At 45.7% G+C, this 71629-nt stretch overlaps 3 protein-coding genes and 1 pseudogene across 11 annotated transcripts; 2 read left to right on the plus strand and 2 right to left on the minus strand.

Moving 5' to 3' along the window:
* Positions 1–14771: 14771 nt before the first annotated feature.
* On the plus strand, positions 14772–17109 carry LOC123148646 (uncharacterized). 7 transcript variants are annotated; one of them, XM_044568122.1, is made up of 3 exons: positions 14823–15338; positions 16340–16395; positions 16471–17109. In XM_044568122.1, the coding sequence occupies exons 1-3, from the start codon at positions 15189–15191 to the stop codon at positions 16610–16612; spliced, it is 348 nt and encodes a 115-aa protein (XP_044424057.1). In that variant the 5' UTR covers positions 14823–15188; the 3' UTR covers positions 16613–17109. The 7 variants fall into 7 exon arrangements, 1 of the variants encoding a protein (XP_044424057.1); XR_006474026.1 differs by having other exon boundaries at positions 14837–15829; XR_006474027.1 differs by having other exon boundaries at positions 14837–15829; positions 16714–17109.
* A 2453-nt stretch (positions 17110–19562) lies between these two features.
* Positions 19563–43081, minus strand: LOC123153570 (uncharacterized; annotated as a pseudogene).
* LOC123148648 (cadmium/zinc-transporting ATPase HMA2) lies at positions 42898–60420 on the plus strand. Its single transcript, XM_044568123.1, has 10 exons — positions 42898–43278; positions 43466–43750; positions 51764–52030; positions 56463–56560; positions 57099–57354; positions 57457–57594; positions 57698–58025; positions 58121–58323; positions 58584–58783; positions 58906–60420. Exons 2-10 carry the CDS (start codon positions 43543–43545, stop codon positions 60163–60165), a joined length of 2958 nt encoding a protein of 985 aa, XP_044424058.1. The 5' UTR covers positions 42898–43278; positions 43466–43542; the 3' UTR covers positions 60166–60420.
* Positions 60421–64283: 3863 nt separating this feature from the next.
* LOC123148649 (peptidyl-prolyl cis-trans isomerase CYP28, chloroplastic) lies at positions 64284–69997 on the minus strand. Of its 3 annotated transcripts, XM_044568125.1 has the most exons (4): positions 69694–69955; positions 68608–68741; positions 67156–67968; positions 64284–64602 (listed from the first exon to the last, which is right to left on the minus strand). In XM_044568125.1, the coding sequence occupies exons 3-4, from the start codon at positions 67919–67921 to the stop codon at positions 64391–64393; spliced, it is 978 nt and encodes a 325-aa protein (XP_044424060.1). In that variant the 5' UTR covers positions 67922–67968; positions 68608–68741; positions 69694–69955; the 3' UTR covers positions 64284–64390. The 3 variants fall into 3 exon arrangements, with proteins under 3 accessions (XP_044424060.1, XP_044424059.1, XP_044424062.1); XM_044568124.1 differs by lacking the exon at positions 68608–68741 and having other exon boundaries at positions 69694–69997; XM_044568127.1 differs by lacking the exon at positions 68608–68741 and having other exon boundaries at positions 69689–69926.
* Positions 69998–71629: the final 1632 nt, after the last annotated feature.

A 71629-nucleotide genomic window follows, 5' to 3' on the forward strand; every position in this document is an offset into this window, starting at 1 on the left:
CGAAATCTAACTTAAGGAGAACACCTCTAGACTTGGTACGTTTGAGCTCATGAACGATTTCGAGAAGCGCTAACGGCCCTTCAAGAATATTACGCTGTTTGAGGAAACCCGATTGGCTAGGACTAATCACTCGTTGAGCGACAGGCGCCAAGCGGGAGGCGTAGGCTTTTGCACAAATCTTGAAAGGGACATTAATCAGAGTGATAGGCCGGAACTGCTTAATGTCGTCGGCCCCTTTAACCTTAGGATTCAGACTAATAGCCCCGTAGTTGAGACGAGATAGGTCAACGGTACCTAGCGCAAAGCCATTCACTAAGTCGTAGAAAAGATCTTTGAGCTTAGTCCAGAACTTCTTGAAGAATTCCACCGACCACCCATCCGGACCAGGTGCCGTGCCCGTTTTCATATCGTGCACAGCACGGTCTATTTCCTCCGGAAGGAAAGAGAGGACGAGCCCATCGTTCTCCTCCTGAGAGACCCGATCAGCAGGGTCCCAAAGGTCGTCCCGGAGGCATAGAGTTTTCTCCTCGGCCGTTCCCAACAGCCCGATGAAGAACTCATAGATGTGAGCTACGATGAGCTCGTTGGAGAGTAAGAGCCCTTGATCGGATTGAAGTCTAAGGATCGTACTTTTACGTTTTCTACCGTTAGCGTAAGCATGGAAATAGCCGGTATTAGCGTCACCTTTGGTGACCCACTTGATCCCACCCCTGCGGCGCCAGTACTCCTCTTCGGCCCGGAGTATGGCAAGGACTTGGCGTTCCAAGTCATAACGAGCGGCCCATTCACTCTCCGAGAAGGGCCTCCGGTCAGCCTCCAAGTCTAACGCGGCAATTGCCTCAACAATTTGGGCCCGCTCTCGCTTGGATTTGCTGCTGTGGTTAGCCCCCCAACCACGCAGGAAAGCCCTGAGTTTGCTTGCCGCCAAGTTCCAGCGCTCTGCCGGTCCGTTGCGGCCCAAGCTGGTGGCAGATCGTGTCCCAACGATCCAACACCATATGAGCAAACCCCTCGGACTCAAACCAAGCCATTTCGAAATAGAATCGGGGGCTTCGCCTAATATATTCCTCCCCTGAAGAGAATATCAACGGAACATGGTCCGAGCCGATTCTAGTTTCAGCCACCAGGTTGCATAAGGGAAATAGAACCTCCCATTCGGGGGTAAAAAATACCCTATCCAACACGCTCCGGACCGGGCACAACTGCTTGTTAGTCCAAGTGTATCTCGCACCGGTCCGAGCGGCCTCACGCAACGCCGATGCCGCTATGGCCACATTGAACATGGACACCCGAGTCCAGTCAATGTTGGCGTTGTTCTTGTCCGCACCCGAGCGAATAAGATTGAAGTCCCCACCAACCACCAGGGGAAAATTGCTAGCTCGCTTGGTCCCTACCAAGTTAGTCAGTTCCTGAAGGAAAATAGCCGAGCGTGAGTGATCTGCCGGCCCATAAACGCACACCACTACCCACAAAAGGCCCAAGACACGGTGACTAATAGTAGCAGAAAGAAAAAATTCACCAACATCCCATTGCAATACATCACAGATATCATTATTACATCCCATTAAGATACCACCCGAGTGGCCCGCAGAGGGCAACCAGTGCCAAGAGAAACGCTGTAAGGGATCGAAAGCCAGAAGATCACGGAACAAGAAGTCAGCTTTGATCGTTTCCTGAGGGGCTACGACGTCAATCCTCTCTCTGGCAATGTAGTCCTTGAGTTGTGTACGCCGCCCCCGTGGCCACAACCCCGAATGTTCCAAAAAAGATAACGCATTTTGAATGATACGATTGCGCAGGCGCATCCCCCTGGATGTCACCGCTTTCGCCACGCGCTTCCTAGCCGGCATCCGACTGGAAGAAGGAAAATTAGAGACCTCCCTAGCCTCTGTCTCCTCCTCGGGCACTACCTCGCTGCCGTCCGCACCCGGCACGCTGGCGCGCTGGATCTGTTCGTCCCCACGAGCAGCCGCAGCCGCCAGCATGGCCTGCGCTTCTTCCCGAGCACGAACCATAGAGATGATCTCACTACAAGGGTCACTAATCGCCACGCCACTATCATCCAGAATGCTAGCAAGTTGTTCATCCGTAAAAGCATTCAAGATACGGTAAGATGGTAGGGGATTACCTGTAACCTCCAGGTTCTTGTCGGCGAGCCGCAGTTTTGCACTTTCCAACGACGTCAATTCTCCCAGCTTGGCCTTGGCGCGGGCGCTGGAGGCCCGCGGTGTCACCGGAGTAGCCTTGGAGCGTCTTGCCTTGCTGCCCACGTCTGCCTTGCCCAACGCCTCCCCCAGCTCGCCACCCAGCATCGCCACCGCCACCGTCGACACTGTCTTGGGGGCCGGCTTCCGCCCCGCTGTCTTCTTAGTCTGTCGTCCCGCACTGTTGGAACCCCGCTTGTTGGCAGGGGTCACGTCGATGTCGGTCCCCGGCTCCACAGGAAGGGAAGACAACGGGTCCGCAACCACAATGGCCCCAGCCACCTCTTGAGTTTTCGTCTGTGCCCTTGCCAGGGCCGGGATGTTCGATCCATACTCGTCAAAGGAAAGCGTCAGGGATCTGGCCAGGGGTGGCACACTCACCGCCGTGTCCTGGGTCGCCAAACCCAAGGCTCCCAAATCAGTGGACGCCGCTCCCAGCTTGTCCCAAGTCTCCGTGTCAATAGAGTAGTCCTGTTGGCTGTCATCCCCTTCTTCGCCCGCCTCCTGCATCTTGGTGTCGCCGTCAGGGGCCTTGGCGAGCGATCGATCCTCTCCATGAGGTTCCTTACCAGGGGCGGCCCCTTTAGGCGGAGCGCTACCCGATGGCCGAGCTCCACCGTGACCAGCAGAGTCTTTTGGCGGGGGGTTGGGAGGTTCAGAACCATTCATCACACGTTCTCCCCCACGCTTGGGCAGAACCTCACCTCCACTTTGATCTGGTACCCTTCATGATTGAACCACACTTCCACAAATCCATTCAGTTTCTCCGGAGCCTTGCAAGCTAACTTCATCCTCACAGGCCCCAACCTGATAAGGGACAATTCATCCACCACTATCGGGCGGCCAAGCATCCGGAACCCTTCCCTGATGCGGTCCTCACGCCTGTGTTTCTTTGGAATGCCGTGCAACCGGACCCAAGTCTCTGGCATGGCCATTGGCTGCACCTCCTCGTGGAGCATATCCCGAACCGATGCCGTGATGTCATTGATTGACAGAAAGAGTTTCCCACTCGTCTTTGCCATGTGAAGAAGATCTGCAGAAGGGAAAACCACCAAGAAATCATTGTCGCCCACCTGTGTCACTTGCCAATCCCAAGATCTGGTCACCATGTGTTGTAGTTCCTGCTTGAGGATGCGGAGATTGAGCCGCCCTGGCTCAGCCGATAAGATGGCCGCATTCTCGATCCGTGCATCCACTGGCAGCTCACCCTCGGCCTCCTCGTCGAACTCCAAGCAGAAGAAACCCTCACCGGTGATAGCGCTCCCCATGATCTGCAATTGCAGCTGCCGACCCCTCGTCGGGCAGTGCGCAGACGCATGTCCCTCCTCCTTGCACAGCACACAGAGGGGAGGGAACTTGCACTTGGACTGATAGTGCCCGAGGCGGCCGCATTTGAAGCACTCCACATCGGGCACTTCCTCCACCGGAATGGGTTCCTCCGCCGTGCCCTTGGAGGAGGAGGGGAAGGTAACTGCCAGTGGATCTGCAGCCGCCCGCTGCTTCTGAGCCAGCGGGTCTCCATGGCCCCCACCACAGAAAGGGTGCGCCTCCGGCTTCTTCTCGAGCTCTCGCCGTCGTTGACTGACCTTCTTCTTCTTCCGTCTTTCCTGCTGCTGAATCCACCACGGGGGAGGAGGACCCCAATCCCCCTCGCGCCCGCCCTGGTCGCGGGATCCGCCGCGCTCGGCCCTGGCCTCCCGACCATCCGACCGCTCCCGCATCGCCCGCTTAGCCTTGTCTCGCAGCTCGCGCTCACGACGCCACCCCGCCTTCGGATCCGAGATCTCCATGGGGTGCTTATCCGCGCGCCAATCTCCCATCACCACCGCCGCGAAGGATCTGTGGAGAGGGGGAGGGGGGAGTGAGATCTGGAGTGTGCGGGCGGAGTGAGCGAGGCGCCGCACCTCACTTGCAGTGGCTGGAAACCCTAAATGAGGGTCCAGGCAGCTGCGTCTCAGCCAAATATAGCCAGAGACCGGGCGCAAGGCAGGCCACGGCGCAACGGGCCTTGGGGGCCCATGCGGAGACAGAATTGGGTCCAACTCCTGTCCCGACTCGGCAGACATGCCCGACCCACTGTCAGTCGCGCCCACCGGCCCAGGCCCAATAGCGCACGGCCCACCTGCACCAACCCTAGGCAACGGCGGGGACCGCGGTCTCGCCCGACCCACCGCCGCCGGGGACGAAGGGGCAGGTAGGCACGGCCAGTCCTCCCTAGACGGCACCGCCTTGTCCACCACCAAGCTCTCCGTCGCCATGGATCTGATGAGACGAGCCGCGTCGGTCGCATCCCCCTCGCCGGCGGCCACACACCGAGCCGACGTGGGTTGCCAAATGCGCAGCGCCGTGGACCTGGGTCCGCGCCCTCCCGGCGCAAATCGCCGCCTGCGTTCGGCGCCCAGGCCTCGCACGTCCGCCGCGAAGGCCACGAAGTCCCCAATTGACGGGCCCGCCGGCACCACGCGCATCTGCTCCGCGAGCTCGTCCCCGTCTTCGTCATCTTCAGAAGACTCCGCCGACAGCGCCCAAAAACGGTTGTGGCAGGTCTCAACCCCCGCCGGCGACGCCCCAGCACGCGCCGCCGGCGAGCGCACCTGGGGGGACCCCACCCCGCGGCTCACCAAGGTCCACCCCGCCGGGGCAGCCCCGCCCGCAGGCCTCACCGGCGAGGGCACGCGGTCGCCAGCGCAGTCGCCAGTCCGTACACCTAACGGTTCACTCATTTTCAGATCCCCCCTCATATCGCCCCGGAGCCCCAGCACAGAGTTTGTCATCTCATACTTTTTTTATTTGCAAAAGAAGATACACATTTGATCATCTCACCTTTAGGTTTTTAAGTACTTTTCCAGATATATCTTTTTCAGTTTTTTTAGATATATCTTTGCTGCGACTTGTCGTATGAATAAATTTTCTAGGGATCTACTCGGCCTTACTAGTCTAGTGACTTTTTCCCGAAAAGTAGGTTGAAAGCTCCTGCCTTTGTATTGATGCACATAGTCATTTTTATTAAAGGTGATGCAAAACAATAAGGCCAAAGGCATCAATTGTGACTTGTCTACCCTAATTAGGTGACTTGAATATCCTGGATAAGACAGGCACGCCAGCTATAGGCAGTCTAGTGATCACAAGATAAGAAAGCGAAGAGCGAGAGATGGAAAAAAGGAAGAGAGGTTAGGCAGGTCGATCACCACGAGCATGGAGATAGTCCAGTCCAACACATATGTTCGCAGATACGCTGCCAGCTGCCATGCATGCAAAGTGTTGTTAAGACGTTTTAGATCACTTGAGAGAGCAGTACTTTGCAGGTCGATCCTATGCTAGCTGCTTAGCTTAAGTGAATTTGCTACATGTAAAACGCTCCTGTAAACACCCTACACACACCTAGCTAAGCTTATCTTGACTTTAGTGACGCGTCATATTCATGGCAGATGATCCCGTTCCCTGTTCTCGTGGACGGAGAAATCAGTAGCATCGGGTATGTACGGCAAGAAAAACTAATCAGGGGGTCGTCGTAGTGCATTTTGCTAAGTGTGTGTCGTGTCATTTTGGACGAACAACCACAAGCTTATGTAACACAGTATATATACCTCGATCGGGTGCGTGCATGCAATTTTTGTTGAGATTCCTTCAACACAGCTCAGATGGTACCGTTCGAGTAGTCCGCGCGTAGCTTAGCGGCGACGCTACGAGCCTACGACGTCCCGGCGGAGACGGTGCGCCGGCCGGCACTCAGGCGTATTATGCGTCGATCCACCGCCGTCCATATTCTACGGGAAATTAGGGCAAAGATGCATGGGAGATTCGATGCTTTCTCTTTCCCTGGTCCGTGCCGTTCCGTGCGTGCTGCGTGCCGCATGCTCAAACAAAGATATATTCGGGTTAATTTGTCGTTGGCGTGTCCATGAAATTACGGAAAACGACGATCGAATAATCAAGTGCTTAATCTCCATTATCAAAACAGTATGAAGATTCCAGCCGGCTGGTTAGGCAGCTGAACGACATCACCCATTCCTCGTACGGTGTGCTGTGGATCGCCAGTGAACCGACCGATCTCAACCGTCTCCTCGCGGGGTCGGCCTGTCCTTGTCCGCTCGTGCTTGTCTAAACGATGCTGATCGTTTCTTTCTCAAAATAAAAAGAAGAAACGACGCGGACCGCTCGAGCATGCATGGCATGCAGCTGGCACACGAACGGACTGCGGGATGGCTCATCCACATCAGCACATGCATCAACTAATTCCTGTTCGTGTACATATCCAGCTAGCTAACTGTTTTTCGCCGTGGCCGTCGTGCAAATCTACACGGCACGTACGTACGTCGTCGCCTCATGCATGCAAGAAAGTCATGTGCACAAACTTTTCGCTCGACCGGTGCACCATCTTACATGTAGTGTAGTCCGGCCTGCACCGGCACCGTCCGCGGATTCCCTTTCTCATAGCTCACTATGATGTCAAATTATATACTCTTGGTGATCCGGAGAGAGAGCACGCGTGCACATAAAGATGCAACTTTTTGTTCTTGAGTTATTACTTTGCGTGGTGTATATCTTTTTAGGAACACACGTACAACTCGATCGCAGACATGCGTACCCAGATGATCAGTTGAAGCTACCAATAGCTATAGCAAGATGATTGACCGACCACATGCATGTGTTCCGCTCCGATTTGACCACAGAGGAGTAGTGCAGAATGTCAAGAAGAATAGCGTACAGCGAAAGACACGCACACATGCACTCATGCACAGCCTAGCTAGCTAGTAGCATAAAAGGTGATTGAACTCAACTCATGGAGGCTAGCTAGCTTCTCTGATTTTACCAATGGTACGCATAACAGCTAGCTACCACCTAAACACTTAGCAGGATGCATCCATGTCCATGTGCATGCAACCCTTGTGGGTTTGTTTCTAGATATTTCGATATGCACAGGACATACGGACATGCATGGCTGTTGGCCGGCCGTTTGGTCTTGTGTGGGCGCGAGTGCTTGCTGAGAAAGCTAGTGCCCATATGCGTGATCAGCTTTCATTAATTGTGCATGCTCACTGCCTTGTCTTGTTCGACCTGCTTTGTTCGGTTGATGGCTTGCTGGAAACATGTCCATTCTGTTGTTGCGTTTTTATTTGCTGAAATGAATTATTTCTTCTGGGAAATACCAAGGAGCACATTACACATTCTATGAACAAAAAGTTGTCGGGAGTACCTAACGTGTTCATAGTACTATGCCATTATGACCTTCAATACCATGTCATATCTGTTGTGCAGGACGAAATTATTATTTAGCTATCAAAGTGAAGATGTGTCCTATCACTAGAGTTGTCTTTTCAAAAACTAAATGATACCCTGCATTGTTGTAGTAATGCTGCAATATATTTCAGTAAGATTTGAATGTATCATGAATATTTGAATTAACAATCTATGAGCTAAATTGAAAAAATTGTAGTATTTGATTATGTATAGTTGAATGGGACCGGCTATATGTAAGTTGCTTGAAAAAATGTTTTGAATAAGTTGAATTTTTGTAGAGCAATACATCGGTGCATGTGCCAGAAGGTATTTTTTTTCTTACATTAACTAGAAATTTCTCGTGAATATATGCGATACAACTCACAAAAAAGCGATTAAAAAAACTTCAACTATGTTACAAAGAAGATAAAATCATTGGATTTTATCTAATTACCCTGCTCGAAAACATAAAATAAAAATAAAGGGATAGTTTATCTCAGCAAATGACATCTCCTAATGAACGCACAGTGTTGAACAGCCTAAAATAAACTAAGAGAAATACAAGCACCCGTGCCAAATCTAAGACTCGAATTTGTGGGGGTTGATTACACCACAAAGAACCTTTTTTGCCGGTGTTAGGAACCTGACCATGTAATGTAAGCTAGAATCAGTTGGCACAGAAAGTTGCATATGCAAGACACTTCACATGCACTCTGCTCAGACGTGCAAGAACAAGGGGTTTCAGGTTTAAAATCTTGATTAGGATTACAACAACATAAAACAATCATTTGACAATTAGCAAAAACATTTATATTTTTAATATATAGCAAGGTAATATTTCTTTGTTGACGATATATTCAACACCGAAATTAAGCTAGATCGGTCACCGGGCACATCAGACGAAGATAGTGGCAGCGAAGAAGGAGCATGGGCACAAATATTGTAAACCTGTTAGTGGTGTGAACATATATAAAGGATCCAGAAGGTCTCAACAAGTAAAGTTACACACATGTACACCAACTTTCTGACACCCATTGGCGGCGCATCTACGCGTCGTCCAAAGTCCAAAGCCCAAGCACAGAGCTCAGCTTTCAGACAAATCATGCAAAGCACCTTTCGGCCGACTTCTTTTCTTTTGCAGACCTTCCTCATGCAAGTTCGTCAACTTTAAGGCCTCTTTTGGTTCATAAGGTAGGATTATTATAAAAATAAGAATTTTGTAGGAAATGAGATGGCATGTATCTCAAATCCTATGAGTAGGAATAGGAAACGAGATGTCATTTGGTTGACACCAAAGGAAATTTTTCATTGAGTCTAGACTCATTTTTATTTTCCTATGAAATGTGGAGGATAGGAACCAATCCTATGTAGGAATAGGAATCTATTCCTACGAACCAAAGGGCTCTAAAGGAAAAAATCCTATAAGAATTATATCCTCTAAAATTTCTATGAAATTTTTCCACAGTTTTGCTAGAACTCATCTAGATGAGATTTAATTTGGTCTCATTCACCTTTTATAACCATTGGATGTGATGCTATAAGATGCGTGTGTGCTGACGTGGGTTGTATCCGTTCTTATTTTTCAGGTGAATGAGACCAAATTACGTCTCATCTAGATGAGTTCTAGGTACTCCCATTCTTCCAAACCAAAGGAGGCCTAGGGGTTTTACATATTTTCTGCAAAGCTATAACTTTAGTATGAGAAAGAGACCACGCGCATTTTAAATTTCCTTGTTTGCATTTTCGAGCTGGCCGATGTGATGAATGACACTTGATCGTCAGAATAAATAATGGAGTGTTCTAGGAAAGAATTAACAGACAAGAGAATAGACCGGCCGGCATGCATTCATAGGTAGAGAGTGGTAGAGCCCAGTCCAACACGCTGCTGCATGCGGATTTCGACAAACATTAGCTGAGGTGAGAATTTACTACACACGTAAATATATAATCATCGTAGGATGAAAAGGTCCAGGGCGGAGGTGACTAAAAAGTTCAGAAAGTTGGCGTCACTCTTGTCTTGTATCGATCCCACCATTAAAAGTACATTTGCACGAAAATAGGGCAACCCCAACAAATAGATTGAAAGCTAAACTAAAAAAAATTAAAGTAAAGAATGACTAAGACTTGGCAAATGCGTGGTCACTTTTAGCAATCCCCTTGCTTATATTCTTAGGCAGTTTTAATCAAGGATAGCGACAGCAGTAGCTAGCAAAATGTTACATGCACGCATGTCTGCCGCAAGGGCAAGAACCCAACTGGAATTAGATCCATGTGCAATGTGTCGCCAAGCGGAATAATATATATGTCGTTTCAAAAGATAGTGGTTTATTGATCGCTGATGCGATATAGTACGTACCGTGCCTAGCTGGTGCACACGATCGATGCATGTTGTCTAATCTTATTTCATTTGCACGCGGCAAACGTACGTGGCAGTTTGTATTGCCTGCTTCCTCAGCATGCACTGCACTGCTGGATGCATTCCTGCTTCAGTTTCAACCCACAAACAGATCGATGGAGGAGATCTACAAAAAACAAAATGAAAAGGAAAAACTATGGGGGAGAGCCGCTGTTGACTGTTGAGTGCTGCACAAACATTAACTGTCAAAAGCGGACATTTTGGATTTTGGAAACCTGTCGGTGTGTATTTTCTTGTCTTCGAAGGTCGTCCACTCTAAGAAAGCAAGAATCCATAGAATATTTAAAAGTTGAAGGTTGTTTACCATGCATGATACAACCTGCACACTTGGAAAAAATATGGGCAGGGGCGTTCTGCACACACACACACACACACACACACACACACACACACACACACACACACACACACACACACACACACACACACACAAAGCTAGTCTGACATTCAGAGTTAGCACAAATTGTTTCGGTCACGGATTTACGAGCAAATAGGTTATTATGGCCTAATTGATATCCTTAAAAATAATTCAAGCATGCTCAAGTTTTTGTATAGAAGATTATAAAATCACAAAAAGAATCATAGATGTTAGCGACTTTTCATGGTGAACAAACAAAGTTATAGCTAAAAGAACCTCAAGCCTTTCTCGAAGAGCAAAGGCACCTAGTTATATTGCAATAACGTAGGTCTGTTTTTTTTTGTTTTTTTTGTGAAAATGACTTATTTCTATTATAAAAGTTCATAAAAAATACAAAGCCCTAAACATAATAAAAATTGCATTGAGGTCAATGGGACACTAAACGGCCACTGTTGTTGCAAGAACTAGCCGTACAAGCATCGTTGTCGCCGTTCCCATGCTGGAGCCAGACCTATCTCAACAATTACAACAAGGAAGTCTCCGTGCATGTGCCCTAAGAACAAGCACCCGAAGGGTCAATCATCGCCTTAACCTACCTCCCCCCCCCCCCCCCCCCCCACCACCACCACCACCCTCCCCCCAGGACTAGCGGGAGTCTACGCCGGAGCTGCATCTAATACGTCCCGACAGACAAACTTGAGGAGGATTGAAGCCCGGAAGACTTGCTCGAAGAAGAAACGTGTAGTGATCGAACAATCGTACGAATATTTCAATTGGCGAACTAACATTATATTTGTCACAAAGATTCAGATAAGGGTAGTTATCGACGTTTACAGATGATTTAACCTAACATAAATGGTATAGATGATTGAACCTAATACAAATGGTAACTTTCTTTCAGACTTATTGAGTATCCTCATGTTTTTGGGCAAAATTTAATTGATGAAATATAAATATGTGGCACAGAAATTGTACCGTTATAAACCTCTTTTGAATGCAAATCCAATAGTATATTTTCTGTAACGTTTACCTCATATTTTATTAATCATTTGAATTATAAAAAAGTTGTTCAAAAAAATTATAAAAAATTAATCCAAAATACGAAAGAGCCTAACGAACTCGGACCAAGGGAGCACTAGAATATTATTATCGTTTTCTGTGTCGCACTCCACAATTTTTCAGTGTGCAGCACAAACGCGTGCGCGCGGTCACTCAGGCTACACACAAGGAGATGCACCTGCGCAAAGAAAAAGCTATGCATGACTCTGACGGCAGCCCACGCCGCTGATGATACGTCGATGCAGACGTGAGTTAGTGCTGGAACTTTGATTAATTAAACCTTTTATTAATCACACGGGCGAAGTGCCATTCGCTAGCGGTACGGCATACGTGTCGTGATCGCCGGAGGCGACGCGCTGCATGCCCGGGCCGGCGTCGATTGTGTTCATAAGTTACAGAAGAAGAAATTCAGCGAAAAATAACAGCAGCAGAGGCAACGACACGCTGCCCGTGCTCTTGTCTTCAGCGGATACGGTCGGTCGATGTGGATCGCGCGAGCTATCTTCCGCTTTTCTCTTATTTTGATTTTGACATTCAACATGTAAATAAATTAGCCAATATATCGGCCCATCTTTGTGCTTAGCATGCATGATTGCTCGCTGATGGTCACTTAGAGTTGGACTGATTCTAGACCTTCCTTCATGCTCACCAACTAGGCTGAATGAAGACAATCAAGTTTGATCTGAAAAAAATTATGGATGTACGTTCAACAAACGATGTTGCCTCGCAGGTGAGCGTGCACGCACAAAATGAACGTGTCATTCAGCACCGTCTACGGCGGCACGCTACATCCTTTTTTACGCTACCTTCTTAATTAGTTGCCTGCATCTGTCTGGAACTCTCAAAGCTCCATTTTTTTCTTAGGGTTAGATTAATTAGCATGTCAACAAGAAATCGCACTGTATGGGTGGTGAGCATCAGGTTAAGCTAGCTGTACGTGCGTAGCTGTAGGCGGTATTAGCAGGCTCGTTGACCACATCCACGTGCGTGTATGTGTCCGCTATGATTTGACCAGACATGAATATGTCGCTTCTGCACCTTTTGTCCCTTAGAAATCAGAAAAATACCACCATACACCCCCAGAAAACGGACGCATACACAATCTAATCATTCTAAATTAATTGAAGAGCCTGCTAATACTGCCCAATAGCCGCCTCCTCTGTTTAACGTATACTCACATGGTCTAATCTTTTCAAATTAATTGAAGAGCCTGCTAATACTGCCCAATAGCCGCCTCCTCTGTAGAAAAAATGTATACCCACTTGGTCTAATCATTCCAGTTTTTTTTTTTGCGGGGAAATCAATCATTCCAAATTAATTGAAGAGCCTGCTAATACTGCCCAATAGCCGCCTCCTCTGTAGAAAAAATGTATACCCACTTGGTCTAATCATTCCAGTTTTTTTTTTTGCGGGGAAATCAATCATTCCAAATTAATTGAAGAGCCTGCTAATACTGCCCAATAGCAGCCTCCTCTGTGAAAAAATGTATACTCGCTTGGTCTAATCATTCCAAATTAACTGAAGAGCCTGCTAATACTGCCCAATAGAAGAGGAGGAGGAGGAGGAGGAAGAGAGACGCGTTCGGGGAGGACTTTTGAGTCTACCCCACCTCCTACACCCCAATATAAAGTGGGCAATTGGCCCATGCAAGACAACCAAGATCTACACAAGCTATCACCTAATAGTTAGAAAACCTCACTAGTAGAAAACAGGGCTTTGGTCACGGGGCAATATTCACATTAGTCCCGGTTCAAAGTCCCGGTTCGTGCGGCTAAAGCATTAGTCCCGGTTCACCTGAGCCCTTTAGTTCCGATTTGGGACACTAACCGAGACTAAAGGGTGCGATGCCCTTTAGTCCTGGTTTGTGTCTCAAACCGGGACTAAAGGTCCCATTTTCAAACTCTACCCCCCCCCCCCCCTCCCCCTGATCGCCTTTTATGTTTTGAAAAAAATAAAAGAAAATAATAAAAACTTTAAAAAATAAAATCCTTCGAGAGGTAGTTATATTACTACATCTACTAGTTAGGAAAATTAGAAACTTAAATTTGGACATGTTTTGCAAAAAGTGTAGGGAAAATGTAAAACGGCTATAACTTTTGCATACGATGTCGGAGAAAAATGTATAATGTATCAAAAAATTCAGCACGAAAATCCGCATCCGATGGAGACAGCCTACGGCATGTTTGCAATTTTTTAGAATCCTCAAATTCTAAAAGGAAAAAAGTTATGTTTTTTTTGAATTTTTGTTAAATCTGGTCAAACTATGGTCAAACTACTTATTCAAGAAGTATTAGTGTTACTAAATAATTATTCAAGAATATTAGTGTTACTAAATAATTATTTCAGTTTTTTTGAATTTTGGTCAACTATGGTCAAACTGTGGTCAAACTACTTATTCAAGAAATATTAGTGTTACTAAATAATTATTTTAGTTTTTTGAATTTTGGTCAAATTTGATCAAACTGTGGTCAAACTACTTATTCAAGAAATATTAGTTTTACTAAATAATTGTTGATTTTTAGAACAATAGTTTCAAACTCAAACAGTGAAATGTGTAACTTCATGCTCAAGCTAAATTCCTGAGGGTTAATAGGATTGACATCTTACTATTGTCAGGAAAACAGCAAGTGCAGATTTGGAAACGAGGGAGAATAGAACCCGGAAGTTAAGCGTGCTCAGGCTGGAGTAGTGAGAGGATGGGTGACCGTTTGGGAAGTTAGATGATTTAGAATGATGAGTGGTGATTAGAGACTAAAGGTTAAATTGAGCAGTGATGAGGGGTGATTAGAGATTAGAGGTTAAAATAATTTAGAAATTTGAAATTCGAAAAAAAATCTAAAAAAAATTCAAAAAATTTCATAAAATTTTTTTTAGTACCAGTTGGTGTTACCAACCAGGACTAAAGGTGGACCTTCAGGCAGCGGCCACCCCGATTTCAGTAAGAGCCGGGACTCAAGGGGGAGGCTTTAGTACCGACCCTTTAGTCCCGGTTCCAGAACCGGAACTAAAGACCCTTATGAACTGGGACTAAAGGCCCTTTTTCTACTAGTGCCTAGTGATTTGGGGTATCTCGCCTAGATTGTCCATGATAGCCTGCCAAGTTGCCTACCAACTTGTGGATCCACTCTTTGCAACCCTGATTGTAATCTTTTCCACAATATACTAAGAAGACTAGGCCCGTAAGGGATTCATTTACCTGGTTTTTTTGGAAAAATTTTTACCGCTGTTTGAAGCGTGACGCGTGTACGTTGTAGTTCTTTGGGCGTGATTTTTTTTCTCTGGTTGGGTCTTTTAAACAGTTCGATTTGACGTTGTGGTTGCCAGTTCTTGTCTCCTGCTGCACGTTCTACCAGAGAGTTCCTTATTTTTGTACTGGTCTACACGTTCAACTTTACGTGGCGCTTCCAGCTTCGCGTGGGTTCGTTCCCGCTCCACGCGCCCCTCACGGGCCATGCATGTAGCCACGTCCGACCCCCGCCGTTGACTACAAATTCTTCCGATTGACACGCAGTGTTCTTCTGGGCTTTTCCAGTCGAAGCCGTTTGTATGTTTCTTTTGGGCCGCCTATAAATGCTTGGCCTCCTGGTCCTCTCGTCGCCCACCCCCTATCTCTCTATTGTTTGCGATCTCTCCGAAGAAATCGCCACAGCCGTACCTCCTAGCTTTGCAGCCAGGGAACCCGCCATCAAGAGGATGGCGTGGACGGAGAGCACCACTCCCCGTGTCACGTCGCCCGCCGCTAATCTCCTTGTCTCCGTCCGCTGAGGAGCCGACGGACGGCTTGGCGGCAGTCCCACGGCGGCTGGGCTCCCCATCACTCGACGAGGTTGAGAGAGAGCGGCGGCTCCCCAACAATCTCCCAGCAGCACCAGCCGCCTGCCGGTCCTGGAACTCGACGTCTCGACCTGCAACCGGCTGTCGGCCAGCCCCAATGATGTGGGTTCCGTCTATTCTTCCTCTACCTGGTTGCGTCCATCCACTTCCACCTCGGCTGTCTCGCCCACGAGGAGCAGAATTGGAGAACGAACGAAGTGGATGCGGAGAGGCCAGCAAGGAGCGCGCCAGGAGAGACATAGGGCAGGTTTTTTCATCCTCAAACCATACTTTATGCATGTGAGCACGTCTTATTTTGTTACGTGTTTGTTACGCATTAGAGGTTTGAAAATCTGGATGTCTCAGTTATCCCTGCACTCGACACTCGTGCACCTAATGCATAAGGATTAGGGCATTCGGCCATTGTTCTAGACTGTTGGATCGCCTTGGAGTTATCCATACATGGTCTTGCTTGAAGCGAGAAATTTTCCCCAATGCTTATCAGGCCACTGTTCTGGACAGTTGATTTTTTACCTTGGAGTGAGAAAAATATACTTTCAGTTAGACAAATTTCCCAGCAGTAGATTTTGTTCAGTTCTATATGAGGCCATTGTATATCAGTTATCAATCACACTCAATATTTGCCTTGGAACTCTAAATTTTCCTAACGATTCTCCATTTGAGCCTGTAATTGTGCCATATTGCTATGAACGTCAGTGAGCCTTGAAGCAACTGGTGCTCCACTGCGCACTCCCTTTGGTAAACTACTTTTCTTCTTACCTTGCTTTTTGTTGCCATGAAGGTTCTGATAAAGTACAAGGACATGTTGTTGGTACTGGTGCATTTCTGGTTCAAGTGTTTGGCCTTGGTCCAAAGCCTTGGTCGAGTGCTTCATCTTCCATTTCTACTAAAATGGCTTTGTTATGTTCATAATCACATGATTGGAGCAGAATGAATTATATTCACCTACTCACTTTGGTCCTCATGTGGAGCTTTACATACTTGACTTTAAATGGCAGGTACCCTAGGGCGACAGTGCATGTGTTTTTTTTCTTTCTCTGGGAAGTGTCTTATTTTGAAACAAACTGTCAGTGATGATTCGATGAGTACATCGGAACACAACTTATCATTTCTCAGTTTCAACTGTACATGTTATGATTCCAGTTAGCATTTTGCTTGGACACTGGCACATAATTTATATTTTGGGAAATCGCTTATTAGGAATAAATTGTTATTGTTAATTCAATTTACATAGCTTCTTCAATGCAGGGTTACAGCTTTGTTCTTCTTGGGAAGTTGCAAACTGGGAAGTGGAATATGTACCGGTAGGTTATTTATATGTTAGTATAAACTGCAATTTTCTTATACTGTTGCTCACGATTGTTTCTATAAGCTTGCAGATCTGCACAATCACCTCTGTATTTGATCAACAGATTTGCTGCTATGCTAGATATTGGAATGATACTTGATACTTTTGTGAAAGAATACTTGCAATCTCTTGGACATGTGAACTTCTGTATTCATCTTAGTTTGGTCATATAATTGTACTACCTATGTTAGGAAGCTCCCAATTTATGATTAGTACTGCAATTGCCTTTTAGAAGATCTGATTATATCCTTCTTATTTATTTAATGTATGCTAGAAAGATGGAATTTCCTAGAGGACAATGGGAAGGTAGAGTTCAGCAATACAACTGTATTTTCTGAGGAACCTCTCATACAATCGAATCTACTTCGCAGAGTACACTGATAGGGGTAACACCCCAACCAAAAAACTTTGCCATTTGAATGTTGGAGCTTGCTACAACTATTGAGCTAACAAGGGTCAGATAATCAACATATGCTGCTCTAAGATGGTAGAGCTTATCTAAGAGGGTAGAACTTCCAATATGTGTAATGTGTATTTTAGTAGTACGGATCAGCTTTTGAAACAGACATTTTGTTAAAAGTTCTACTTCTACCTGTATGAAGTGATTCAAAATTGGACTTGTGAATACCGGTGATGTTGTTGACTCTGGTCTCTTCATCAGGAAATTACATTTCTTAGGCTTGGTTTTCCGAGCAGCTATGGGCAGTAGTGGATGTGTGTGACCATTGGTGGATTGGTGAGAGATCAAAAAATCTGCTGGACATCGATACCCTAAATTGAAAGTGCACGAGGCTACTTTCTTGTTGTCTAGAACAAGACAATTGCAATGCCAACGACAAGGTAAACAACACCCAGTTTGTTTTTAAGATTCACATAGGTGTGCCTTTTAGAATATACAAAATAAATGGAGTTGTAAAATAGTGTTGTGTGTACTTCAGTGCAAAAATGTTGGAAGTATAAAAAATAATGAAACATGATTATAGTTTGAGATTCTAACTATTTATACCAAGTAACTGGTCAGTGTTTACTCTGCGGCACTAGAACCAACCATATAGTTTTTTTCGCCACTTTTGAACTACTAGGCTAATTGACTATTCATCTATGTAGTATTGCAGATCAGTGTGAACAAGAAAAACACCAAAAATATTCCACCAAGCAAGCCAGAATTGCCATTCAATATGGCCATTTTTATTTTTCTTGAGGGATAGGCGAGGCACGGCATGTCGCCTACCATTTCCTTATATGAACTACTTTGCAACGAATCAGAGTCTTGCGAGAACTTACCAGAAATTACAAAGATAACAAATAGCTTATCAATTCATGTGGCGCGGCGTGCCGCCGCGCACTACCCGCTAGTATCAATCAAGACGGGCTAGGGCTATTACCCATGGCTAGGGGACAGGGGAGGGGGAGCTTTGGTAAATTGTGTCTTAATTGTCCCTGATGACCTGGGGTAACGTGTTCCCACGACTACATAAATCACGTTTGATTATCGTACCATTGTGAGGCAGTGATGAAATTATCCTTGGTAGATGTTGCACATATTAGCACATCTTTATGTAGACTTGGTCAAAGTTACAGAATTTTGACCTAGGGAAAAACTAAATTCAGTTAATTTCTAATATAGGTTGTATATAGTAGACATATGCTTTACTACGTCAGAAGCTGGAGGATACATAGAATCAATTACAGTGAAGCACTGTAGTATAGAAGGTGGCAACTTCACATGTCTCTCTAAAGAACCGCACACAAGTTGTTGAGATGGTGATCAATTTGCAATCCTTCTCCAGTAAGAATTAATTCAACTAATAACTTGGTTTTGGATCCACCTGTGTGGTGATAAGAAAATTGTCTCTAGATTTGTTGGCCGGCGGTTTGGTCTTGCGTGCGGGGACTTGCTAAATATATGAATGCCGGATGTGTGATGAACCTTCATTCATCGTGCATGCTCGGCGTTTCGTCTTGTTGGTACATGATAAACAAACATATTTTGATGATAAATGAACACATTTTGGATCACACTACTCGTGCAAAATATAAGGTCTATAAATGGTGTCTTAAATCAAACTTTTAATGTGTGTGTAAGTACATAAAAAATATATTTACATATGCAATACCAATAATAAAATAAGTGGATCCATCATAAAGTATGTGTTCGTATCATAAAGATGCTGGTGAATTTTTATGAACTCGGTTAAACCTAAAAATGTTTGACTTAAAAAAATCTATATGCCTTACATTTTTTGAACGGCTGAGCAACAATGAAGCAAATATGTAGATTAATGCATATGACTCTGTGATAATTTGTCAAAGTATTTGATTTGTTTGTCAAAAGAAAAATGCATATAAGTGGATGTACAATACACAACCTATGTTCATGGCAACGGACTTTCTGGACGAAAATACACATGCGCACTGGTGTATGTACAACATATAATTTATACTATAGATCACATCAAACATGTCAAAATATATAACCAAGAAGGAGGGGTGGTATAGATCGAAAATATAAACTGAAACTGACATATGCAATTGAGAGAAGAGGCTATGGAGCGTCTTGACTTGCGAGGAAAGAATGCAGCAAATAGAAGAAAGATACAACAATGGAACATGGCAAACCAATAACATGCACATAAGGCAGTTATTTAGGGAAAGTTATGAGAGTAATTCGTAATAAAGATAAATTTTTCATCCATTATGTTTTTTTTGGATGTTCTGGATTGATTGGAACAAACCTATCTTGTGTGTTTTGTTTACTCTATATTTAAAGGGTAAACCCGAGCTGCAATAAAATCTTTCAGTCCCAAACAAGTTGTTAAACCCAAGTGAACAATAAAGTTAAATTGATTGCATGCTATTTGTAGCATACTAGTGATTTCTTGATGATTTTCTATAAAAAAATATTTTGAGAATAAAAGATTTAGTAGTAGCGCTCGCATGCAAATATTGTTAGAAAATGTCAAAAGGGAATTAATGCCATTTAAATCAGCTACCATATAGTCCCTCCATTTGGATTTACAAGGCTTACTTGTTTTGCATCAAGCCAAACTTTTTCAAGTTGCAAATTTGACATAGTGTACGAAAGAAGTTACCATAGGGCGTATTTGTCTTGTATTGGGTCAATTACCTCACTCTTGCCATGGCGGCGGAGAAAAGGTCGCTCGAGGCGTCTGCGTGGTGAGTTGACAGTGCGGCGGCGACGAGCGACGGCGAGACAGGCCGCGGCAGCGTGCTGCCGTGCTCGTCGCCCTCGATCCAATCGTGAAAGTCGAAGAGGGAGGGAGGGAGTGGGAGAGGCGTATACGTGGGCCTCTAAGGGCATCTCCAGCCGGCCCCCCAAGACGCCCTCCCAGGCCACTTTTTAGACGCCGGCGGGCAAAAAACACCCCACTCGGGCCCCCAGAAAGCTGTTTTTCGCCGGATTTGACGAAAGTTAGCGCCGACACACCCACCCTAATCCCAGGCCCCTGGGGCAGCTGGGGACGCCGACATGTCTTTTTTGCATGCACAGGCCCACTTGCCAGCCCCTCTTTCTTCCCTCTCTCTCCTCTCTCCTTTCCTTTCTCTTTTCTTTCTCTTCTCTCCTCTTCTTTTCCATCCGCCACCTACCACACACACAGCCGAAGCGGAGCACGCATGGCTGCGGAGGGGCTCGTGCCCGGCGCGGAGCGGACAGCGCATGGCCGGGGCGGGGCTCACGCTCGCCGGCCATCTTCGACGTCGCCGGCGAGCAGTCCCCTTGCATCAGCACCAACAGCTTCCCCACCGCTTCCGGCACGGCTGCCAGCGCCTCCCTCATCTTCCGCTCCCCGCCTCCGGCGCAACAGGACAGCCACAACAACGCCACCACGGCCTCGCGCCCCATTTGCCCATCACGGCCGCTGACGCGGCTGCAGTGGGCCGCCTCTACTACAGCATCAGTGCGGACTCCGCCGCGGCTGTGGGCGCGGCCGCCACGGCGAGCGCGAGCGTGGGCACTGCGTCGGCTCGGACCATCGACGCTCGGGCAGGCCGCGCGCGTACCTGCACAGCCGCGGCCATGCACAGGATGGCTGCCGGTGATGCGGCCTCCTTGAGGATCCTCAACAGATCGGTTTCTTGGCATCTTCGCTGACTCCGCCCGCAGACAAGACGGCAGCCATGGCCTCCACAGCCATCTTGACCCGTCCATGCTTCTCCGTGTCGTCCCGGGTCAGGTAGGGCACCATCTCCGGCGCCATGGAGGCTAGGATCCTCACCGCGTCGACGTGCGCGTCGGTGCCCCCGCCCGCGCACTCCACGGCGCATGGCCGGGGCGGGGGCTCGCTGTTGGGGAACGTAGCAGAAATTCAAAATTTTCCTACGTGTCACCAAGATCTATCTATGGAGAGACCAGCCACGAGGGGAAGGAGAGTGCATCTACATATCCTTGTAGATCGCTAAGCGGAAGCGTTCAAGAGAACGGGGTTGATGGAGTCGTACTCGTCGTGATCCAAATCACCGATGATCCTAGTGCCGAACGGACGGCACCTCCATGTTCAACACACGTACAGCCCGGTGACGTCTCCTACGCCTTGATCCAGCAAGGGGAGAGGGAGAGGTTGAGGAAGACTCCATCCAGTAGCAGCACAACGGCGTGGTGGTGGTGGAGGAGCGTGGTGATCCAGCAAGGCTTCGCCAAGCACCGCGAGATATGAGGAGAAAGAGAGGGGTAGGGCTGCGCCAAGATAGAGAGGAACTCGTATGTTGTGGGCAGCCCAAACCTCAAGTATATATAGGGGAAGGGGAGGGGCTGCGCCCCCACCTAGGGTTCCCTCCCTAGGGGTGGCGGCAGCCCCCTAGATCCCATCTAGGGGCGGCCAAGGGGAGGGGAGAGGGGGAGGCGCACCAGGGTGGGCCTTAGGGCCTATCTGCCCTAGGGTTTGCCCCCCTTTCCCACTCCCTTGCGCCTTGGGCCTTGGTGGGGGGCGCACCAGCCCACCTGGGGCTGGTCCCCTCCCAAACTTGGCCCATGCATCCCTCCGGGGCTTGTGGCCCCACTTAGTGGACCCCCGGGACCCTCCCGGTGGTCCCGGTATGTTACCGATAAAACCCGAAACTTTTCCGGTGACCAAAACAGGACTTCCTATATATAAATATTTACCTCCGGACCATTCCGGAACTCCTCGTGACGTCCGGGATCTCATCCGGGACTCCGAACAACATTCGGTAACCACATACAAACTTCCTTTATAACCCTAGCGTCATCGAACCTTAAGTGTGTAGACCCTACGGGTTCGGGAACCATGCAGACATGACCGAGACGTTCTCCAGTCAATAACCAACAGCGGGATCTGGATACCCATGTTGGCTCCCACATGCTCTACGATGATCTCATCAGATGAACCACGATGTCAAGGACTTAATCAATCCCGTATACAATTCCCTTTGTCTATCGGTACGATACTTGCCCGAGATTCGATCGTCGGTATCCCGATACCTTGTTCAATCTCGTTACCGGCAAGTCTCTTTACTCGTTCCGTAACACATCATCCCGTGATCAACTCCTTGATCACATTGTGCACATTATGATGATGTCCTACCAAGTGGGCCCAGAGATACCTCTCCGTTTATACGGAGTGACAAATCCCAGTCTCGATTCGTGCCAACCCAACAGACACTTTCGGAGATACCTGTAGTGTACCTTTATAGCCACCCAGTTACGTTGTGACGTTTGGCACACCCAAAGCACTCCTATGGTATCCGGGAGTTGCACAATCTCATGGTCTAAGGAAATGATACTTGGCATTAGAAAAGCTTTAGCATGCGAACTACATGATCTTTATGCTAGGCTTAGGATTGGGTCTTGTCCATCACATCATTCTCCTAATGATGTGATCCCGTTATCAATGACATTCAATGTCCATGGTCAGGAAACCGTAACCATCTATTGATCAACGAGCTAGTCAACTAGAGGCTTACTAGGGACATGGTGTTGTCTATGTATCCACACATGTATCTGAGTTTCCTGTCAATACAATTCTAGCATGGACAATAAACGATTATCATGAACAAGGAAATATAATAATAACCAATTTATTATTGCCTCTAGGGCATATTTCCAACAGTCTCCCACTTTCACTAGAGTCAATAATCCAGTTCACATCGATATGTGATTAACACTCAAGGTCACATCCCCATGTGACTAACACCCAAAGAGTCTACTAGAATCAATAATCTAGTTCACATTATCATGTGATTAACACTCGATGAGTTCTGGGTTTGATCATGTTATGCTTGTGAGAGATGTTATAGTCAACGGATCTGAACCTTTTAGATCCGTGTGTGCTTTACAAATCTCTATGTCATCTCCTAGATGCAGCTACTACGTTCTATTTGGAGCTATTCCAAATAACTGTTCTACTACACGAATCTAGTTTACTACTCAGAATAATCTGGATTAGTGTCAAAGTTTGCATCGGCGTAACCCTTTACGACGAACTCTTTTACCACCTCCATAATCGAGAAAATTCCTTAGTCCACTAGTTACTAAGGATAACTTTGACCGATGTCCTGTGATCCATTCTTGGATCACTCTTGTACCCCTTGACTGACTTATGGCAAGGCACACTTCAGGTGCGGTACACAGCATAGCATACTGTAGAGAGCCTATGACAAAAGCATAGGGGACGACTTTCGTCCTTCCTCTTTCTTCTGCCGTGGTCAAGCTTTAAGTCTTAACTTCATACCTTACAACTCAGGAAAGAACTCCTTCTTTGACTGATCCATCTTGAACACCTTCAAGATCATGTCAAGGTATGTGCTCATTTGAAAGTACCATTAAGCATTTTGATCTATCCTTATAGATCTTGATGCTCAATGTTCAAGTAGCTTAATCCAGGCTTTCCATTGAAAAACACTTTCCAAATAACCCTATATGCTTTCCAGAAATTCTACGTCATTTCTGATCAACAATATGTCAACAACATATATTTATCAGAAATTCTATAGTGCTCCCACTCACTTCTTTGGAATACAAGTTTCTCATAAACTTTGTATACACCCAAAACTTTGATCATCTTATCAAAGCATACGTTCCAACTCCGAGATGCTTACTCCAGTCCTTAGAAGGATTGCTGGAGCTTTGCATACTTGTTAGCATCTTTCAGGATTGACAAAACCTTCCGGTTTGTATCACATACAACCTTTCCTCAAGAAAATCGTCGAGGAAACAATGTTTTGACATCCTATCTGCATGATTTCATAAATAATGCAGTAATCGCTAATATAATTCCAACAGACTCTTAGCATCGCTACGATGAGAAAGTCTCATCGTAGTCAACTCCTTGAACTTGTCGGAAAACATCTTAACGACAAGTCGAGCTTTCTTAATGGTGATACTTACCATCATTGTCCGTCTTTCTTTTAAAATCCATATGTACCTAATAGCCTTACGACCATCAAGTAGTTCTTCCAAAGTCTACACTTTGTTTTCATATATGGATCCTCTCTCGGATTATATGGCCTCGAGCCATTTTGGAATCCAGGCCCACCATCGCTTCTCCATAGCTCGTAGGTTCATTGTTGTCTAGCAACATGACTTCCAAGACAGGATTACGTACCACTTTGAAGTAGTATGCATCCTTGTCATTCCACGAGGTTTGGTAGTGACTTGATCTGAAGTTTTATGATCACTATCATAAGCTTCCACTTCAATTGGTGTAGGTGCCACAGGAACAACTCCCTGTGCCCTGCCACACACTAGTTGAAGAGGCGGTTTAATAACCTTATCAAGTCTCCACCATCCTCCCACTCAATTCTTTTCGAGAGAAACTTTTCCTCGAGAAAGGACTCGATTCTAGAAACAATCCCTTATTGCTTTCGAATCTGAGACAGGAGGTATACCCAACTGTTTGGGTGTCTTATGAAGATGCATTTATCCGCTTTGGGTTCGAGCTTATCAGCCTGAAACTTTTTCACATAAGCGTTGCAGCCCCAAACTTTTAAGAAATGACTGCTTAGGTTTCTCTAAACCATAGTTCATACGGTGTCATCTCATCGGAATTACGTGATGCCCAATTTAAAGTGAATGTGGTTGTCTCTAATGCCTAACCCATAAACTATCGTGGTAATTCGATAAGAGACATCATGGTATGCATCATATCCAATAGGGTGCAGTTATGATGTTCGGGCACACCATCACACTGTGGTGTTCTAGGCTGTATTAGTTGTGAAACAATTTCCACAATGTCTTAATTTTGTGCCAAACTCGTAATTCAGATATTCATCTCTATGATCATATCATAGATATTTTATCCTCTTGTCACGATGATCTTTCAACTTCACCTTGAAATTACTTGAACCTTTCAATAATTCAGACACGTGATTCATCAAGTAAATACACTCAACATCTACTCAAATCATCTGTGAAGTAAGAACATAACGATATCCACTACACGCCTCAGCACTCATTGGACTGCACACATCAAAATGTATTACTTCCAACAAGTTGCTTCCTAGTTCCATTTTACTGAAAATGAGGCTTTCAGTCATCTTGCCCATGTGGTATGATTTGCATGTCTCAAGTGATTCAAAATCAAGTGAGTCCAAACGGTCCATTTGCATGGAGTTTCTTCATGCATATACACCAATAGACATGGTTCGCATGTCTCAAACTTTTCAAAACGAGTGAGCCCAAAGATCCATCAACATGGAGCTTCTTCATGCGTTTTATACCGATATGACTTACGTGGCAGTGCCACAAGTAGGTGGTACTATCATTACTATCTTATATCTTTTGGCATGAACATGTGTATCACTATGATCGAGATTAAATAAACCATTCATTTTAGGTGCAAGACCATTGAAGGTATTATTCAAATAAACAGAGTAACCATTATTCTCCTTAAATGAATAACCGTATTGCGATAGACATAATCCAATCATGTCTATGCTCAACGCAAACACCAATCTCGATGGTAGAGGGAGCGTGCGATGCTTGATCATATCAACATTGGAAACACTTCCAACACATACCGTCAGCTCACCTTTACCTAGTCTCCGTTTATTCTGTAGCTTTTATTTTGAGTTACTAACACTTAGCAACCGAACCGGTATCTAATACCCTGGTGCTACTAGGAGTACTAGTAAAGTACACATCAACACAATGTATATCCAATGTACTTCTATCGACCTTGCCAGCCTTCTAATCTACCAAGTATCTAGGGTGGTTCTGCTTCAGTGACTGTTCCCCTTATTACAGAAGCACTTAGTCTCGGGCTTGGGATCAACTTTGGGTTTCTTCACTAGAACAGCAACTGATTTGTTGTTCCATGAAGTATCCCTTTCTTGCCCTTGCCCTTCTTGAAACTAGTGGTTTTACTAACCATCAACGATTGATGCTCCCTTTTGATTTCTACTTTCGCGGTGTCGCGAATAGCTCAAGGATCATATCTATCCCTGATATGTCATAGTTTATCACGAAGCTCTAGCAGCTTGGTGGCAATGACTTCGGAGAAACATCACTGTTTCATCTGGAAGATCAACTCCCACTCGATTCAAATGATTGTTGTACTCAGATAATCTGAGCACAAGCTCAACAATTGAGCTTTTCTCCCTTAGTTTGCAGGCTAAGAAAATCGTCGGAGGTCTTATGCCTCTTGACGTGGGCACGAGCCTGAAATCCCAATTTCAGCCCTTGAAACATCTCATATGTTTCGTGACGTTTTAAAACGTCTTCGGCGCCTCAACTCTAAACCGTTTAACTGAACTATCACGTAGTTATCAAAATGTGTATGTCAGATGTTCGCAACATCCACAGACGACGTTCGAGGTTCAGCACACTGAGCGGTGCATTAAGGACATAAGCCTTCTATGAAGCAATGAGGACAATCCTCAGTTTACGGACCTAGTCCGCATGATTGCTACTATCAACTTTCAACTAAATTTTCTCTAGGAACATGTCTAAATAGTAGAGCTAAAGCACGAGCTATGACATAATTTGCGAAGACCTTTTGACTATGTTCAGGATAATTAAGTTCATCTTATGAACTCCCACTCAGATAGACATCCCTCTAGTCATCTAAGTGATTACATGATCCAAGTCAACTAGGCCGTGTCCGATCATCACGTGAGACGGACTAGTCAACATCGGTGAACATCTTCATGTTGATCGTATCTATCATACGACTCATGCTCGACCTTTCGGTCTCTTGTGTTCCGAGGCCATGTCTGTACATGCTAGGCTCGTCAAGTCAACCTAAGTGTTTTGCATGTGTTCCGAGGCCATGTCTGTACATACTAGGCTCGTCAACACCCGTTGTATTCGAACGTAAGAATTTATCACACCCGATCATCACGTGGTGCTTCGAAACGACGAACTTTCGCAACGGTGCACAGTTAGGGGGAACACTTTCTTGAAATTTTAATGAGGGATCATCTTATTTACTACCGTCGTTCTAAGCAAATAAGATGCAAACACATGATAAACATCACATGCAATCAAATAGTGACATGATATGGCCATCATCACTTTGCTCCTTTTGATCTCCATCTTCGGGGCTCCATGATCATCATCATCACCGGCATGACACCATGATCTCCATCATCGTGTCTTCATGAAGTTGTCTCGCCAACTATTACTTCTACTACTACAGCTAACGGTTAGCAATAAAGTAAAGTAATTACATGACGTTTATGTTGACAAGTAGGTCATAAATAAATTAAGACAACTCCTATGGCTCCTGCCGGTTGTCATACTCATCGACATGCAAGTCGTGATTCCTATTACAAGAACATGATCATCTCATACATCACATATATCATTCATCACATCCTTTGGCCATATCACATCACATAGCATACCCTGCAAAAACAAGTTAGACGTCCTCTAATTGTTGTTTGCATGTTTTACGTGGCTGCTATGGGTTTCTAGCAAGAACGTTTCTTACCTACGCAAAACCACAACGTGATATGCCAATTGCTATTTACCCTTCATAAGGACCCTTTTCATCGAATCCGATCCGATTAAAGTGGGAGAGACAAACACCCGCCAGCCATCTTATGCAACTAGTGCATGTTTGTCGGTGGAACCGGTCTCACGTAAGCGTACGTGTAAGGTTGGTCCGGGCCGCTTCATCCCACAATGCCGCCGAATCAAGATTGGACTACTAACGGTAAGCATATTGAACAAAATCAACGCCCACAACTACTTTGTGCTCTACTCGTGCATAGAATCTACGCAATAGACCTAGCTCATGATGCCACTGTTGGGGAACGTAGTAGAAATTCAAAATTTTCCTACGTGTCACCAAGATCTATCTATGGAGAGACCAGCAACGAGGGGAAGGAGAGTGCATCTACATACCCTTGTAGATCGCTAAGCGGAAGCATTCAAGAGAACGGGGTTGATGGAGTCGTACTCGTCGTGATCCAAATCACCGATGATCCTAGTGCCGAACGGACGGCACCTCCGTGTTCAACACACGTACAGCCCGGTAACGTCTCCTACGCCTTGATCCAGCAAGGAGAGAGGGAGAGGGGTACAGCAAGGGGAGAGGGAGAGGTTGAGGAAGACTCCATCCAGCAGCAGCACAACGGCGTGGTGGTGGTGGAGGAGCGTGGTGATCCAGCAGGGCTTCGCCAAGCACCGCGAGATATGAGGAGAAAGAGAGGGGTAGGGCTGCGCCAAGATAGAGAGGAACACATGTGTTGTGGGCAGCCCAAACCTCAAGTATATATAGGGGTGTTGGGGAACGTAGCAGAAATTCAAAATTTTCCTACGTGTCACCAAGATCTATCTATGGAGAAACCAGCAACGAGGGGAAGGAGAGTTCATCTACATACCCTTGTAGATCGTAAAGCGGAAGCGTTCATATGAACGGGGTTGAAGGAGTCGTACTCGTCGTGATCCAAATCACCGGAGATCCTAGTGCCGAATGGACGGCACCTCCGCGTTCAACACACGTACAGCCCGGTGATGTCTCCCACGCCTTGATCCAGCAAGGAGAGAGGGAGAGGTTGAGGAAGACTCCATCCAGCAGCAGCACAACGGCGTGGTGGTGATGGAGGAGCGTGACAATCTTGCAGGGCTTCGCCAAGCACCACAGGAGAGGAGGAGGAAGAAGAGACGCAGGGCTGCACCAAGAGACAGAGATTGAATCGCGTGTATTGGGCAGCCCCCAGGCCTCATATATATAGGGGAAGGGGAGGAGGGTGCGCCCCCTCTAGGGTTCCCACCCTAGAGGGGCGGCAGCCCCCAAAACCCATCTATGGGTGGCGGCCACAAGGGGGAAGGAGAGGGAGGCGCAGGGAGTATGGGCCTTAGGGCCCATCTGCCCTTAGGGTTTGCCCCTTCTCCCCTTCTAGCCGCATGGGCCATGGTGGGAGGCGCCCTAGCCCACCTAGGGGCTGGTGCCCTCTCATACTTGTCCCATGTATGCCTCTGGAGCATGTGGCCCCACTTGGTGGACCCCCGGGACCCTCCCGGTGGTCCCGGTACATTACCGATATCGCCCGAAACTTTTCCGGTGACCAAAACAGGACTTCCCATATATAAATCTTTACCTCCGGACCATTCCGGAACTCCTCGTATCGTCCGGGATCTCATCCGGGACTCCGAAAAACATTCGGTAACCACATACAAGCTTCCTTTATAACCCTAGCGTCACCGAACCTTAAGTGTGTAGACCCTACGGGTTCGGGAGACATGCAGACATGACCGAGACGTTCTTCGGTCAATAACCAACAGCGGGATCTGGATACCCATGTTGGCTCCCACATGTTCCACGATGATCTCATCGGATGAACCATGATGTCAAGGACTCAATCGATCCCATATACAATTCCCTTTGTCTAACGGTATTGTACTTGCCCGAGATTCGATCGTCGGTATACCGATACCTTGTTCAATCTCGTTACCGGCAAGTCTCTTTACTCGTTCCGTAACACATCATCCCGTGATCAACCCCTTGGTCACATTGTGCACATTATGATGATGTCCTACCGAGTGGGCCCAGAGATACCTCTCCGTTTACACGGAGTGACAAATCCCAGTCTCGATTCGTGCCAACCCAACAGACACTTTCGGAGATACCTGTAATGCACCTTTATAGCCACCCAGTTACGTTGTGACGTTTGGTACACCCAAAGCATTCCTACGGTATCCGGGAGTTGCACAATCTCATGGTTTAAGGAAAATATACTTGACATTAGAAAAGCTTTAGCATACGAACTACACGATCTGTGCTAGGCTTAGGATTGGGTCTTGTCCATCACATCATTCCCCTAATGATGTGATCCCGTTATCAACGACATCCAATGTCCATGGTCAGGAAACCGTAACCATCTATTGATCAATGAGCTAGTCAACTAGAGGCTTACTAGGGACATATTGTGGTCTATGTATTCACACGTGTATTACGATTTCCGGATAATACAGTTATAGCATGAATAAAAGACTATTATCATGAACAAAGAAATATAATAATAACATATTTATTATTGCCTCTAGGGCATATTTCCAACAGTCTCCCACTTGCACTAGAGTCAATAATCTAGTTCACATCGATATGTGATTAACACTCAAGGTCACATCCCCATGTGACTAACACCCAAGAGTTCTGGGTTTGATCATGTTATGCTTGTGAGAGAGGTTATAGTCAACGGGTCTGAACCTTTCAGATCCGTGTGTGCTTTACAAATCTCTATGTCATCTCCTAGATGCAGCTACCACGCTCTATTTGGAGCTATTCCAAATAACTGTTCTACTTGGAGCTATTCTAAATTGTTGCTCCATTATATGTATCCGGTATCTCTACTCAGAGCTATCCGGATAGGTGTTAAGCTTGCATCGACGTAACCCTTTACGACGAACTCTTTTACCACCTCCATAATCGAGAAAATTCCTTAGTCCACTAGTTACTAAGGATAACTTTGACCGCTGTACTGTGATCCATTCTTGGATCACTCTTGTACCCCTTGACTGACTCATGGCAAGGCATACTTCAGGTGCGGTACACAGCATAGCATACTGTAGAGCCTATGTCTTAAGCATAGGGGACGACCTTCGTCCTTTCTCTCTATTCTGCCGTGGTCGAGCTTTAAGTCTTAACTTCATACCTTACAACTCAGGCAAGAACTCCTTCTTTGACTGATCCATCTTGAACACCTTCAAGATCATGTCAAGGTATGTGCTCATTTGAAAGTATTATTAAGCATTTTGATCTATCCTTATAGATCTCGATGCTCAATGTTCAAGTAGCTTAATCCAGGTTTTCTATTGAAAAACATCTTTCAAATAACCCTATATGCTTTCCAGAAATCTACGTCATCTCTGATCTATGATATGTCGACAACATATATTCATCAGAAATTCTATAGTGCTCCCACTCACTTCTTTGGAAATACAAGTTTCTCATGAACTTTGTATAAACCCAAAATCTTTGATCATTTCATCAAAGCGCACATTCCAACTCCGAGATGCTTACTCCAGTCCATGGAAGGATCGCTGGAGCTAGCATACCTTTTAGCATCCTTAGGATCGACAAAACCTTTCTGATTGTATCACATACAACCTTTGCTTACGAAGACTGGTAAGGAAACTCGTTTTGACATCCATCTGCCAGATTTCATAAATGCAGCTAATGCAAACATGATTCCGACGGACTTAAGCATCGCTACGGATGAGAGAATCTCATCGTAGTCAACTCCTTGATCTTGTGAAAAACTCTTTGCCACAAGTCAAGCTTCATAGACGGCGATATTACCGTCCACGTCCGTCTTCTTCTTAAAGATCCATTTATCTCAATGGCTTGCCGATCATCGGGCAAGTCCATCAAAGTCCATGCTTTGTTCTTATATATGGATACTATCTCGGATTTCATGGCTTCTAACCATTTGTCGGAATCCGGGCCCACCATCGCTTCTCCATAGCTCGTAGGTTCATTGTTGTCTAGCAACATGACCTTCAAGACATGATTACTGTACCACTCTGAAGTAGTACGCATCCTTGTCGTCCTACGAGGTTCGGTAGTGACTTGATCTGAAGTTTCATGATCACTATCATAAGCTTCTACTTCAATTGGTGTAGGTGCCACAGGAACAACTTCCTGTGCCCTACTACACACTAGTTGAAGTGATGGTTCAATAACCACATCAAGTCTCCACCATCCTCCCACTCAACTTTTCGAGAGAAACCGTTCCTCGAGAAAGGACCCGATTCAAGAAACAATCCATATTGCTTTCGGATCTGAATTAGGAGGTATACCCAACTGTTTTGGGTGTCCTATGAAGATGCATTTTATCCGCTTTGGGTTCGAGCTTATCAACCTGAAACTTTTTCACATAAGCGTCGCAGCCCCAAACCTTTAAGAAACGACAACTTAGGTTTCTCCAAATGGTGTCGTCTCAACGGAATTACGTGGTGCCCTATTTAAAGTGAGTGCGGGTGTCTCTAATGCCTAACCCATGAACGATAGTGGTAATTCGATAAGAGACATCATGGTACCCACCATATCCAATAGGGTGCAACTATGATGTACGGACACACCATCACACTATGGTGTTCCAGGCTGTATTAGTTGTGAAACAATTTCCACAATGTCTTAATTCTGTGCCAAACTTGTAATTCAGATATTCATCTCTATGATCATATCATAGATATTTTATCCTCTTGTCACAATGATCTTCTACTTCACTCTGAAATTACTTGAACCATTCAATAATTCAGACTTGTGTTTCATCAAGAAAATATTCTCAACATCTACTCGAATCATCTGTGAAGTAAGAACATAACGATATTCACTGCATGCCTCAGCACTCATTGGACTGCACACATCAAAATGTGTTACTTCCAACGAGTTGCTATCTTGTTCCGTCTTACTAAAACGAGGCTTTCAGTCATCTTGCCCATGTGGTATGATTTGCATGTCTCAAGTGATTCAAAATCAAGTGAGTTCAAATGGTCCATTTGCATGGAGTTTCTTCATGCATATACACCAATAGACATGGTTCGCATGTCTCAAACTTTTCAAAAATGAGTGAGTCCAAAGATCCATCAACATGGAGCTTCTTCATGCATTTTTATACCGATATGACTTACGTGGCAGTGCCACAAGTAGGTGGTACTATCATTACTATCTTTTGGCATGAACATGTGTATCACTACGATCGAGATTTCAATGAACCATTCATTTTAGGTGCAAGACCATTGAAGGTATTATTCAAATAAATAGAGTAACCATTATTCTCTTTAAATGAATAACCGTATTGCGATAGTCATAATCCAATCATGTCTAGGCTCAACGCAAACACCAAATAACAATTATTCAGGTTTTAACACCAATCTCAATGGTAGAGGGAGCGTGCGATGCTTGATCATATCAACATTGGAAACATTTCCAACACATATCGTCAGCTCACCTTTAGCTAGTCTCCGTTTATTCCGTAGCTTTTATTTCGAGTTACTAACACTTAGCAACCGAACCGGTATCAAATACCCTGGTGCTACTAGGAGTACTAGTAAAGTACACATCAACACAATGTATATCCAATATACTTCTATCGACCTTGCCAGCCTTCTCATCTACCAAGTATCTAGGGTAATTCTGCTCCAGTGGCTGTTCCCTTTATTACAGAAGCACTTAGTCTCGGGTTTGGGTTCAACCTTGGGTTTCTTCACTAGAGCAGCAGCTGAATTGCCGTTTCATGAAGTATCCCTTTGTTCCCTTGCCCTTCTTGAAACTAGTGGTTTCACCAACCATCAACAATTGATGCTCCTTCTTGATTTCTACTTTCGCGGTGTCAAACATCACGAATATTTCAAGGATCATCATATCTATCCCTGATATGTTATAGTTCATCACGAAGCTCTAGCAACTTGGTGGCAATGACTTTGGGGAAACATCACTATCTCATCTGGAAGATCAACTCCCACTCGATTCAAGTGATTGTTGCACTCAGAAAATCTGAGCACAAGCTCAACGATTGAGCTTTTCTCCCTTAGTTTGCAGGCTAAGAAAATCGTCGGAGGTCTCATACCTCTTGACGTGGGCACGAGCCTGAAATTCCAATTTCAGCCCTTGAAACATCTCATATGTTCCGCGATGTTTCGAAAACGTCTTTAGTGCCTCAACTCTAAACCGTTTAACTGAACTATCATGTAGTTATCAAAACGTGTATGTCCGATGTTCGCAACATCCACAAACGACGTTTGAGGTTCGGCACACTGAGCAGTGCATTAAGGACATAAGCTTTCTACTGTCCGCATAATTGCTACTTTCAACTTTCAACTATATTTTCTCTAGGAACATATCTAAAACAGTAGAACTAAAGCGCGAGCTACGACATAATTTGCAAAATCCTTTTGACTATGTTCAGATAATTAAGTTCATCTTATGAACTCCCACTCAGATAGACATCCCTCTAGTCATCTAAGTGATTACATGATCCGAGTCAACTAGGCCGTGTCCGATCATCACGTGAGACGGACTAGTCATCATCGGTGAACATCTTCATGTTGATCGTATCTACTATACGACTCATGCTCGACCTTTCGGTCTCCGTGTTCCGAGGCCATGTCTGTACATGCTAGGCTCGTCAAGTTAACCCTAAGTGTATTGCATGTGTAAATCTGTCTTACACCCGTTGTATGTGAACGTAAGGATCTATCACACCCGATCATCACGTGGTGCTTCGAAACGATGAACTGTAGCAACGGTGCACAGTTAGGGGAGAACACTTCTTGAAATTGTTGTAAGGGATCATCTTATTTACTACCGTCGTTCTAAGTAAACAAGATGCATAAACATGATAAACATCACATGCAATCAAATAGTAGTGACATGATATGGCCAATATCATATAGCTCCATTGATCTCCATCTTCGGGGCTCCATGATCATCATCGTCACCGGCATGACACCATGATCTCCATCATCATGATCTCCATCATCGTGTCTTCATGAAGTTGTCACGCCAACGACTACTTCTACTTCTATGGCTAACACGTTTAGCAATAAAGTAAAGTAATTTACATGGCGTTGTTTAATGACACGCAGGTCATACAATAAATTAAGACAACTCCTATGGCTCCTGCCGGTTGTCATACTCATCGACATGCAAGTCGTGATTCCTATTACAAGAACATGATCAATCTCATACATCACATATATTCATCACATTCTTCTTGGCCATATCACATCACATAGCATACCCTGCAAAAACAAGTTAGACGTCCTCTAATTGTTGTTTGCGTGTTTTACGTGGCTGCTATGGGTTTCTAGCAAGAACGTTTCTAACCTACGCAAAACCACAACGTGATATGTCAATTGCTATTTACCCTTCATAAGGACCCTTTTCATCGAATCCGTTCCGACTAAAGTGGAAGAGACTGGCACCCGCTAGCCACCTTATGCAACAAGTGCATGTCAGTCGGTAGAACCTGTCTCACGTAAGAGTACGTGTAAGGTCGGTCCGGGCCGCTTCATCCCACAATACCGTCGAAACAAGATTGGACTAGTAACGGTAAGCATATTGAACAAAACCAACGCCCACAACTACTTTGTGTTCTACTCGTGCAAAGAATCTACGCAATAAACCTAGCTCATGATGCCACTGTTGGGGAACGTAGCAGAAATTCAAAATTTTCCTACGTGTCACCAAGATCTATCTATGGAGAAACCAGCAACGAGGGGAAGGAGAGTTCATCTACATACCCTTGTAGATCGTAAAGCGGAAGCGTTCATATGAACGGGGTTGAAGGAGTCGTACTCGTCGTGATCCAAATCACCGGAGATCCTAGTGCCGAACGGACGGCACCTCCGCGTTCAACACACGTACAGCCCGGTGATGTCTCCCACGCCTTGATCCAGCAAGGAGAGAGGGAGAGGTTGAGGAAGACTCCATCCAGCAGCAGCACAACGTTGTGGTGGTGATGGAGGAGCGTGGCAATCTTGCAGGGCTTCGCCAAGCACCACAGGAGAGGAGGAGGAAGAAGAGACGCAGGGCTGCACCAAGAGACAGAGATTGAATCGCGTGTATTGGGCAGCCCCCAGGCCTCATATATATAGGGGAAGGGGAGGAGGGTGCGCCCCCTCTAGGGTTCCCACCCTAGAGGGGCGGCATCCCCCAAAACCCATCTATGGGTGGCGGCCACAAGGGGGGAGGAGAGGGAGGCGCAGGGAGTATGGGCCTTAGGGCCCATCTGCCCTTAGGGTTTGCCCCTTCTCCCCTTCTAGCCGCATGGGCCATGGTGGGAGGCGCCCTAGCCCACCTAGGGGCCGGTGCCCTCTCATACTTGGCCCATGTATGCCTCTGGAGCATGTGGCCCCACTTGGTGGACCCCCGGGACCCTCCCGGTGGTCCCGGTACATTACCGATATCGCCCGAAACTTTTCCGGTGACCAAAACAGGACTTCCCATATATAAATCTTTACCTCCGGACCATTCCGGAACTCCTCGTATCGTCCGGGATCTCATCCGGGACTCCGAAAAACATTCGGTAACCACATACAAGCTTCCTTTATAACCCTAGCGTCACCGAACCTTAAGTGTGTAGACCCTACGGGTTCGGGAGACATGCAGACATGACCGAGACGTTCTCCGGTCAATAACCAACAGCGGGATCTGGATACCCATGTTGGCTCCCACATGTTCCACGATGATCTCATCGGATGAACCACGATGTCAAGGACTCAATCGATCCCATATACAATTCCCTTTGTCTAACGGTATTGTACTTGCCCGAGATTCGATCGTCGGTATACCGATACCTTGTTCAATCTCGTTACCGGCAAGTCTCTTTACTCGTTCCGTAACACATCATCCCGTGATCAACCCCTTGGTCACATTGTGCACATTATGATGATGTCCTACCGAGTGGGCCCAGAGATACCTCTCCGTTTACACGGAGTGACAAATCCCAGTCTCGATTCGTGCCAACCCAACAGACACTTTCGGAGATACCTGTAATGCACCTTTATAGCCACCCAGTTACGTTGTGACGTTTGGTACACCCAAAGCATTCCTACGGTATCCGGGAGTTGCACAATCTCATGGTTTAAGGAAAATATACTTGACATTAGAAAAGCTTTAGCATACGAACTACACGATCTGTGCTAGGCTTAGGATTGGGTCTTGTCCATCACATCATTCCCCTAATGATGTGATCCCGTTATCAACGACATCCAATGTCCATGGTCAGGAAACCGTAACCATCTATTGATCAACGAGCTAGTCAACTAGAGGCTTACAAGGGACATATTGTGGTCTATGTATTCACACGTGTATTACGATTTCCGGATAATACAGTTATAGCATGAATAAAAGACTATTATCATGAACAAAGAAATATAATAATAACATATTTATTATTGCCTCTAGGGCATATTTCCAACAAGGGGAAGGGGAGGGGCTGCTCCCCCACCTAGGGTTCCCTCCCTAGGGGTGGCGGCAGCCCCCTAGATCCCATCTAGGGGCGGCCAAGGGGAGGGGAGAGGGGGAGGCGCACCAGGGTGGGCCTTAGGGCCCATCTGCCCTAGGGTTTGCCCCCCTTTCCCACTCCCTTGCGCCTTGGGCCTTGGTGGGGGGCGCACCAGCCCACCTGGGGCTGGTCCCCTCCCTCACTTGGCCCATGCATCCCTCCGGGGCTTGTGGCCCCACTTAGTGGACCCCCGGGACCCTCCCGGTGGTCCCGGTACGTTACCGATAAAACCCGAAACTTTTCCAGTGACCAAAACAGGACTTCCTATATATAAATCTTTACCTCCGGACCATTCCGGAACTCCTTGTGACGTCCGGGATCTCATCCGGGACTCCGAAAAACATTCGGTAACCACATACAAACTTCCTTTATAACCCTAGCGTCATCGAACCTTAAGTGTGTAGACCCTACGGGTTCGGGAACCATGCAGACATGACCGAGACGTTCTCCAGTCAATAACCAACAGCGGGATCTGGATACCCATGTTGGCTCCCACATGCTCCACGATGATCTCATCGGATGAACCACGATGTCAAGGACTTAATCAATCCCGTATACAATTCCCTTTGTCTATCGGTATGATACTTGCCCGAGATTCGATCGTCGGTATCCCGATACCTTGTTCAATCTCGTTACCGGCAAGTCTCTTTACTCGTTCCGTAACACATCATCCCGTGACCAACTCCTTGATCACATTGTGCACATTATGATGATGTCCTACCGAGTGGGCCCAGAGATACCTCTCCGTTTATATGGAGTGACAAATCCCAGTCTCGATTCGTGCCAACCCAACAGACACTTTCGGAGATACATGTAGTGTACCTTTATAGCCACCCAGTTACATTGTGACGTTTGGCACACCCAAAGCACTCCTACGGTATCCGGGAGTTGCACAATCTCATGGTCTAAGGAAATGATACTTGACATTAGAAAAGCTTTAGCATACGAACTACATGATCTTTGTGCTAGGCTTAGAATTGGGTCTTGTCCATCACATCATTCTCCTAATGATGTGATCCCGTTATCAATGACATCCAATGTCCATGGTCAGGAAACCGTAACCATCTATTGATCAACGAGCTAGTCAACTAGAGGCTTACTAGGGACATGGTGTTGTCTATGTATCCACACATGTATCTGAGTTTCCTGTCAATACAATTCTAGCATGGACAATAAACGATTATCATGAACAAGGAAATATAATAATATCCAATTTATTATTGCCTCTAGGGCATATTTCCATCACTCGCGCTCGCGCAGCTGTGGCGGGGGGCTCGCGTGGCCGGAGCGGAGCACGCGTAGCCGGGGAGGGGCTCGCGCGCGCATGGCCGGGGCGGGGAGGGCCTCGTCTTCTTCGTCCTTGCAATGGCCGTCCCCATGGCCACGAGCGAGCAGGGGGGAGCTGGTACGTGCGTGCACGCGCGGGCGGCAGCAGCGGAGGGCGGCCACGGCCAGGCGCGGGCGGCAGCAGCGGAGGGCGGCCACGGCCAGGCGCGGGCGCGAGCTGCTGGAAGGCGACGCGTTCGACGGCCTCGCTTGAGGGTGGAAACGGCTGGAGATCTTTTCACCCCCAAGCCAAAAATTTCGCGGGCAGCCCCCCAAGCGGCGAAAAAAATGCCTCCTGGGGCCGAACGGTTGGAGATGCCCTAATGGGCTTGAGGCTGCATGGCCGTGTCCTGCCGTATCCCGAGGGCGTCCCCGGCGTATCGTCATTTTTTTTCTTTTTTAATAATAATCAGAAGTCATGATACGCACGGCCTGGTATCCCGGCCGTATCGTGCGTATCGCCATATCGGCCACGTGCGGTACATGGACACGCCAGCTTTTGACGTATATCGGTGCTTCATCATAGGATAGGAGATATGATGCCAGTGGGATCCACGACATTGCCGCGCGTAGGATCGATCTACCCATCTTCTCTGTTGGAACTGAAAATGTACAAAGCGGATGCTTAAAGCTTTCCCAGGTTTTCTCACTACAGAGTCGTGAAAGATGCGGGTTTCAGAGTTGCACGCATCTTCTCTCGTACTTGTAGGTTTCACATTCCTTTATGCACCTGACCTTCTTGTTTCAAACTACTTTTTTTAACACAATACACACGTAGGCGCTCATATACGGCATATCATCTTGAATGAATTTTATAAAGTCTGGTGGGCCGGAATACCACAGTCCCTCTAACCATCCAATCACAGGTTGGTTCGCTCAAACTACGTATTTTAAAACGTATGCTTTCTCCGTCCGATCGCACTTACTCCCTCTGCTTTATCTAAGGTGTATTGTTTCAGGCACGGTGACCGAAGCAACAAATTATAGATAATTTAAGATAAAAATACCCTTGATAATTTTGTTGGTTAGTGGCAAGTAAATCAGTTAGGCTATGAAATGAAGAGATACTGACAATCAGGAGAGAGATATTTTATTTTCTTTTTCTAGAAAAAGAGATACATGCAATCAGAAGAGATATTATTTCCTTTATTTTGAAGGGCTAAAAGAGAGATTACGAGATATTAGAAAAAATGCACCTTACGTTGTTGGATTTTATCATAAACATATGCACCTTATATAAAGGAACGGAGGGAGTATTGATCTGCATCATTCTATAACCTGGGGTAATGGGGGAAACGCGGTGTTGCAACATCATCCCTGCTCCATGTTTGAGTGGATGTAAATGAATCTTCTTCTTTTTTACGAAAATGATGCCACTAGTGCAGAACCGGGCAATAGCACCGGTTCGTAAGGCCCTTTAGTGCCGGTTCGGTAACCGGCACTAAATTGTGGGCACTAAAGGTCCCCCCCTTTAATACCGGTTCAGCACGAACCGGTGCTAAAGGGTAACCACGTGGCACGAACCAGCTCCGTGGGCGCGTAGAACATTAGTACCGGTTGGTAACACCAACCGGTACTACAACCGGTACTAAATGTTTGGGTGTGTTTTGGTTTTATTTTTTATTTTTACTTTAATTTTGTGTTTTTAATTTAATTTAGTGATTGTTTTACATTATAATGAGTTGTTAAATCATTAGATGAATATACCGCAGATCAGTTTGACTGGATGCATGTGGATCCTAGCTAAGTCATCAAGTATATGTCATATCTATATTATATATACTTGATCACCTAATTAAGTGATCGAGGTAATATGGATATGGCATATACTTGATTACTTAGCTAGAATTCATCCAGTTGAAACTAATATGCAGTTTCTTTCATAAATGATATAATAACTCATCATCATCATCATATTAATATCAAAACTCTTGCATCATATATATCATCACCAACAACAGTTTTCATAGCTAGCTAAAAATCATCATATAATAGTCGTCTCATTACCACTACTTAATCATCATATAGTCATTACCGCTATCTAATCACCACCAACACTAGTTTAAACAAGAAATATTCACTTGTACCAGAAGCAAAGATATCATCGAGTTCAACATGGTAATGATATTATAAGCGTTCATAACACCACAAAAGCAAATCACTCTTTGAGATTAAGTTCAGGACGAAGAACACGGACATGAGAGGACAAGTACTAAGAACATGAACTAGCTAATTAATCACTCCTGCTGCTCTCTCTCAGGTAAAATAGTATAGAACATGTATAGCTTTGCTGATTCATCATATTGGAGCATGCAGATGAACCTGTCTCCTAATCGTGGGTTGCGCTTCTGATTGCTGCCCCCTAGTACTTCTCTGTGATCGTTTACAATTTTGCTCCAATATTTTACTATTAAGCATTCCTCGCTATTAGAAATCCTGAATGCACTAAAGTGCATTGTAGGATATCTTGGCCGTAAGCTAACAATATTCATGGTACCTTTAGTCTCGATCCAATCAGGCACAACATTCATCAGGAGTCCTTGTTGAAGAACATCGTATAGTAACATACTTAGCAATGAAGTTTAGCTTAAAAAATAATGTATGCAAAAGATGCACTAAGAAGAAATAGTAGAAATCTTACCATCTTTCCTAAATATATGTGATCGTAGTTCAGTACGAACACTATTGGTCGCACGTTTTGAGTACTAACATTTCTAAGTGCAGGAAAAAAAATTGTCTTGACAACATCAAGATCCTCAAGCCATGAAACATAATGACTTGTCTCCTCGCAGTTTAGTTCAGCCCCGGGACAGTGGACGGTCCTGTCTACTAAGCGTCAGACATGTTTGCTTGATTGGAAGTAAGCTGTCAATATAAATTGAGATTTATTAATTATTCAACTGGTTCAAATACCAAGCCCCGGGACAGTGGAAGCATGCAGATGATACCATGCTAAATTTCAACATTTTCACAGTTCATTTTGTAGAGATTTTCAATTTCACGGTCATTTAGCTCTTTAAACAATTTGGTAAATGATTGAAAAATAACAAATGATGTCAGAACATGTTGGAAGTTGATGACGTCGCTTTGAATGTTGCATACGGAACACAAGAAGTTCGGAGTTCAAATAAGTTATTAAAAATAAAAAAGAGGTGCAATGCTGGTTAATTTGCTTCAAGCCTTTCGGAATAGTGTAGACTGCACTGCACATAGCTCAGTGCAATCTATGCTATTCCGAAAGGCTTGAAGCTAATCAACGTGCAGGTGAGCATTGCGCCTCTTCGTCATTGTCTCTCACTCACGACTTATAAACCGCTCATACTGCCTCTCTCTTGGCAAGGTGGGACTAAAAATCAGCTTACTAAGAAACTCTAGTACCGGTTCATGCCATGAACCGGTACTAAAGGTCGTCGTGGGGGCCCCAGCCTGACCACTGGCCTCATTAGTACTGGTTCATGGCATGAACCGGTACTAAAGGTTGCCCACGAACCGGTACTAATGATGCCCGCCCGCCTAGCCGTTGAAACCGGCACTAATGGTCACATTAGTGTCGGCTCAAATTCAACCCGGCACTAATGTGCTTCACATTTGACCCTTTTTCTACTAGTGTGCAAATCTACTACTCGGAATGAGTATTAAAGTTTACTGGAAGTACAAAGCACATCAAGCACCGGAGTTTGCCAGCAAGGAAATTAAAGTTGTATAATTAACAACAGCTCCCTCTGTTCACAAATATAAGATATTTTGGATATTTCAATATGAATTATATACGGGTTGAAATGAATGAACAAATACATTAAAACCTGTTTATATACATCCAATTCAAAAAAGTTAGAACATCTTATATTTGTGAACGGATGGAATACTAATTATAAATTATTTTCTCTCTTATGTGCACGAGACAAAATATCATTGTTATCCTGTTATTTATTTTGACACGGCTCTTTCTTTCCCCTCTTGCAAGGCGACTAGGGTGAAGCCTTTCTCCCCTCGATTTCCTTCAGCGAGCCTATGTATTGCATCCCTTCTGTCTACCGCCGGTGGTGAACCTAGTTTTTTGGTCTTGGGGGCATCATAGTACAAATTTTGTCAAAAAATTACACAACTAATATTAAATTTTGGTCTAAGCATTGTCATAATCTCAGTAAACAATCTAAAATTGCATTAAATCGTCATGTATTAGGTTTCTTGTGGTGAAACCGCCCATCAAAGTTCAAGTCCTAGACTTGGCACCGAGCGACTATGAGGTGTCTATGATGACTTCGTCAATCTCAAGATGTGATTCCGGCTCAAAGTATCTCAGAGGTGCTCATATGGATAGGGTGTGCGCGCGTGCATTCATATGATGAGTGTATGTGTGTGTATATAGGGCTTCTGCGATTGGACCGTGTTAAAAAGGAGACTGGGTTTTCGTTTCTGCCCAAACGTCTCAAAATATTTCAAACTACATTTTTCTAGGTAACTATGGCATTCTGAAAAAACTTTTTTTAGGGGGTTTCTAAAAAATAATACCAATTGGGAGGGTCCTCCCTGGAAACTAAAAAGATACTGCAACTTCTTCCATATGAAAACTGAGAAAGACAGGCCTAACCAGGCGTGGCCCAAACGGAAACCAAAACGAGGCGGTTGATGGAACCACGGGGGAGGCCTGCTTGCGTTTACATCAGGCGCGGAGGCGGTTAATCAACCCGGCCTCCGAACCACACCTTCCCTCCCCCCACAAGCGGCCGTCTCTCTCGGCTTTCCGGCACGGCCCCGAACCGCAGTTCATCACGCCTCTCCCTCCTCCCCTCCGCCCGATCCGTCTTGGACTCCTGGGTGAACTCGGCACTGCCGGTGGGATCCCCCGGAATCCCAGTGCCGCCTCCGTCACCATCCATCCGCCCCGCCCCGCCCCGCCCGGCCCCGATCAGCACGCGTCGCTCTCCCCGTCCTGCGCTCGCACCGTTTTCCAGCACCACGCTCCGCGCCGCTCGGCGTTATATACCCGCCCCCCTCCCCTCACCTGCCACTGCATCGCCATCATCCTCCTCCTCGTCTCCTTCTTCCCCCGCTCCGCGCTCCCGGCCGTCGCGAGGTAGGTGGGCCGGCACAGTTAATGGCGGGCGCGCGGAGTCCAGTCCAGGGATATTAAATCTCTAGAGGCGCCTCCGAACCTACCACCATACATCATACACCACCACCAACACCGCACGCCAAGATTGCTCTGCTCCGCTCCGCCCCCGCTAACTCTTCTTGGCTTCTTGCCGCCGTGTCGCGCGCAGGCAGAGGGAGGGAGGCACGGGCAGGTGAGAGAGGCGCGCAAAGAAGCGGGAGCGAGCAAGTGTACGGAGAGGGAGCGATGGGGGACTCGGCGGCGCCGGCGCCGGCGGCAGGCAGGCTGGAGAAGAGCTACTTCGACGTGCTGGGCATCTGCTGCCCGTCGGAGGTGCCGCTGGTGGAGAAGCTGCTGGAGCCGCTCGCCGGCGTGCACAAGGTCACCGTCGTCGTGCCCTCCCGGACCGTCATCGTCCTCCACGACGCCGCCGCCATCTCCACCGCCCAGATTGGTAAGCACCAACATTTTTTCCAACCGGGCTCACACCCCTTTCCATTAATTTTGCAATCAACGAACATACATCAGTCTGTTACTGTTTTTGGAGAGTATCGCAAAATGAGCATCGAGCCGAATAAGGCCAACTACCAAGCAAAGGAGACTGAAAGGGGAGAGCGGGTTGGTGCATCGCCAGGAAACCCACTGCATAATAGCCCTGTAACGGACTATCAGCCGTGGGGCGAAAACCTGGCGACACAATCAACCAAAGTTCGCTATAGACTTAACCTGACTAGAGGCTAAACTTGAAAGGATAGGACCACCAACACCAAAAAGAGCAATCCAGCGGGCATCAAACCCTAGTGGATATAGGCCAAGCTAAGATGGAGACTAACATGATCTAACCAATCTGTATGCCATCTTCATCTCCCAGAAGAAGCCTGCCACGCGCATAAGGCCTGTCCGCTAGTGCCGCTGCCACATGAGCCAGCCTCTTCACACCATCCTGGAATTTCCTCCTGTCATCCTCCTTAAGCAGCCCTGCCCAGTATAACATAAAAGAGCAAGCGGTGAAGACAGCCTCCAGCGGAGAACGAGCATTATACTTATCAAAAGTAGTTTTGTTGCGAAGGCACCAAATCCCCCAGCACACTGCAGCAATGATCATCGTATAGAATTTTTTGCCTCCAGGAAGCAAATTGTACATCCAAGCCAGACTTTGCCAGATTGATTTGGGAGCACAGGAAGCCCCAACAGTCAACCCCAGCACCCCCCAAACTGTGCGGGCGAGAGGGCAAGCGAAAAAAAGATGGTTAGCAGTTTCCACATTAGTACAAAAAGAGCACACAGGATTTCCTGGCCAATTCCTCCGCCGCATGTTATCGCGCGTGAGAACAGCATCTTGGAATAATTGCCATAGAAATATTTTTATTTTCAACGGGATTGCCGCTTTCCACACCCATTTATAATTAGGGCCAGATAGATCTCTCTCCAGCCATTTATATACAGATTTAGTGGTGAATCTACCTCCACTATTCAGGGACCAGGAGATAGCATCAGGATTCTCATTCAGAGGCATCTTCTTAGCCTCACACACCATCCAATTCCATTGTTCCTCCAGCTCTCCAAAGAGCCTACGTCTGAAGGGAAGATTATAGTCATTGTCTACAAAGGAGGCAACAGTACAGTCTTGATCTTGACAGATGTCATACAAAACAGGGAAGCGTTCTCGCAGGATACCATTATCCACCCATGGGTCGTGCCAAACCCTTGCCAGGTCCCCCTTGTTAATGTTGACTTTTCTCCCGGCCATATAAACATCTTTGACCTTCATGATAGATTTCCAACAGGGAGAATCAGAGAAACGACTGCGAATGTTCGCGACCGTTTTGTTTCTGAAATATCTTGCACGGACGATGTGCTGCCATAGCCCATCACCAGTTTCCAGCTTCCACCACCACTTCACAAGCAGGCTGATATTTTGTTTGTGAAGGTCTTTTATACCCAAGCCACCAATATTTTTCGATCGGCAAATTCTAGCCCATTTAACCATATGATAAGCTCGCTTCTTATTCCTCCTCCTCCAAAAGAAACGTCTGCGATGTTTGTTTATCTTTTCTATAAAGGTTTTGTTAAAAAGAAACATCGACATCAAGTAAGATGGGATACCATCCAAACTGGAGTCAAGCAGGGTGAGCCGAGCACCAGAGGAGGCTGCATATGCTACCCATGCATCCAATTTCTTAACCATTTTAACATCCAGGGAATCCAACTCAATGTTCTTAAGAGCGGAATATGTAACTGGAACTCCCAAATATTTCATAGGTAAAGATCCCACATGACAGCCAAACAGATCAGCATATATACTGTCCGTGTCATTATCCCCTCCCACCACAAACACTTCGCTCTTATCATAGTTAATTTTTAAACCAGACATGAGTTCGAAAAGATACAACAACAGCTTGATGTTGACAGCTTTGTCAACATCATGTTCAAAGCACAGGACAGTATCGTCCGCGTACTGAAGGATGCCTACCCCTCCTTCTATCAGCCCAGAAGCTAGCCCCTTAATGAGATTATTTTTTTGGGCTGAAATGACCATCTTAGTCAGGCATTCTGCCGCAAGATTAAAAAGGAACGGAGAATGTGGGTCACCTTGTCTCACCCCCTTAGCGCTCTGGATATAGGGTCCTATCTCATCATTGATCTTAACACTAACCGTGCCATTCCTAAGGATTTGAGCCACCCACCCGCACCATTTTGAGTTAAAACCCCGTTTAACATGACAATCCAGTAGGAACTCCCAGTTGACTTTGTCATAAGCTTTCTCAAAGTCAATCTTAAATATTACTCCCACATCCTTTTTTATATGAGTATAGTGCAGTACCTCATGCAAGGATAGAATGCCATCCACAATGTGTCTCCCCTTAATGAAAGCATTCTGCTGGATGCTAAAGATTTTGTTAGCAACCTTCGCAGCTCTAAGATCCATAACTTTCGTGATCAATTTGTACGGGCACCGCAGCAAGCAAATAGGTCGATATTGCTGTATTCTGTTTGCCTCCGCAGATTTAGGGAGTAATGTGATAACCCCATAGTTCAAGCGTTGAACATCTAATTTTCCCTCATAGAACCACTCAAAGAGATTGAACAACTCCGGACTCACAACGTCCCAGCAATGTTGATAGAATTCTGCAGGAATATTGTCCGGTCCAGGAGCGCGATTAGGTTTCATCGCAAACAATGCTGTCTTGATTTCCTCAAGAGAGAAAGGGCGGGTCAGGTACTCATTATCCTCAGGCATGATGTTTTCATCCTGGGACCATAATGAAGCATCGATTTGGCAAATGTTGCCAGGGGCTGGTCCAAACAACTCTCTGTAGTAATTGGTAGCATGGGATAGCAGGTTTTTGGTCCCTTCTATAACCACAGAACCACACTCCAATGAAACCATGGAATTTTTCCTACGACGCCCATTGGCTACCTTGTGAAAGAAGCCAGTGTTGTTGTCCCCTTTTAGGAGCCATCTCCCACTCGAAAACTGGTGCCAATGGGTCTCTTCCTCGGTATACATGTCATTAAGTTCTACTAGGATATTCAACTTCCTAGTATAGGCTTCCCCACACAGGTCATTTTCTTCTTCCATATTCTCCAGCTCCTGAAGCTCGAGTCTGATAAGGTTTTTCCTAATCTTATTCCGACCAAAAATGTTTGATCCCCATCCTTTGAAGAATTTCTTAATTCTTTTCAACTTGATATTTAACACATCAATAGGATCACTAGTGTAAACAGGCTGCGCCCAAATTGCAGCTACTAGAGGAAGAAACTCAGGATTGTTCAACCAGGCGTTATCAAATTTAAAACATCTACTACCAGGGGTTCTAGGAGAAGCCACCCCCCCCATCCAGGAGTAAGGGATTATGGTCAGAGATCTCCTTGACTAATTTTTTAACAGAAACAAGAGGATAAAGGTCCTCCCAGTCTGAAGACATTAAAACTCTATCCAGCTTTTCCAAAGTAGGGTGCTCCTGTTTGTTCGACCAAGTGTAACAGCCTCCTGACATATGAATCTCTCTTAGCCCCAGCAGGTGTATAACTGAGTTAAAGACATCAGAGAAATGAGACAAAGGAGTTTTTTTGTTCTTCTCTCCACTGTGACGAAGGATGTTAAAATCTCCACCAACTATATAAGGAACAGAGGTTTTGTGGCACATAGATGACATCTCTGCTATAAACTCCGGTTTGTTCTCATCCTGAGCTGCCCCATAAACTACCAGCAGGGCCCAACTGCAACTTTTGCTCTTATCAAGGAGATTAACTTGCAAAATGTACCTCCCATGCTTCACTTCTATGATGTCAAACTTATCCCTATTGACCCCACAAAGGATGCCCCCAGATTTCCCCCTAGAAGGATTCCATTCCCACATAAATCTTTGGTGTGGATCCAATTTTCTAAAAAAAGAAGGAGTATAACTACTCTTCATAGTTTCCTGTAACCCAATGAAGTCCACCTCATTGGCATTAATCAAATCAGTGAGACAGGTAGACATGCCCTTCTTACCTGCCCCCCTACAATTCCAAAAAAGGCCAATCATTTATAATGATCAGGTTTATCTCTCACCCTGGTAGGTCTGCCATGATTCTTAGCAGCCCTACCCCCCCTCCTTCTTCTGACTTCTAGTCATGGGTCTAACATGGTCTTTATGTGGCGAAATGACCACTGTTCGTCTTCGTTGGTTTCTTTTCTTTTTTGTTTGGATTGGACAAGAATGAAAGGTTCCTCCTCATCTTTATCTTCTTCCCAAGTTAAGGATAGTGGAACACTGTTGCCCAACCCATCATTAATAACAATCTTGGGGGGATCTCTTTCATTTTTCTTGTCTAGGAGTAAATTCCTAGATATTTCTAGCTCACGGATAACATCAACAGTATCAAAGTTGTCATCAGGAATTTGTACTCCCATAAGGGAAGCACGCACGACAATTTCAGTATTAGATAACACAGAGAATTGATTTTTTGTGTTGAGCATATTTTTACCTTCAAGGTCACGCTTCTTCATTCTATTAGTAGCCCTGTCCTCCATCTTTTCCAGCTTCTCAAACTGCCTTCGTGAAGTCAATTCTTCAGACATCACCACGTCCCTGAGAGGAGACCCAGTGGGCGATTCAACAGTGTAAGCACTGCAATCCCCTCCCCCCTCTGTTGAACCTTCTTCAAGAGGGACTATATGAGGCAGAGAGGGCCAGCTCACATAATCTAACAAGGGAGGATACACAGGCCCATGAGAATTTTCATAATGAGGCAAAAACATGGGAGAAGGAGGAACAGGGGTTTGGATAATTTCCCAAGCACCTTTTTTGGCAGGCGGCATACCCCCATCCTCACAACTCATCTCATCACCAATGTTCCCAGCAGCCGTGTTGTTGACTGGGGAATCGTAATATGACACATTTCTTTTATCATGCTCTCTGGCCATAGATTCAATAAGCAGCTCAGTATGATTCCCTTCGTCACTGTCCTCCTCTTCCTCATTCTCAGACACAATAGCTAATCTCTGATAATTCTTATCATAGTTCTGCGATGACTGATTCCCCACCATAGATGCATCAGTATCCCCTTGCTCCATAGAGGAAGCTGGGCATGAGTCCACCCTAGCTTTTTTTGGGACTGATGGGGATGCACCACTGTCAACAGCAATGGAGGTTTGATTTTTCTCTCCCCCAACAGATACCACCTTCTCAACCTCATAGAAAAAATCATAGAATTGTTCACCTAACATCCCTTCAGCGGAAGGAGGAATTTTCTTAACCTCTCTGCATCCAAGCAATATCCTGGCATACTCAGGTTTGTGTAATGTTGCCTCATCCACTTCCAAAGTAATACCAACCAGCCCCCCAGCATATGCAACATGCTCCGGGCATCTTTTTTCCAGTGGAACATTTCTAACACGAACCCATGCTTTTTCCATACTCCCTTTAGCCCCCACAGATGCAGACCATGGAGTAATGCACACAATGATAGAACCATCCTTCAAAGGAAGACGTTTACCATAGCAACATGCTCTTTCTACTTCACTGGCATTCGGGAACCGCATGACAAATTGAGTTGGACTAATGGAACGAGCAGTACAGCGCCATTTTTTCTTGCCAGGTTTATGAGCAAAAATGCAGTTGAATTCATGTTCTATCTCTTTCACAGTAGCAGCCCCCTCTATGACCGTGATAACTACATTATTAGTTTTCTCAGAACTCTGTTTAGTAGCACACAAATCAGGAATATAGAAGAAGCCCTGGCCGGGTGATTGAAACCCGCACAACATAGGAACACACTCCCACGGCCTGAGTGATTGGCACAACTGAGCCATATGACCAAGCTTGTTGCATTTCTCGCAACGAATAGTAGGGCAACGCGGAGTGAAATGACCTGAGTTGTTGCAGTTGAGGCATCGCTCCTCGGAGCTCTTGGTGGCCGGAGTTGTGGTCGAATCAGCAGCAGGGGGAGGATTCGCATCCTTGGGGGCCGCCATCTTCTGAGTCTCCCACTCCTTGGCCCCTCCTCCCATCGCCCGCGCCGCCGCCTCCCACTTGTCGCCAACCCCGCCGCCCGCGGATCTGGAACGCCCGGCCGCGGCCGACGATAGATCTGGCCGCTGCCACACCATGTTGCGCGTCTGGTTGGGTGGCGGTGGTCGGCGTCCACCCCCGAACCCACCACGGCCAGCGAAGTCGCGCCGCCCTCCAAATCGCCCCCCGCCTTGATCCCCCATCGCCTTGGACGGATCGAGACGGATCTTCGAGCCCTCTGCGACTTGCGCAAAGGAGCGGTCGTCGCCGCCGACCTTGCCACGCCACCAGCCGAAGGAATCACGCGGCGGAGGTGGGGAAGAGGAGGAAACCCTAGATCTCTCCCACAGGTGCCCGAAGAGATAGGCGAGATGCGAGTCGGATCTGGTAGGAGTGGTGGTAGGTGGGGAATTGGGTGTGCCCGCGCCCCCTCGGTGTCCATTAAGTACCTCGACGCCATTGCTGGGCCCCGCATGGCGGTGGGGCGGCCATGGATCTGATCCGGCAGCTCTCCCCGCGCCAGATGTCGCGCATCCAGCCGCTGCATGCCGCTCCTCCGCGCGCTGTATACCGAGCCCCGCATGCAACGGGGGCGCGCACGGCGACTGAATGCGCTGTCCAACCCTAGCCACATGACACGGAAACGAGATCGCCTGATCGAACTCGATGCGTTCGCCCTCGCCCATGTACCGCGCATCCACCGTCACGCCTCGCTTGTCAAGCAGCACCATCCGGAGCGCGCCATGGCGAAGGAGGATCTCACCGTCGTTGGCGGTGAGCGTGCGCGCCGTGATGAAGTCAGGGACGAACGTGGCGTGCCATCGCGAGTCCATCAGCCTTGTGATAAAATTCAGGTAAGCACCAACATGCAACCCCCCTCCCGATTTTCCCCGAGATCCCTCCGCCGTCTCGCTCGGCCGGCCCCCGTGACCCGGTCATCATCCAACTGTCTTCTTCCTCGCATGTCAGACGCATAGCTCCTCGTTTATCTCGCCGTTACTCCTTGGTTTCCGGTGAAAGCCGCCGGCGTTCGCTGTTCATCAGTAACTTTTCTCCCGTAATCCGCGGTTTTTAATTGGATTTTGACTCGACAGGGCGGCCGGGGTCGCCGGACCCCGGACCGCAGCAGAGCAGACCGGGGGCGCTGTTGCAACTGGATTAAAAACTGAAAAACTAAGGCCCTGTTTGGTTCTAATAAGTCACATGACTTATAAAGTGACTTAAAACCAGTGACTTATAAATCACGTTTGTTTGGTTGTCATCTGACTTATAAGTCACTTGAGCACACCTTCCCACCTTGTTTTTTATGTAAAGGTGACGGGACCTATGTAAAAGGGGTAACTTATAAGTTTTAAATTCAGGCGGAGCAACTTATGACTTATAAATTAGGGTGACTTATAAGTTAGGTCTGTTTGACAAAATAAGTTATTTTTTATTTTTAAATTTATAAGTTGATGACTTATTTGAAACCAAACAGGCCTTAATCCGGTCTTTCTGGTAGTGGTAACGTGCTGCCTGCCGCCTCATAAATTCCGATGACGACGGCCCTGGACTGGACGGTTCTGGATTTTAAAACTGGCCGACCGCCGACGTGAGCCAACTTCACCGTCGCCGGGGTTCCGGGGTACGGGTTCTGGGCTTTAATAAAAAAAGAAATCATTCTCGAACTTTGTTTACTTGCAGTTGCCGCGACGGAGGAATACATCGAACCACGTGAAGGATCACGCAAAGTCCCTATTCTTCTCTCTGAATTTCTTATGCGCTTTCCGTTCTTGTCCCGTCCTTGGTTATTTTACTGTTTTTTAGTACAGGTTTTTTTGCCAAATCTGCTCGTTCCCAGATTTTCCCTGATTATTATTCTGACAGTATGGGATTATGGATTTCACAGTTGTTTACGTAACCATTATTTATTCAGTATAATCTCTGAAACTGCAAGTTCTGAACTGTATCATTTTTTTTTGGTGCAGTGAGGGAGCTGAACGGGGTGAGGCTGGAGGCGTCGGTGAGGGCGTACGGCGGCGCCGGGCAGAGCAAGGTGTCCAACAAATGGCCCAGCCCCTACGTGCTCGTTTGCGGGGTCCTTCTGGTGGTCTCGCTCTTCGAGCACTTCTGGCGGCCGCTCAAGTGGTTCGCCGTGGCGGGGGCGGCCGCGGGCCTGCCGCCGATCGTGCTCAGGAGCGTCGCCGCGCTCCGGCGGCGCACCATGGACGTCAACATACTCATGCTCATCGCAGGTACGGCCAACACTCGCCACCTTCTGAACCGTTCCGATGTTGATGTTCATTGTGAGCTGCACTGAAGTTTCCACACGCACGCACGCACGCAGCATGTGTTTCATGTGACTTAGGCTCTGCCATTTTCCTGACTAGATTCATAGTGTGCGATCAATATCAATATTAAGCAGCCATGGTGTATATATCCTGAAATTCATGAATCTTTGGGTCACCCCACTAGCCTGGCTACTTGCAGAGGAAGCCAAGAGAAATAAAAGCTCATCCATTTCCTGAAAATAAGTAAACAAATAAATTGCCTAGCCAGGTGCAGAGCATAAGGTGCCCTGCTTGGCTGTGCCGAATCTAGTTAGGCAGATGAATCCTGCTAATTCTGGCAAGTTTTTTGCTTTTACTACATCTGAGTTAAAAAAAATGCTCTGAACTAGTTACTACGTGAAAAAATCCTAGAAAATTCGTGTCGTTATCTTATCTTCGTATACGACGCTGACGCAACGATCACTAGCACTTTGGATCGGGGGAAAACACGTTCAACCAAAGACCCGAATCACTGGAACAATTGATGGTGTTGTTGTTAGCAGTGGTGCCAATATGCCGAAAATAAGAGTCGCCCAGGAAACTGGGGTCAAGACAGGTTGCTTCCTTGCACCAGTGCCAGCACGCATGGTGGGTGCTTAACTGGCTAGTGGGAGGGCAGAACCAAAACAGTCTCTGGAAAGATACTCGGAGCTTGCGATGTCTCGCTTGCTGAAACTTCCCCGAAACCCGTCCAGAACCCCCTGGGAGTTCTGGATCGGGTCTGTCTATGGCACATCTAGATTGGTGGTGGTGTTCCTGTAGCCAAAGCGATAGGTTGTTGTGATGCTACTGTCTATGCTAAATGTACAGAAATCCGCTTCCTTTCCTCCCCATGTGGCGATGTCGCATCTCAGATAGGGTATCGGATTCCACTTTGAGTGAGCAACGCTTTGCTCGAATCGAGTCGTTCTCTCTAGAGGTCTGGCTGTCAAGATACCTCAGTTTCATGAAAGGAACTTGAACAGAGTTCTTCTTTTACCCGGTACTATGCTAGAAAACAAATTGTCTGTTCAGACCAGCAGATAAAAATGTGTCAGTGTCTCGAATCTTTTGATGGAGGCTCGATTATGAGAGGAGGGATCCAATTTTCTATTTGCAGTAGCAATTTTGTGTGTATATAATCACCACTTTCTGTAAACTCAGGATGTGATCTGTAGCCTGCACACGCACACAGCATATGTTTCATGTCACTTTCATGTCACTGGGCTTGCCTTTTTCCTGTCTAGAACTCTAGATTCATGCAGTTATGGTGTACAGTATCCTTAAATTCATGAATGTTTGCCCCCCCCCCCCCACCACCACCACATAGCCTAGTTGCAGATAAAGCTCATCAATTTTCTAAAAAAAAAATTGCCTACGAATGTGATGTGTTTAACTCGTGTGGAATCTGCTAGTTTGGCAGAGGAATCCTTACCAATTCTGGTAAGACTTTGTTTATACATCTGAATAAAAAAATGCTTTGAACTAGTTACCACATCAAAAATTCAAAAGAGAGGAAGACATGAGTAATTTTATAAGTCCACCTCCACGCCAATCAGGGCCTTGTTCTAAAACAAATCTTCTGTCGCCATCTTCTGTTGCTTCGTATACGCTCAACACTCGCTAGCACTCTTTGGAAATACCTTTTTTATAAACGGGGGCAAAAGCTTTACCTCGTCGATTAATTAAGCAGAAGAGACTTGCCTAGTTAATTAACGAAAAACCACAGACTGAATCATTGGAAGTACTGATGATGTTGCTAGGTGTTAAACATCGCTGAAAAAAAAGCCAAAAGTCACCCAGGAAACTGGGGTCAAGGCAGGTTGCTTCCTTGCACCAGTATGAATGGTGGGTGCTTAACTAGTGGGAAAACAGGCTCTGGAAAGATACTACCAAAAGCTTATGTCTCACTTGCTAAAACTTCCCCCTTGGTGTTTGTTCTTCCTGTAGGGACCCCCCACTTTGAACTGCATCAAAGCGATAGGTTGCTGTGATGCTAAGGTTTATGCCAAATGGACAGAAATCTGCTTCCTTTCCTCTCCATGTGGCGATGTCGCATCTCAGATAGGGTATCGGATTCCACTTAGAACAAGCAACGCTTTGCTCGAATCGGTCTTTCTAGCGTTGTGGTTTTTGTGCTGTCAAGATTGCTCAGATTCTTGAAAGGATCAGCATAGGAACTTTGGTCAGAATTTATATTCGTTTATGTATTCTATAATACTATGCTAGAAAACAAAATTTCTGTTCAGATAGCAGATAAAAATGTGTCAGCATCTCGGATCTTTTGATGGAGACTCAATTATGAGAGTAGGTGTCAGAGTTTCTATTTGCAGTGGTAATATAAAAGGAAAGTTGTATCTAGGGAACTAGCAGTGGCGAAGCTAGAAATTTTGTGAAGCCTGGGCAAACTTGAGCCTAAGTATAAAATAACTCCAAACATCTGAGTTTGGTCCAAGGAGGGTGAGAGCGGGGGGGGGGGGGGGGGGGGGGCATAGGCCCCCTCGGCCTCAACATAGCTCCGCCAGTGAATATGAAGTCAAAATATAAACATAGTAGTCGTGCAAATGTAATTTTTAAGTAAATTATTATATAACATATTAATGTTCAGTTTCATCGAACAAAATAAAGTTGAGACTTAGACAACATAAGTCTTAGAATGAGGCCATGCATAGGACCAAATCCCATAGGTCTCGGGGTCCCATCCACCCTTCTACTATCGGTTTTCGGGTGTGAGCCAGATGTAGAGCTTGGATTTGAATATTGCTTTGACACCATGTTGCTAGAAAATTATAGTCATTCAAATTAGCTTCCAAACGTCCTAGAAAACGTTACAAGATAAAAAAGAAGGATTTGTAGTGCAAATAAAGTACGTGTTGTGACTTGTGAGTGTGTTCAAAGTAAAGAACTTTAGAGAATAGAGACGGTCAGATAAAACATACCAATAATATGCTAAAGAAAATCACAAGGGAAAATTCTTGTGGTAAGTGTGAGTGCTTGCTCTACTAACCAAATTTTACCATCTATGAAATTCAGTAATTTCAAAATTGAAGTTAACATGTAACTATCTAAAACAAATCCATAAACCAAAGACTAGACTTTTGAGGCCGTGATCATCACCGGAGGTCAATTCCCCATCGGCTGACCTCAAAATTTAAGCCCTAAATCTACCAATTGCCAAATCAGTTAGTAGTCTTATCTGATCATCATAAAGGGGGTGAGATGACGAGTTGTCGAGGATGTAAGCCGTTCCTGAAAATGGATTCGCTCTGCCCAGCACTTCCTCTGCACCAAGGCCTGCCTCCGCTTGTCGCCAATCTGTCTCACAATACGTACAAACGGACAGCTAAGTGCAGACAAGGGTTGTGATTGCTCGTGTTCCTCTCAAGTAATTATTCTGGAAGAAGCAAACTTAGCACCCCATAACTGTTGAACATTATGCTTGATATAGGCCAAGTTTTAAAAAAAAATACAAGTGTGAAAAAATAACTTACATAATATTCCGCTTCATTATTATAAAAACATCATTAAGTTTGTGTTAACTTAAATTTGCCACTATGATTGCCAATAAAATAAAATAGTAATAATTTCACCAGAAGATATCTTATCTATAAATTCTCTTTTGATGTATATTATCATGCTTTTCGAAGCAAGTCGCCTCACATTTTACTTCAAGAAATCAAATTACCATGTTTAACAAATAAATAAATTTTGTCATGTTTGGCGACTTTTTCTCTTATGCATCAGATATCTTATGGCCAGCAGAATTAAATCTAAGTAATATTTTTGGTATGCACAAGATCAGATTTGAGAGATATGAGCGTAGACTACTAGGCGTTAGGATGTTTTGAGTCTTAAGTAATAGGTATTAGGTGGTGTTAGATAGTGCTAACCTTGGCTTTGCTCCTTGGCTGGAGTTAGCCCATTAGATGAATTAGCCCATTACTTAAATATTAGTCGGACTCTTAGTAGAAAAATTAACTAGCCCATTAAAAAAAGCTAACCCATTGTTTATCGCATACGTGCATACATGGACCCTTTTTGAATCAATCCGTGCATGCACTGGTGCCCAGGTAAAGCACGACTAGCAGTAAAATCTGCCCATTGTTTATCAAGCATGTACAATGTCTCACAGCCAACGAGGCTCCGCCCCTGGGAACTAGTCTGTGTGTATATATAATCACCACTTTCTGTAAAAAACTATATACCTGTTGGCTTAATCTACTCGTCTTGGAGGAACGGTATCTTGTCATCGTCACATATTTACACCCATTCCTTTTTGGTGCTCTGCCGTCCCATAAATTGTGGCAATTTTGGCAGGAAATGGATGGTGGCAATTGAATAGCCAATGGCTCACTTGTTTTACTTGCTTTGTTTGCAGTTGCTGGGGCCATAGCTCTCAAGGACTATTCTGAGGCCGGGTTCATCGTCTTCCTCTTCACCATAGCCGAATGGCTCGAGACCAGGGCCTGCGGCAAGGTATGTTGTCCACAAATTCCTTTCACCTAAGAGATCAGAGCTGTGAGGTCCTCTCATGACCCCACTTACCGGGAAAGGGAGCTTTTTTTTCGATGTGGCATGGTTAGGAGCACATATTCGTACTGATGCGGCATGGCAGGGTATGCTGATATTGATGTGCACTAGACCCACTGATGGACTTGTGAACATATTTTGGTCTGCCATTCTACGCGTAGTAGGTTGGAGTAGAGCCAGGCCCGTTTCGCTGATTGTATTGCCTTTTTAGCATACCTCAGCTGTCACTTATCAGCCAAGGGACTAATGAACTTTATATCTAGTGGACTCAGACATGCATATACACTCATATCTAGGTGTAAGACATGATTAGGGAAAGCCACGCCAATAATTTTGGAAAGATGAGGAGCTGAAGGCAACTACTAAAAGTAATGTCTTCTAAAAAAGAAGCAGTAATCATTAAATATGTCTACATGGGCAATAATTTTTCTTTTTGTGCTACTTTGTCCCTGAAAAATCTGATTACATACTCTTTGACATGCAGGCCACTGCTGGCATGTCGTCACTGATGAGCATGGCACCACAAAATGCTGTTCTGGCAGAGACTGGACAAGTGGTTGCTACCCAGGATGTGAAGATCAATACAGTAATAGCTGTGAAGGCAGGGGAAGTCGTGCCGATCGATGGTGTTGTTGTTGATGGACGGAGTGAGGTCGACGAGAGCACCCTCACCGGGGAGTCCTTCCCTGTGTCCAAGCAGGCAGACTCCCAGGTCTGGGCTGGCACACTCAACATAGATGGTAATACATACTACACTGTCACTGGAATCGACATTGCTGGGATGCCTAAAATTCACCTCTGGTCGCTGATCATGCACTGATTCTACATTGGTGATCTGTCAGGTTACATTGCTATGAGGACAACTGCTATGGCCGACAATTCTGCGGTGGCCAAAATGGCAAGGCTGGTCGAAGAAGCCCAAAACAGTCGATCCAGTACGCAGAGGCTGATCGACACTTGCGCCAAGTACTACACACCCGGTAAGCCAGATAGAAGAGACTATGCCTGTAGCGAAAATTCAGTCATTGACAGTTGTTGGATCGGATGGTTTTACTTACTGTGATCTTTGGTTGCACCTCGCAGCTGTTATTTTCATGTCTGCAGCAGTGGCAGTGATCCCTGTGTGTGTCAGAGCACGCAACCTAAGACACTGGTTTGAACTGGCCCTAGTTCTCCTGGTGAGTGCTTGTCCATGTGCTCTGGTGCTGTCGACACCTGTGGCAACCTTCTGCGCGCTACTGAGGGCCGCGAGGACCGGGCTCCTCATCAAAGGAGGGGATGTCCTTGAGTCCTTGGCCAGTATCAAAGTTGCTGCCTTCGACAAGACTGGTACAATCACTAGAGGCGAGTTCTCTGTCGAGGAGTTTCAGACAGTTGGTGAGCGTGTTTCGAAGCAACAACTTATTTACTGGTGAGTGTGGCATCCATATCAGAATGCTCAAAATTCTTCAACGACATTATGTGCTTCGATCTTCTTGCAGTATTTTAATTCCATGACTGTTGCAGGGTTTCAAGCATCGAGAGCAGGTCGAGCCACCCAATGGCATCTGCTCTTGTTGGTTATGCTCAATCAAACTCTGTAGAGCCAAAATCAGAAAATGTTGCTGAGTTTCAAATCTATCCTGGCGAGGGGATTTACGGTGAAATTGATGGAGAGGGCGTATATGTTGGGAACAAAAGGATCTTGGCAAGGGCATCGTGTCAAACAGGTTGGTGAAATGTGAACTCAGCATTTACATATTCAATGTTGACAACATTCTTTTGCTATTTACAATTGGACTTACTGTTTAATAAGAGACAAACCTACCCATGCATGAAGTTACTGAAATGAGCATTGCTCAGTAGCATTAAGTTAGTCATTTTTACAGTATATTTTTCTTCATTCTTCTATTTTGTTTAATCGAAACACAGTTTTCTGTTGAAATCTTGAGCTGTTAACTGATCATGTGCAACTTTTTTTGTTCTATAGTTCCAGACATAGTAGAACACATGAAAGGAGTTACCATCGGATACGTGGCCTGCAACAAGGAATTGATTGGGGTATTCAGCCTATCGGATTCATGCCGAACTGGGTCAGCCGAGGCCATCAAGGAGTTGAGATCATTGGGCATAAAGTCAGTGATGCTTACTGGCGATAGTACTGCCGCTGCCACACATGCGCAAAACCAGGTAATGATTTCTTCTTTTTCTTCTGGAGAATAGGTGGATCTTATTGTTTTGTATTTTCCTTTCTCTAGTGGATACAAATGCAACACCTTCTGATTTTGCTGTTTCTTTTCTTTTTGTGGCAGCTGGGGAACATACTAGCCGAGGTTCATGCTGAACTTCTGCCAGAAGACAAAGTGAGAATTCTTGATGAACTGAAGGCAAGAGATGGCCCTACACTGATGATTGGCGACGGCATGAATGATGCCCCAGCACTGGCTAAGGCTGATGTTGGAGTCTCCATGGGTGTGTCCGGTTCAGCCGTCGCAATGGAGACGAGTCACATTACTCTGATGTCGAATGACATCCGCAGGATCCCAAAGGCTATCAAGCTGGCCAGGAGGACACACCGGACCATCGTCGTGAACATTGTCTTCTCGGTGACTACGAAGCTTGCAATTGTTGCACTTGCGTTTGCCGGGCATCCGCTTATTTGGGCAGCAGTCCTTGCTGATGTTGGCACATGCTTGTTGGTGATCATGTACAGCATGCTGCTACTGAGGGAGAAAGGCAGTGGAAAGGTGGCGAAGAAATGCTGTGCTTCTTCTCACTCAAAAAAGCATGAGCATAGTACTTCCCACCACCACTGCTCCAATGGTCATCAGCATGAGCATGTATCTGCAGGCAAGCATTCTTGCCATGATCATCACCATGAGCATGATCACCACAAAGAGCCTAGCAACCTGCATTCCACAGACAAGCATGGCTGCCATGATCATCACCATGAGCATGATCACCATAAAGAGCCGAGCAACCTGCATTCCACAGACAAGCATGGCTGCCATGATCATGGCCATGGCCATAGCCACTGCAAAGAGCCGAGCAGCCAGATGGTGACAAGCAAGCATGTTTCCCATGGGCATGGCCATACCCACAACATCTGCAACCCTCACCCCACTGCGAACAAGCATGATTGCCATGACCATGAACATAGCCACCACCAAGAACCCAACAGTTCACATTCTGCCGATGAGCATGATTGCCATGATCACAAGCACTGTGAAGAACCAATCAGCTTGCTTTGTGCCACTGAGCATGCTTGCCACGACCATGAGCAGAACCATGAGCATCATTGCTGTGATGAAGAGCAAACAGTGCATGTCGCAGATACGCATTCCTGCCACGACCATAAGCATGACGGCAGTGCGGCTGATCCAGTTCCAGAGCTGTCGATATCTATCGAGAGCGCATTGCCTGATCACCATGAGCAGGAAATCCAGTGCATCAAAGAACACAAAGAGGAAGCGTGTGGACATCACCTGAAGGTCAAGGATCACGTCCCGGCTCCGACGGATTGCAGCAGGGGAAACTGTCACAGTACGGAGAGCAGCAAGGGATGTGAATAGTGGCGAAGCTAGAAATTTTGTGAAGCCTGGGCAAACTTGAGCCTAAGTATAAAATAACTCCAAACATCTGAGTTTGGTCCAAGGAGGGTGAGAGGGGGGAGGGGGCATAGGCCCCCTCGGCCTCAACATAGCTCCGCCAGTGAATATGAAGTCAAAATATAAACATAGTAGTCGTGCAAATGTAATTTTTAAGTAAATTATTATATAACATATTAATGTTCTTCATCGAACAAAATAAAGTTGAGACTTAGACAACATAAGTCTTAGAATGAGGCCATGCATAGGACCAAATCCCATAGGTCTCGGGGTCCCATCCACCCTTCTACTATCGGTTTCCGGGTGTGAGCCAGATGTAGAGCTTGGATTTGAATATTGCTTTGACCACCATGTTGCTAGAAAAATTATAGTCATCCAAATTAGCTTCCAAACGTCCTAGAAAACGTTACAAGATAAAAAAGAAGGATTTATAGTGCAAATAAAGTACGTGTTGTGACTTGTGAGTGTGTTCAAAGTAAAGAACTTTAGAGAATAGAGACGGTCAGATAAAACATACCAATAATATGCTAAAGAAAATCACGAGGGAAAATTCTTGTGGTAAGTGTGAGTGCTTGCTCTACTAACCAAATTTTACCATCTATGAAATTCAGTAATTTCAAAATTGAAGTTAACATGTAACCATGTGAAACAAATCCATAAACCAAAGACTAAACTTTTGAGGCCGTGATCATCACCGGAGGTCAATTCCCATCGGCTGACCTCAAAATTTAAGCCCTAAATCTACCAATTTCCAAATCAGTTAGTAGTCTTATCTGATCATCATAAAGAGGATGAGATGACGAGTTGTCGAGGATGTAAGCCGTTCCTGAAAATGGATTTGCTCTGCCCAGCACTTCCTCTGCACCAAGGCCTGCCTCCGCTTGTCGCCAATCTGTCTCACAATACGTACAAACGGACAGCTAAAGTGCAGACAAGGGTTGTGATTGCTCGTGTTCCTCTCAAGTAATTATTCTGAAGAAGCAAACTTAGCACCCCATGACTGTTGAACATTATGCTTGATATAGGCCAAGTTTTTAAAAAAAGTACAAGTGTGAAAAAATAACTTACATAATATTCCGCTTCATTATTATAAAAACATCATTAAGTTTGTGTTAACTTAAATTTGCCACTATGATTGCCAATAAAATAAAATAGTAATAATTTCACCAGAAGAGATCTTAGCTGCAAATTCTCTTTGATGTATATTATCATGCTTTTCGAAGCAAGTCGCCTCACATTTTACTTCAAGAAATCAAATTATCATGTTTAACAAATAAATAAATTTTGTCGTGTTTGGCGACTTTTTCTCTTATGCATCAGATATCTTATGGCCAACAGAATTAAATCTAAGTAATATTTTTGGTATGCACAAGATCAGATTTGAGAGATATGAGCGTAGACTACTAGGCGTTAGGATGTTTTGAGTCTAAGTAATAGGTATTAGGTGGTGTTAGATAGTGCTAACCTTGGCTTTGCTCCTTGGCTGGAGTTAGCCCATTAGATGAATTAGCCCATTACTTAAATATTAGTCGGACTCTTAGTAGAAAAATTAACTAGCCCATTAAAAAAAGCTAACCCATTGTTTATCGCATACGTGCATACATGGACCCTTTTTGAATCAATCTGTGCATGCACTGGTGCCCAGGTGAAGCACGACTAGCAGTAAAATCTGCCCATTGTTTATCAAGCATGTACAATGTCTCACAGCCAACGAGCCCGGGCAAGTGCCCGGGGTGGCTGGGCGCTGGCTCCGCCCCTGGATGTGAAAGCAAAGGCAAAGAAGTTTGTCCAAGCTGGCCGGTTGGTCGTACCGGAATAATCCGCAGGTGTTGCAGGACTAGGGCGCGCAGCTGCTGCAGCCACAGCATGTTGAAACTACCAGAGATTATAGTAGAGTAGAATGGAAAGTATAGATGTTATGTTGGTAAGATGACCGAAGCGAGTAACAATCTAGAAAGAAACAGCGACTGCTGAAGCCGCCTGGTCGGCATATATAGCTAGATTCCCATGGCTGATGATAGATATTTGATCTGGTTTTGCTTTGCTTAGCTGCTGAAGATATGGTGTAGAAGTCTTGATTTTCATGAAGCAGGTGTCATTCTGAAATGATATGCTGCTCTGGTTTTCTCCTTGTTGATTTTGCACCTTCTCGAAGAATTTGAGAAGGTGCAAAGAGAGAGGTTTGTTCATAGTATCAGTGTGCTTCAGCAATAATTGGAAGAAGCTGGTGTAGAGATCAGTTTATAACTTCTTATCAGGTTTCCTTATCAGAGTACCGAGTTGTAATCATACTTGACTTTTGTTGAGGGAAAACTTCAACTAAGTTGGCTTATTATGAAACGTTTCGGAATGTCGCATAGAACCATTGTTGGTCAAGCTATGAAATGGTGTATCCCTTTAATGCAGTGTCAGTGTTTCGCATTACAGTAAGGCAGTAATCTTTTAAGGATGTATACTGCAGTTGTGCAGTTGTGGCAAGAACTTATGGAAACATGTAAACATAAGTTCAAATTCCTTCTTAAATTTATGGATGTAGATTTTGCTGCTAGGAAAGTTTCTTTGAAAAATGGTGACATGGTGAGGTTGTGGCTATACCTCTGAAAAATTCATGTGCACTTTGACATTTGTCAAAAACAAAAATGTACCATTAGAGGTTGCATGAATTGCAGCCCAAACATCCCTTTCAGGCGTCACCTAAAGCTGAACTTGTCTAAAAAAAAGCCCTTGGAGCTGAACTGCTGGAACAGTGGAATGGCACTGTTTATTTGACATTCAGGAATTTTCCTGATGACTATTGGAACAATGGAATGGCATTGCTGATCATCTGGCTTCCATGAATTTTCCTGATGACCAGTGGAATAAGGGAATTTTCCTGGTGACTACTGGAATAATGGTATGGCATTGATTGCTGATCATTTGACTTCCAGGAATTTTCCTGATGACTATTGGAATAATTGAATGTCATTGATTTTTTATCATTCTACTTCCAGGAATTTTCCTGATGAACCTGACACTGTTCACTAGTACTGTCTAAGTCCAAGTATCAGTAGCATTTTTTCTTGTTCTTTTTCTCCTTCTATGTACACATGTTGCAGGATCTCATTATAGATGGATCTGGCGTGCGAAAATGCCTCTCAAGACCCGATGCTTACTAGAGAGAATATGCATAAGCCGAATTGGACTGGCAATACTCTATGATCCTTGAACAAACTGAAACTGCTAGACATCTCTTTTTTTACCTGCCTCGTTGTTAGGGGGTTTGGGGTTGAGAGGGCACCATCTGAACCCATGGGCATATGCACCCACTTTTCATAAAATGCATTTTAAGCGCGTTTTAAAATGTCAAAAAATCAAAAGAAAATATCACGCATACATGTTCGCAAATGTGTGTACGCTGCACAAAGTTTTATGAAAAATGTCTTTTTGTTTTGCCTCCGCAAAAAAGACAAATTTCAATGCTTCTAAATAGTGTTTCACGATATAATTTTTTGTCTTTTTGCACAGGCCACAAAAAAAGTTATTTTTCTGTGAAACTTTATACACGCACATAGAACATGGAGACGTACCCGTGCAATTTTTTTCCAGATTTTTTTAGAATTTAGAAATGTGTTTTTCAAAGTGGGTTCATATGTAGCCGGGTTCATCCATGCACTTCTCGTTTGGGGTTCTGTTGAAGCTGTTCTGATCTTCTGGATACCAGCTGCTGCCCTTCCCCTCTTTGGCAAGCCTTTTCTTGGTTTTATGTTTTCCTTCGTGGTGGGGATATGTTGTTCATGGTGGATAATGCTGCTATCTGCAAGGCTCTGTCAAATGTGACAAATAGGGTCGCCTTTGATCACCATGTTGTTTGACTCCCTGCTACAAATCGCTTCAACACTGACGGCTCGAGGAGACCTGTCAGTGGTAGCGTTCATCACTGACGGGCCGGCCATGATCAGTTAGTGACAAGTCTGGGAGGGCTATTCTAGTAAGTAAACACTGACGAGCCACTAGCCGACCAGCCAGTGACGAGTCGTTTGTCCACTCCCTGGTGACCCATCATCACTAACCGGTCGCTTCGGCTTCCCGTCAGTGGTGATATGTCAGCACTGACCAGCCATTTACATGAGATACAGAATATCATATTATAGGTAGAGATACAGCTACATGGAATAGTAATTACAGGAAAATTGCATCTATACAGTACTTATCATGGCAAGCTAGGAGGGGAAAGGGATGGTTTGGTCACTTTGAGCTCCCCGCAACCGCTGATATACACGGTTTTCTGTGGGCGATCCCACATGGCTCTAGCAGATTGAGCTCTTTCATCGCCAATCAGCTGTGCAAAATCATTGAAGAATTGGATCCTTTCACCTGGTTTGTAGGTAGGGATGGTTGCAATGCTGGTGATAACGTCCATTCCTACATGATCAATGGAACAAACATCAGAACAAAGGGTAAATAAACTTGGTTGCTTCCATCTTTTTATTAGTAAATAACGAGAAGGACCCGGCAGTTCATAAAAGAGCACGAGGGTGCTCTACAATATGCTGGGGCATTTCAGAAGTTCTGCAAAATTGCAAAGAATGCATGTCCAGTAAAGGAAAAGATTGATAATTGCACATGATAGGTAACATACACCAACCAACTTAATTGTCAGTTATTTTTAAGAAAACAAATATGTGCCTTCGCGGTGAATATGGCATGTAAGCATACAATACACTAGCAAATAAGAGACATGGACCGTCTCCGGAACAGTCTCTTCAGCACTTCAGAAGTTATAATTAACTACAGAAATAAAAAGATCTGAAGTATATTAACCCACACTATTCGTCAGGTACGTGTAACATATGTGCATTAGAGAAAATGTAACCTCTAAATTTTGATAAGAAGTTGAACGGTGAAGAAAAGATTCAAGCAAGCAGACAACATTGCACTTGCGTAACTGCGGCGGACATGGGAGTTGGCGGGCATGAGGTTTGTAGATGGGAGGCAGTAAGTTTAAGAATACTATTGAACTAGATATGTCTTCAAAATTGTTTGAATAAAAAGAGATGTCTTCATTTAGCCAACAAAAACCAAATTGTTTTTGGGTGATGTAATCCGTTATGTTACTTTTTTTCCGAGAAAATGCAAAAGCTTTGCGTCTCGATGTATTGATAGAAAGAAGAGTTTGTACAAGTCCAAAGATGAGAGACACCCAAAACTACAACACGATACCGCTAAACGTTAGGCACCGCCCTGCTGGTACCAACGCTGCAAGACCCCTCGCGCCCGCCCTTGCCTAGCTTCCGACTTGATAGTGTCAAGGAGACCAGCTAAACTGAGCCTAGCGTTGTCGAAGATGATCGCGTTACGATGCTTCCAGATAGACTGGATTAGAAGGATCCGTTATCTGAAAATTTGAATACCATGCTACCAACATGACGACTGAGGATGTGCCCTCTCTAACAGCAGTCTGGACGGAATGGCATGTGAGTTGCCCCAGTCCACAAAATAGTGCCTGCAGCGAGGGACACCTCGTGCCACATCGTGAGCCAGAAGGGGCAACTCGTGAGGTGACCCATCGTCTCGTCCGACTGGTCACAGAGCACGCCAGCTAGGTGCATGCTGCAGGCCACGTCTCTACAGTCTCTCAGCGGTCGTGACAGCCGAGCCACACGAATTAGCGCGGGGGGAGGGAAGACTTCCAGTTCAACTTTCAAGAGCTCAAACCGACCGACACATGAAAGAGGGCGTCATACCAGGTCCTGGATGTGTACTGACTGCTCGGTGTCCACCACCATTGGAGGACATCTGGTGAGGTGGAAAGCACCACCCCGTGGACTATTCACCTAACCTGGATATACTGCCAGAGGGATGGCTGACATCCAATGACGGTCGGTCAAGGCCTCCCTAACTGTGCCCTTTTTTTCCTAGTGCGCCCTGAGACCAGGAGAAAGAGCTCAGGCGCAAACTCTGAGATAGTGCGCCCATCCAACAAGCAATCCTCCATAATAAGGTAGATGCTCCGTCGCCAACCACTATGTTGGTGGATGCGGCGAACACCTCCCGTTCATCACGGGAGAAGTCCGATATATCTAAGCCTCCTGAGCGGAGTGGCCTGCAACCAAGGGCTGGAGCAGCTCATTCGACAACCTGCTTAGCGCGAGAGGGGTCCCGAGCTATCTGATCAGAAAGGGAGCTAGCTGACACTCCATGACCGATGCTGCCTCCAGGGCCTCCTCGTCCGAACATCCAAATGGGACACCGAGCACTTGCCGAAATTGGTGTGAAGCCCCGATACATGCCCGAAGATCGCAAGTATGCTGCGAACAATGAGCAACTCTGCTCTATCCGGGTGGTAGAAGATGACAGCCCTTCTTCTTAAAGTGAGACACTCACAGCCAAATTCCGGGGTACTAGGAGGCGGAGCAACCCAAGCTCAGCCTTGGCCAACAACTTGTTTAGTGTATCTATCACCAACACAAACACCATATGGGAGAGTGAATCAACCTGTTGCAGGCCCTTGCGATGCCAGACCGGCAGATAACACCGATGGGGCATGCTCAAGCTAGATAACAAAACTAACTATTAAATCACAGGATAAGCTAACATGTATGCAGCAAAGATGAGGATGTTATGGCTTGCTGTTGGGAAGAACTAAGGTAGACATTGATTCATTGATTAATGGCATGGATGCTTTTCTGAATAATCTATGACCTGTACAGATGGGATGTAAACAAAGCTTGTAACAGTATATCACCGGAAGGTTGATGTTTAGAAATCCTACTCTAGCAAGGCTGCATTTTGCTCTTAGTCTTAACAATCCTATCATTAGTCGATCAGTCATTAGTCAAATTCCACATAACATAGCTGGTTCATGAAGTGCATGTTATTGGAAAATTGAAGGGACGACATCAAATTCTTGCAAGACATTCAACACGAGATCTGTGATAACCATCTAATACAAGTAATTCTGACAGAAGTACTCACCTTCTAATACAGTTCCAAAAACAATGTTCTGATCATCAAGCTCTGGACAGGGCCCTGGCCCTGTGGTCACCAGGAATTCAACATTGTGATAATCAGGACTGAGTTTGATGCTATCGTCGTCGTCATTCTGCTCAAGACACAAGGATAGGGTGCCAGGCCTTGCATGTCTTAGTTGATACGCTTTAGGATCAACAGTCTCAACATTTCTCACAAGCTTTGAGGGAGGTTGGACCACGCCCTTATCACGCCGAGAACCTTGTCGGCCAGCAGCAAAGAACTGACCTTGAAGCACCTTGTGGACAAGTGTGCCTCGATATGCAGAAGTAGTGCAGGTAGTTTTGAAGTTGGCAGTAGTGATCGGGAGTAGCCGACCATAGAGACCAAAGACTACACGTCCGAGGGGCTCGGAATCAGGGCATGAAGCAAGTTCAGCTCCTAACGTGCGGTCATTGCTAAAGAAGCTTGGGCAGATGCTAAAGTCCATGAATATGCGGTCGGTGATGGTGGTGTCAATTGTGGAGGAGGATGGAGCGTTTGCATTGTCTATGGCAAAGGAGGAGGACGCAGAGAAGAGAAGAGAGGAGGCAGGGAGTAAGGCGAGAGACCGCCTAGGAATTTTTGGGGAGTGGTTGTATTTATGGGTACTGTCATGGTTTGGTTTTGAGGTAGCAAAACAGGAAGACTGGCTGCTAGGGTGGTGGTGGAGGCTGCTAAGAGAAACATGGTCAGCCATGGAGGAAGTAGCTTTTGTGCTTGATGAAGGCATCGTTTCGTTGTTAAGTGAATGCTTCAATATGGTGCTAATATCATTTCCTGCAATAACAACAGAAGATGAATGAGGCATAAACTTTGCTTAAGTAATATGCTTGCTCTCTTGACAACAAGCATAGCACTGTCAGGTATAACTAAAAGCTCAGGCATTCATAATATAAGAACTCTAGGTTATCTCTATTTTTTCACATGGAGCTCACCCAGGATGGAGCATATGACATGGGTGTACAGATCTCTCTCTATTCTAAAAGTGACTCCTACTGCAGCAACCTAATTAAGCCACGTCACCCCTAGAATTACAGTCAGTAAATTAATTAATATTTCCTATTTACTGCACCCATGCATTGTATGTGGTGCAAACAATGAATGTAAGGACTGTTGCTAAACAATTGGAAGGTTGGTGCCTGAAAGGCTATATTTGAATAGAAACATTCTGTCCTTTGAAAACAACATTTCATTCATATATAAAATTAAAAAGCTTCATGCATATATATAGAAGTAGAAGATGTGTCATGCATATAAAGACCGGCGTGTACTGTGTTTGGCACAGATCTGTGCAGTAAATCATACTCGATGGACAATTTAGGTATGGAGGCACATGTATCAAATGGACTAGTTCAATGTTTAAATGAAATATATACTGAACGGTTCTGGAAGGTTCTCGTCTGCATCTTGTCTTACATAGCATATAATGCTCCCGATATCACACCAACATCAAGATATGTCAACGTTACTCCTGAATAACATCAAAATCAGCCCCGAGAATTTAATTCTCTTTTGGTAACCTGGAGGAGTTGCTTGAGACTGGTACTCAACTGCTCATTGAAAATTATGTTTCGAAGTGTTAGAAGAAAGGTGTGTGCACCATTGGAAAAATACAGTAAAACCTCTTTTCAGAAACAAACCATCTTTGAACTATTACAGACATGCATGCTAAAGAGAAAACATGAGGAAAGAAATTACTAAGACTATTCATAAACATATTTGGTTACTTAATTGTGAATACGCCCACAGCAACGTGTGGGCATGGCCCTAGACCCTAGTGTACAGCTATTATAATAGGCAAGAAACAGCAATCAAGTAGTTACAATACACATGTATGCAGTATGCTGGCAATTGCATCAAAGTTTGTTAAATATATGGATTTCACATTACAGCCTGCTACCCTACTCTCCCTCCAAAAACCCAGTAGGCAATCACCACATTCTTAATAAGTCCATATATCCAACAAGCTGACGGGCAGCAATTCAACAAAAGAACTGCCCATCTGCCTGGGCCATCGGCAACTCCAAACCGCAAAAGTGGCGATTGGCATCTGTGACCTCATACTGCTCAAGCAGGATGAGGGTGCAAGCTGGATGCAGGCGGTCACCACAGCCAGTCGTCAACCAGCAAGTGGGGAGAGCCTTCCCTTGCTCGTCTCTTTGTTGTCTTGCTTCGATATTATACATTACTACTAACTGTAAATTGTCACATTTCTATTGTACTACTACTCTTGGTCCCTAGACCCATGAATGAGCTGTGTGTTTCTGACAAAGACTCAAAAATATGAAGAGGAAATCTGACAGTTTTACTATAAATTGAACCAGAATCATTGGCCATCTAGCAAGCATTCCCTGGCGTCCATGGCACGCAGCTGACTTAGTGTGATAGTTTCATACTTTCAGTCCAACCAGCAATACGGAAAGCAAGGGATCAGCTCGTTGCCTTGTACAGCACCCAAAGAAATGGAAACAGAACGGCGTAGCCACGGCGCACGGACCTCACCTTCCAGACCACCGCCGGCGGCGGCGGCGGCGGACGGTGGAGGCACACCCCTGCGGCAGCACTTGGCCCTGCGGATGCGGTAGGCGGAGGTAGAGGTCAGGCACGAGGAGGGGACGGGGCGGCGGTGGGAGCTAGGGTCGTGGTCTCGGCGGTGGAGAGCGAGGCCTAGGGACGTGGCGGTGGCGGTGGCGGCCATGGTGGCGGTTGGAGCAGCTGTGGCCTGTGGCCGGCGCTGGCCGGAAAGGATAAGGGTATGCTCGAAATTTTATTCGGGGAAAAAAATTCTATTGAGCGAGCGTCAGTTCGCGAGACGTCTTCCGGCCCGACGCTTTTCCTGGTCGTTCTATTGGTCGAGTTAAATCCGTTAAACCGTCACAATACATGCACCGTTAACAAAAAAAACCACCATAACACGTTTGTGTAATTTTACACCAAATGCAACGCATGACAATGAAAGGAGACACTGACAGTTTTTTGAACCACTTTTTTTGACGTGGCAACCCGCCCACATGGCGAAAGAGAAGATGGCACGAGGCAAACACCGTTACTTGTTCGGTCGAAGGCGTCCTTTTGGGTTGATCGAGACCAAATCGGCTAAAGCCAGCCCACTCATTCTTCTTGTGGTTGTCTCCTCTCGCTCGCGCTCCTTTGGTGTTGCTCCCACGACTGCCACCGCCGCCCAACCATCGGCGCTATGGCGTCTTGAAACGACGGCGAGAGCGATCAAGACTCCATGCAATAGTTGGATTCAAATGTAAGCATCCTCTCCCCTCTATCTCTTAGGGTATGGTTAGAGTTAGGGTTCTTGCCTATCTGGGGAACTTTCTCAAATTGAAGCTCAACGGTACCGAATCCAGTTGATTTGATTTGTGGCCCAATTGTTTTTAATTGGATTTATCCAGGCCCCTCTCGCCATTGAAGACTTCGACTTTAAGGCCATTTGTGGAGTATGAGGAGGTTCCCGAGACAACCTGGGTCGAAGCCCAGCCGCGAAAGCAGCCGTAGGCCCGTCAGTGATCCGCGTCAACGCCAACCGTTGGATCAATCCAGCGACAGTGGATTTGACCCGTGCTGATTAAAACCAGTTGCGAGCTGGAAACCTTAGCCATTTCCCCCTTCAACCTCGATTCTTCCGGTCTCTTAAGAGGAGAGGCGGCCGTGCGGCGACTCAAGGCTCACCGGCCATGGCGGCGCGGTGGTTGCCCTCGCCGGAAGAGCGTGCAGTGGACCAAGTCCAACGCGCTCCTCCGTTGAGAGTAGCTGTCGGCGACGCGCACATGGCCTGTTAGGCGGCGACGTTTGAGAGGCATTTCGCCGGTGTCTGCCGACGTAAACTTGCGGTGGCGGCGACGTGCAAGGCGATGGTCGCGTCCATCCGCGCAGCAGCGACGGATGCATCTTTCCGCGCGTCATCCCGAAGGATGGCGACATTCCGACCATGGCATGCACGCACAACGGCGTCTGAGCGGACCCTAAAGGCCGGAGTTATAAGGTGAGCCCCAAATCCTCTTCTTTTCTTAAACTTCATACATTTGGGCACTAATTTGGGGATTTGGTTTTGTAGGGTTTCAAAAGAATTGGGGATAAATGTTTTAGGGTTTGGATTATGGCCAAAATTGGGGGAAAAGGAGGTTTTACTTAATCATATATTCCACTCCGTCTAATTGCTTAATGGGATTTAATCAATGCTAACTACTAACAAATATCTTGATGTGGAAACGTGGCATAGTTAAACTAACAGAACATGTTAATGATCATAAATCTCTAACTAGCACTAATCCAGTAGCAATTTACACCTTACTGAAACCTCTTAACCCTAGACATTAAACATTTACTTTAATAGAGGGCAACTTAACCATAATCATGAACCATTAGACTTAATACTTTAACCATTAGCACATAATCAAGATCAACACCTTGAACAAATAATCTTTAG

This window comes from Triticum aestivum, chromosome 7A (genome assembly GCF_018294505.1).
Source record: "Triticum aestivum cultivar Chinese Spring chromosome 7A, IWGSC CS RefSeq v2.1, whole genome shotgun sequence".
Taxonomy (NCBI): Eukaryota; Viridiplantae; Streptophyta; class Magnoliopsida; order Poales; family Poaceae; genus Triticum; species Triticum aestivum.

What these genes read in the sequence shown, in the direction of transcription:
- LOC123148648 (XM_044568123.1), top strand. Translation starts at nt 43,543, where the DNA reads ATGGGGGACTCGGCGGCGCCGGCGCCGGCGGCAGGCAGGCTGGAGAAG. An exon ending in CATCTCCACCGCCCAGATTG is followed by an intron (nt 43,751 to 51,763) that starts GTAAGCACCAAC and finishes TTTTTGGTGCAG; the next exon opens with TGAGGGAGCTGAACGGGGTG. An exon ending in TGGCACACTCAACATAGATG is followed by an intron (nt 57,355 to 57,456) that starts GTAATACATACT and finishes GTGATCTGTCAG; the next exon opens with GTTACATTGCTATGAGGACA.
- LOC123148646 (XM_044568122.1), top strand. Translation starts at nt 15,189, where the DNA reads ATGATGTGGGTTCCGTCTATTCTTCCTCTACCTGGTTGCGTCCATCCA. An exon ending in CCAGGAGAGACATAGGGCAG is followed by an intron (nt 15,339 to 16,339) that starts GTTTTTTCATCC and finishes TCTTCAATGCAG; the next exon opens with GGTTACAGCTTTGTTCTTCT. An exon ending in GGGAAGTGGAATATGTACCG is followed by an intron (nt 16,396 to 16,470) that starts GTAGGTTATTTA and finishes ATAAGCTTGCAG; the next exon opens with ATCTGCACAATCACCTCTGT.
- LOC123148649 (XM_044568124.1), bottom strand. Translation starts at nt 69,889, where the DNA reads ATGGCCGCCACCGCCACCGCCACGTCCCTAGGCCTCGCTCTCCACCGC. An exon ending in CGCCGGCGGTGGTCTGGAAG is followed by an intron (nt 67,969 to 69,693) that starts GTGAGGTCCGTG and finishes TTGTTATTGCAG; the next exon opens with GAAATGATATTAGCACCATA. An exon ending in TTTTGGAACTGTATTAGAAG is followed by an intron (nt 64,603 to 67,155) that starts GTGAGTACTTCT and finishes TTGATCATGTAG; the next exon opens with GAATGGACGTTATCACCAGC.